Source organism: Dendrobates tinctorius, unplaced genomic scaffold (assembly GCF_039654945.1).
Source record: "Dendrobates tinctorius isolate UK_male_01 unplaced genomic scaffold, ASM3965494v1 ptg000366l, whole genome shotgun sequence".
In the NCBI taxonomy this organism is placed as follows: domain Eukaryota; kingdom Metazoa; phylum Chordata; class Amphibia; order Anura; family Dendrobatidae; genus Dendrobates; species Dendrobates tinctorius.
The window spans coordinates 2,681,816-2,753,904 of NW_027362032.1; the positions used below are offsets into that span (position 1 = coordinate 2,681,816).

The 72,089-nt window shown below is 43.9% G+C and overlaps 1 protein-coding gene across 1 annotated transcript; it reads right to left on the minus strand.

The window, feature by feature from the left end:
• Positions 1-24,888: 24,888 nt before the first annotated feature.
• Positions 24,889-37,038, minus strand: LOC141075641 (uncharacterized). The gene is made up of 5 exons (XM_073562750.1): positions 36,817-37,038; positions 36,611-36,734; positions 36,430-36,527; positions 36,140-36,230; positions 24,889-26,611 (listed from the first exon to the last, which is right to left on the minus strand). The coding sequence occupies exons 1-5, from the start codon at positions 37,036-37,038 to the stop codon at positions 25,086-25,088; spliced, it is 2,061 nt and encodes a 686-aa protein (XP_073418851.1). The 3' UTR covers positions 24,889-25,085.
• Positions 37,039-72,089: the final 35,051 nt, after the last annotated feature.

Sequence of the window (72,089 nt, forward strand, 5' to 3'; positions counted from 1 at the left end):
CCCATTGTCGAAGTGTCCCGCAGCCCCTCCAGCAGTATTTCCACCCCACACTACACAGATTTATGATGTGTTTTGTAATAAAAATGCCCAGTTGGTTTCAAACCTTTATTAAAAATTTTTTTATTAACTTTAAAAACAGTTTACAAAAAAAAATATTTTAAATAAAAGTTAAATTATTGTTTACACTGGTTGTCTGTCATTTCTTTCTGCAGTGAAATATGTTTAAAAAAAAGATTAAATACAGGGTATTTAAAAGGTAAAAAGGTATTCAAAACCAGGTATATAACTGTGGGTAAATTATAGCTTTTTGCCACAGTTGTGTTCCTGGTTGTGTTTGAAGCAAAGTATTTCACCTAAAAAGTTGTGTTTATTGTTGGTGATTTCCTAACAATGTACACAACTTTTGTTAAAAGGTGAAATACTTTGCATAAAACACAACCAGGTACACACCTGTGGCCTAAAGCTAAAAATAGAGACCATGACAAGATAGCCAACTTTGGTTGGCAAAGGTACAGTGGGGAAAAAAAGTATTTAGTCAGTCAGCAATAGTGCAAGTTCCACCACTTAAAAAGATGAGAGGCGTCTGTAATTTACATCATAGGTAGACCTCAACTATGGGAGACAAACTGAGAAAAAAAAAATCCAGAAAATCACATTGTCTGTTTTTTTTTCATTTTATTTGCATATTATGGTGGAAAATTAGTATTTGGTCAGAAACAAAATTTCATCTCAATACTTTGTGATATATCCTTTGTTGGCAATGACAGAGGTCAAACGTTTTCTGTAAGTCTTCACAAGGTTGCCACACACTGTTGTTGGTATGTTGGCCCATTCCTCCATGCAGATCTCCTCTAGAGCAGTGATGTTTTTGGCTTTTCGCTTGGCAACACGGACTTTCAACTCCCTCCAAAGGTTTTCTATAGGGTTGAGATCTGGAGACTGGCTAGGCCACTCCAGGACCTTGAAATGCTTCTTACGAAGCCACTTCTTCATTGCCCTGGCGGTGTGCTTTGGGTCATTGTCATGTTGAAAGACCCAGCCACGTTTCATCTTCAATGCCCTTGCTGATGGAAGGAGGTTTGCACGCAAAATCTCACAATACATGGCCCCATTCATTCTTTCATGTACCCGGATCAGTCGTCCTGGCCCCTTTGCAGAGAAACAGCCCCAAAGCATGATGTTTCCACCACCATGCTTTACAGTAGGTATGGTGTTTGATGGATGCAACTCAGTATTCTTTTTCCTCCAAACACGACAAGTTGTGTTTCTACCAAACAGTTCCAGTTTGGTTTCATCAGACCATAGGACATTCTCCCAAAACTCCTCTGGATCATCCAAATGCTCTCTAGCAAACTTCAGACGGGCCCGGACATGTACAGGCTTAAGCAGTGGGACACGTCTGGCACTGCAGGATATGAGTCCATGGTGGCGTAGTGTGTTACTTATGGTAGGCCTTGTTACATTGGTCCCAGCTCTCTGCAGTTCATTCACTAGGTCCCCCCGCGTGGTTCTGGGATTTTTGCTCACCGTTCTTGTGATCATTCTGTCCCCACGGGGTGGGATTTTGTGTGGAGCACCAGATCGAGGGAGATTATCAGTGGTCTTGTATGTCTTCCATTTTCTAATTATTGCTCCCACAGTTGATTTCTTCACTCCAAGCTGGTTGGCTATTGCAGATTCAGTCTTCCCAGCCTGGTGCAGGGCTACAATTTTGTTTCTGGTGTCCTTTGACAGCTCTTTGGTCTTCACCATAGTGGAGTTTGGAGTCAGACTGTTTGAGGGTGTGCACAGGTGTCTTTTTATACTGATAACAAGTTTAAACAGGTGCCATTACTACAGGTAATGAGTGGAGGAAAGAGGAGACTCTTAAAGAAGAAGTTACAGGTCTGTGAGAGCCAGAAATCTTGATTGCTTGTTTCTGACCAAATACTTATTTTCCACCATAATATGCAAATAAAATGAAAAAAAAACAGACAATGTGATTTTCTGGATTTTTTTTTCTCAGTTTGTCTCCCATAGTTGAGGTCTACCTATGATGTAAATTACAGACGCCTCTCATCTTTTTAAGTGGTGAAACTTGCACTATTGCTGACTGACTAAATACTTTTTTTCCCCACTGTATATACTGTTGGTCCAGAAGGTACACAAGTTTGGTTAAGGACACAAATCTTTCACACTCTGTCATCCTGCCAGTGTACTCTGCCTTGAGGTGACATAAAGTATAGTGCAAAATTGTCCCTCATTACTGAAACCGTCACAGAACTTCTAGTGGTAATGTCATGGTAATCTTGCAAGGTGGTTTCTTCAGAGGTGTCCTCAATGGAAATGGGTTCCTTGCAGATAACAAAATTGTGGAGTACCACGCACGCTTTGATCACCTCGTCCACAGTTTCTGTCTTGAGGTTGATCGCAGTCAATAGGACCCGCCATTTGGCTGTCAGAATACCAAAGGTACATTCAACCATTCTTCTTGCTCTTGTGAGGCGGTAATTAAAAATGCGTTTTGGTCTTGTCAATCCTCTGCTATCGTACGGTTTCAAAAGGTGTTCTGACAGCTGGAAGGCTTCATCCCCTACACAGACAAATGGCATAGGTGGACCAGATGTTTGCAGCAGCGGTCTAGGGGGTGGGAACTGGAAGGTGTTTCCATACAGTTTACGCCCCATGGCAGACAGTTTGAAAACTTGAGAGTCATTGGAGCGGCCATAGGCCCCAATATCAACAGCAATAAATTTGTATTCCGCGTCAGCGATGGCCATGAGGACAATTGAAAAATATTTCTTGTAATTGAAATATTCCGATCCCGATCCAGCTGGCTTTACAATGCGGATATGTTTCCCGTCCACAGCGCCCAAGCAGTTGGGAAACTGACATATCTGTTGAAACTTGTCAGCAATTTCAATCCACCTCTCTGTTGTGGGCTCTGGTAAAAACTCTTCAGCTAAGGAGTCCCACAGTGCATGGCATGTGTACTTCACTATTCCAGATATGGTGGAAATCCCGAGTCTGTACTGGAAATGCAGTGACGAAAGGGATTCTCCAGTTGCAAGAAATCTGTGGGGAATTAAAAAACAATCAATTAGTTTTAAATCACAGCATTACATACCAAAACTGAGCTATAACACTTGGAGATACAAACTACCACCAACAAGATTGCAGTGAAAGTGTGCTCTGATGCGAGCACATCCAATAAATGTGGCTTACCTTAAAGTCACCATCAGACGCTCTGCGGGTGAAACAGAGAAGCGGCAATAGGTGTCCGCTTTTCTTATGAGGTGTGCAATGCGCTCCACCAAGTAATAAAATTCTCCATTTTCATCCGAACATATCCAAAAAATGTATCCGGGTTTCGTCGAAGGTCCATGCAGAGTGTAGAATAGACCCCACGCGTCATTCTCTTGGCTGTGATGGGGTGGATCCACAAACGTAGTCTACGATGCCTGATGCGCTGCTGTCTCGCTCTCTCCTTCTCCAGAACAATCACCCTCAAATGATTCGCCTCCGCTATAAAATCCGCCAAATTCTTCAAAATATTTCCAATCACAACATCCATCTTCGCCAGTAACTTGCTCTTCTCTCCAACCTGCACTTTCTCCTCTACAACCTGTCAAAGAAGGGCTGTAGGAACACACTATATATAGTTTTCCAGTAGCCAATCCCATTCGGAAGGCCACAAGGGGTGTTTTTAAAAACCGGATCCAGCGTAATCCATCGAAAAACGGATAGAAAAACGGATGAACCGGATGAGACAGATCCGGTTTTGTCTGTCAAGAACAAGACGGATCCGGCAGAAAACCGGATCCGTCACATCCGGTTTTACAAAACATTTGCCGGATCCGGCGTTCCGGCACGACGCCGGATCGCGCCTGACGCCAAAAACCTGATGTGTGAAAGTAGCCTTAGGAACATCACTACAACAGAAGGAAGGTGAAGGTACCCGGGTCTGAATACAGAGAGCTGTAAAGGAGCTGCGGTGTATGGCTACATTCGTCAGGAGGATGGCCAATAAACTCGGACCTATTGCAACCAAAATCTGCCTCCATCTGGTGTCTGTGTCATCTGGTCGCGGTAAGCAGTGGACCATCCCCCAATCCAGGCCATTACAACATTTGGCGTAGTCGGCAGGATTGTCGCCGCCAATACTCTACCTTCAGTGGCAGGCCTGTGGCAGAAATACCTAAAAGGACTTGAATTGCTCACATGTGGATTACAAATTTGAGACTTCGTTCCAGATCATTGCCTGTCGTCAGAACCGGGGCGGTACAAAAAACGGACAAAATGGCTGTGATATTCCAGCGTCAGGAAGAGGCACAGGTGTTTGCAGCTGTACTGGACAATCTGGGGTCACATCAAATCTGCCCCCTCATGCTGGACCCAGGAAGATGGGTGGAGAAGCCGACCACCGCCCCACCCAAGAGCGGGAGTGGCCCAGGTGGGAAGACCGGCTGCGGCTGTTTGGCGCCATTCGACTGCTGTACACCGGACGGGATGCGACATTGCAGCTGCCGCGGTCTCGGACGCCTGGAGTGGCAGTGGCATCAAGAGGTCAAATCTCGTCAGGAGACCTGCCCCTGGGAGCCACTGACAGCACCCCAGACATCGGTTGGAGAAGAGGAGCGACTGTGGGCCCTGCTGGAGCAGCCGCCGAAGACATTGCCTGGGAGCCTCCCCGTGGGACCGACGAGCCTGGAGCCTAGCCCTGCCAGATGGCGGGGTGAAGATCGGAGGCTGCGGGAGGAGCTGTGGGGTGGCCTGCTGGAGGCTGCGGCAATGGGGAAGGTGAGAGAGGGCTTTGCGGCCTCTGCTGGGCTGAGTGACGCCTCTGCCCATGTCCCCAAGCCACCCTGCCCGGCGGCACCATGTCTTGTGTCGCCAGTGCGGAACCCACCTGTGGCCATCCCTGCCACGTTCCACCGAGAGTCGGCGGCCTATCTACCGAAGCCTGCCACCACTCCGGCTCCATCTGCGACTCCAGTTGCGGCCTGCCCCGCGGCCACGTCCACTTCACTCCCGGAGCTGGCTGCGGCCCACTTGTTGGGCTCTGTAGCCTATCCACCGGGACCCACAGCTGCCCCTGCCCGCCGTCCGGCCCCAGCAGCTGCTGGGCCGCCGGGATCTGTGGCCGCCTCCTCCCCCGCTCTCAACCCCGGCCGCGTCCCTCCCACCGGACTCCGTGGCCTACTACGGACCCTCCGTATGGGTAGCAGAAGTCATAGAGAAGAAGGCCCGAGAGTGGGAGATCTGGAGCCTGCTCCACGAAAAAGGAGAGGCAGGCATGGCGGCTTCCCGATCCACCAGTGGCTCGTGTATACCAACCTGGAGAAGGGATACGGGTTCATTCGAGACCTCGCAACCGGCTAAAAGGTATATCTTAATGTGACTTCCATCCGTCACGGCCGGGCTTTGCGGGAGGGGGACTTGTGTCATACTATAAAGAGTACTGTCCCCGCGGCTATTATGCGGTATCGTAATCGATGAACCCGAAGGCCACGCACCCCCGTAAAAAAAGGGACCCCCAAAGACACTCCCAGCATCCCGGGAGCTCCACGGCTGTGGAGCCCCCTACTATCGGCATAACACCGGCTATCAGGAGATGGCCCGGCCCGGATTTCGATGCACCGTTGTGCAGGCCTAGAGGACAGTTTCGTGTTCCAGAGAAGGAAAATGTTTTTATGTTTTGCTGTTTATTGTTTTCTCCTGACCTAGCGGGGATGCAGGGGAGAAAGTGCTAATGTTAAAGGAAGGGGGAGTATTCCTGTTCTGTTTTAAAATGTTGTATTGAAAGAAAAAAAGGAAAAACAGGAAAAAAAGAAAAGGGGTTACTCTAACTGTTATTAAAGTAGAGGTAACGGTATGCTAACAAGTTGATTTAATGTGTAGTATGTATAAAAAAGTGTAACAAGTCCCGGGTACAGGGTAGGATAAAAACGCCGACCATGACTCTTTTTAATTTGATGGACAAAGAGACGGAAGATATTGAGCCAGACAGTGGTCCGTCAGTGGGTCCCCGACACCACGGACACCCTAAAAGGATGGGCGGGCACTAGCGATGGCCTGGTAGGCGAAAGGCCTCGGTCATGGTGTTCCGGACAGTAGAGGGTAACAGAAACGGAGAGCAGTGGGAGGTACATGCCGTAGAGTAGTCCGGGTGGACCTCGCCAACCTGAAAGAAGCTGTCACTTGCCGTGCGCGCCGGCGGGTAGCAGTAGGCTGCTCGGAGCATGGTGCTCCCGGTTTGGTTCGGAGCCCCCCCGCGTGTGGCGGGTTTGGCCCAACAACCGGTCCGACAACAGACGGTGGACAAGCTTCTGGACAACGTAGGTAAGGAGTACGATTGTCGGGGATGACAATACACAAAGGAAGGGGGAGTGTGGGGAAGGTGACTTGACGGATAGACTTGACTGAAGGAAGGGACGGTTTGTGCACTATAGACGGATATTGGCAATGACAGAAGGGAAAGCTGGGGAAGATAGAAAAGGAGTGCAATACCTAGATTTGACCACAAGATGGCAGGGGGAGCGTAGATCCGCAAGGAACGTCACTACGATAGAAGGAAGGTGAAGGTACCTGGGCCTGAATACGGAGAGCTGTAAAGGAGCTGCGGTGTATGGCTACGGTCGTCAGGAGGATGGCCAATAAACTCGGACCTGTTGCAACCAAAATCTGCCTCCGTCTGGTGTCTGTGTCGTCTGGTCGCGGTAAGCAGTGGACCACCCCCAATCCGGGCCATTACTACAGGACCATGAGATACTCAGCAGCACAGAAGGGAGAGAAGATTCATCCGATAAGATCTCAGGGATCTAGGAAGCCAACAGCATCATTACCCTCTGCTTTCTCTTACTGGCCCATCATAATACTTTTCTTCAAGTGATTTTCTAACTTGTCAGCACATTCTATGTACGCTGTCACTTGGCTTTATAGTTACAGATCTGGGCAGGTAACGATCAGCATCTCCTAATCCCAGTGGGTAGGTGGATCTTCTAGGTGACAAGTTCTATAGAAAAGGGCTTTCAATGCCCAAAGTCATTTGAACAGTTTTGGGTGGAGGAGGATGTTGTGGTCTAGAGGCAAAATGGTGATCATGGTAATACGGCCGGACTACACCACCGATAAAGCAGCCACAGCCGGAGACTGAGAGGAATCTGTGACTTCTCTGAATTCAATGGTTACTACTCACCTGGGCAGTCATATGTGGGAATCTCCTCTTTACACCGCTCATCACCCCTTACATATGTCTCTGTAGTATTAATATGGGTCAGATCTTCACCCTGAAACAAATATTGTAAAAGTCACAGACAGATGGAGAAGTCCCATCTATGATCAGCTCTAATCCTGCCATCTCCACCGTTCTCATTACACAAGTATAAAACATATAATACTGGTGGATAAAACAAGACTGAGAACAAGACCTTCACAGTCGTGTACACATCATAGGGGAGATCTCCTGACACCTTCTCTCCATCTACCTGATGATCCTGAGGAACACTAGGATCTTCTAGTTTACAGTTATGTGGAAGAAGAGGAGGGGACAGCTCTCTGGTGTTGTCCTGTCAGGAATCGAACCTGGAACCTCTTGTCTGCTGGCCAGCAGCTCAGCCATCTGAGCTATGCGGCTGCTTGGAAGATCCCATGCGAAACCAGATACCAGTGATTCTTGTTCTTGATCAGCTCCACCCTGTGCTCTCCTAAATTGGCCCATTGATTGCTAATTGCCCACCCTATATAACCTCAGCCAGTACACTTCCTCATTGCGTGATTATTGTGCTTCCAGCCTGTAGTCAAGCTCCTTCTCCTGCTGCTGCAGCTGCTCCATCTGCTAAGTAACGCTGATCCCGTGTACCGACTTCTGGCTTTTCCTCTGACTTCGTTATCCGCCTGCTCCATCTGCTAAGTATCGCTGATCCCGTGTACCGACTTCTGGCTTTTCCTCTGACTTCGTTATCCAGCTGCTCCATCTGCTAAGTATCGCTGATCCCGTGTACCGACTTCTGGCTTTTCCTCTGACTTCGTTATCCGCCTGCTCCATTGCTAAAGTATTGCTTATCCAGTGTACTGACTTTCGGCTTCACCTGACTACGCTTCCTGCCTTGCTCCCTCTAGTGGTTGCAATAACACTGGCTCCAACCTGAACCAGATCGTGACAGAATAATCACGCGCCAAAATGGATTCCGTTGTAGCCACCCTAACAAAACAAGTTTCTGAACTTCAAAGTTTTTGTACCACTTACCAAGAAAAATATTCTAAACTACAAACAGTAGTATCAGGCCAGCAAAAGGAAATAATTGAACTACAAAGGCAACTTCTTGACATGCGCAATTCAAGCCCAGAATCAAACACACGAATGCCGCTGCCTGCAAAATTCGGTGGGGATCGTCAGCAGTACCGAGGATTCCTCAACCAATGCCGGATATACTTCCAAATGCAACCTGCTCCATTTACCAGCGATAGGAAGAAAGTATTTTTTCTGATTAATCTCCTGACTGATGAAGCTCTAGCATGGGCCTCACCATATGTGGAAAAGAACTGCGACATCCTTAATAACTTAGATTCCTTCATCACAGCTATGAATCAAGTTTTTGATGATCCAAACCGTTGTGCCACAGCAGAAACCAAATTGCATAATTTACGCCAAGGACGACGCTCGGTCGCTGAATATACATCAGAGTTCCATCGCTGGGTGGCCGACACCACATGGAACTCAGCGGCCCAGAGAAGTCAGTTTCGACGAGGATTATCAGAGTCAGTAAAGGATGAGCTTGCCAGGGGCGAAACCCCTGATCTGTTGGAAGACTTTATTCACCTATGTGTTCGAATAGACCAGAGGCTCACCGAGCGGAGAAAGGAGAGACTTCGAGTACTGGAAAATAACCCTGCCTTTTCTTTCTCTTCGTCTAACCATGAACAAAAGACGCAAAGTGTGTCTGAACCGATGCAAATCGATGTTATTCGAAAACCGCTCTCAGCACAAGAAAAGCAGAGGCGACGGGCTGAAAATTTATGTCTCTATTGTGGGAGCTCAGGTCATTTCGCCATCAATTGTCCTAATAAAAGGACTATAGCCTTCATAAGCGACATGACTGCAAGCGATACAGACCTCTCCCAACAGCCATATCCTAGTATGCAGAAGATTTCATCAGTAACGCAGGAGAAAAATAAGATGTGTGCATCATCATCTCATTTTGTCATTCCCATTCAGGTCATAATGGGCAACCAAACAGTACGATGTTCGGCCTTGTTAGATTCTGGAGCAGGAGGGAATTTTATGGACTTAAAATTCACATTGGATAATAATATTTCAAGCAGAACTAAATCCATACCAATCGAAATGGAAACGGTGGACGGATCACCCTTATCTTCTGGACCTGTTACTCATGAGACGATTGAACTTGAGATTTGTATGGAACCTGATCATCACGAAACTGTCAGTTTCCATCTGATTTCCTCTCCAAAATTTCCCGTTATCCTAGGAGTTCCCTGGTTCTCAACTCATAACCCCTCTATCAACTGGGCTTCAAGGACCATTACCTTCCCTTCAGAATACTGTAAGAACAATTGCCATAGTGATCCACCTGTTCCTAAACAAATCCAAGTATCTGAGATTTCTCATACGAAGGAAGATAAACTACCACCACAATACCAACAATTTTCTGATGTCTGCAGCAAGAAAAAAGCTGATCAATTGCCTCCTCATCGTCCGTATGACTGCCCCATCGAGCTGCTTCCTGGAACAACTATTCCATTCTGGCGAATTTACAATCTCTCGGAACCAGAACTGAAGGTACTGAGAGAGTATCTGGATGAAAACTTAGAGAAAGGCTTCATCCGACCTTCTACATCTCCAGCTGGGGCACCCTTATTCTTTGTTGAAAAGAAAGACTCAACTCTGCGGCCATGTATCGATTACAGGGAAATTAATAAAATTACCGTAAAAAATCGCTACCCACTCCCGTTAATTCCAGAGTTATTAGAAAGACTCCGCTCTGCTAAAATTTTTACTAAACTGGACCTGAGAGGGGCTAAAACCTCATACGGATTCGCCCTGGAGATGAGTGGAAGACCGCCTTCAGAACAAGATACGGACATTTTGAGTACCTAGTGATGCCTTTTGGCCTTAGCAATGCCCCAGCCACTTTTCAGCACTTCATTAATGATGTGTTTCGAGATTTTTTGGATCAATTTGTTGTTGTTTATCTCGATGACATTCTTATATTTTCAGATACCTTGGAGGAGCATCGCAGTCAAGTCCAGTTAGTCTTGGAACGTCTACAGGAGAATCATCTCTACATAAAACTTGAGAAATGTGAATTCGAACAACCCACGATCCAATTTTTAGGATATGTCATCTCCCCAGAAGGTCTAAGCATGGATCCTGTTAAGATCAATGCAGTGGTGGATTGGCCACCCCCAAAGAATTTGAAAGACGTTCAGCGCTTCATTGGCTTCGCCAACTTCTACAGAAGATTCATTAAAAACTTTTCAAAAATTATTCTGCCAATCACCTTGCTAACCAAGAAAACCCAAGTTTTTTTTTGGTCTACAGAGGCACAGGAGGCTTTTGACAAATTAAAAAATCTTTTTACTTCCGCACCACTACTAGTCCATCCAAATCCGGAACTGCCATTTGTTGTTGAAGTGGATGCCTCGGATTCTGCAGTGGGAACCATTCTGTCTCAGCGAGTTGGAGATAAGATGCAGCTTCATCCATGCGCATTTCTTTCTCATACCATGTCACCTGCGGAAAAGAACTACGACATTGGGAATAAAGAACTTTTAGCCATAAAAGTCGCCTTCTCCGAGTGGAGACATCTCCTAGAAGGTGCCAATCATCTGGTGACCGTCCTCACTGACCACAAAAATCTAGAGTTTTTACGCACAGCAAGAAGACTGTCTGCAAGACAGGCACGGTGGGCCTTGTTTTTCTCAAGATTTAATTTTGTAATTTCTTATCGGCCTGGTTTGAGAAATGGCAAAGCTGATGCCCTGTCCAGGATTTGTTCTGAACCTCAGGAGAGTTCTAATACTGACAGTACTATTCTGGGCCCCAAAAATTTTTTGGGAATATTGGACTCTAAAGTTTTTTTTGCTCAGATTAAAAATGGCTACCACAACGACCCTTTTCTTAACCATCCTCCTAAAGATGTCAATCTTTTTTTCAAGAAGGGATTTTGGATGCTGAACCACAGGGTTTATATCCCAGAATCGGTGAGACTCGAAGTCCTCAAATTAGTCCATGATTCTAAACTTGCAGGACACCCCGGAGTCATGAAAACCCAAGAACTACTACTTCGTTCCTTTTGGTGGCCTAATTGTAGAAGGGATGTGAAAAAATATGTGTCCTCCTGTGTAACATGTGCACGTAACAAGACACCACGTTCCTCTCCTTTAGGACTTCTACAACCTCTTCCAGTTCCATCCAGACCTTGGGGATCAATCTCAATGGATTTCATCGTGGATCTACCTCCATCTAAAAAGATGACTGTGATTCTCGTTGTGGTAGACCGACTCACAAAGATGGCCCATTTCATCCCAACTAAAAGAATTCCTACTGCGGAACAAACTGCTGAGTTAATGATCAAAGAGGTTTTTAAGCTGCATGGGACTCCTGATAATGTAGTCTCCGACAAAGGGGTGCAGTTCACATCGAAATTCTGGAAAAGCTTCTGTACATCCCTGGGAGTCACTGTGAATCTTTCTACGTCTTTCCATCCGCAATCAAATGGCCAGACGGAGAGGACAAACCAGACTCTCGAGCAATACCTCCGCTGCTTCATTTCATATCTTCAAGATGATTGGGTGGACTATTTACCAACAGCGGAATTTGCCTATAACAACGCTAAACACAGCTCTACAGCCCAAAGTCCTTTTTATGCTAACTATGGCTTGCATCCAGTATGTATTCCTAATCTTCCTTTTGAAACTTCTACCCCTGCTGTTGCTGACCGACTCAACAGATTAAAGGAATCCCAGGAGAAATTAATTGAGATATTGCAAAAGGCCCAAGAAGACTATAAAAAAGCAGCAAATAAACACCATAGAGAACCTCCTAATCTGCACGTGGGTGACAAGGTTTGGTTGTCCACTAAAAACCTAAAAACACACGTGCCATCTTCTAAATTGGGACAAAAATTCATAGGACCCTTCCAAATTGCTGCACAAATTAACAAAGTTGCTTTCCGGTTGGAACTTCCCAGCAGTCTTAAGATTCACCCAGTGTTTCATGTATCTTTGCTCAAACCATTCTGTGAAAATCCATTTCCAGGAAGAACTCAGCCTCCTCCTCCACCTGAAAGGGTCCATGGCGAGGAAGAATTTATTGTGGAGAAGATTTTGGACTCTAGGAGAATCCGAGGTAACCTGCAGTATCTTGTGCAATGGAAGGGTTACGGACCAGAAGAAAACTCATGGGAACCGGAGGAAAATGTTCATGCTCCTAGGCTAACAAGAATCTTCCATCAGAGGTATCCAGATAAACCAGTCCCTGAGATGTCCAGAGGCCATCCTGGAAGGAGGGGAGTACTGTCAGGAATCGAACCTGGAACCTCTTGTCTGCTGGCCAGCAGCTCAGCCATCTGAGCTATGCGGCTGCTTGGAAGATCCCATGCGAAACCAGATACCAGTGATTCTTGTTCTTGATCAGCTCCACCCTGTGCTCTCCTAATTGGCCCATTGATTGCTAATTGCCCACCCTATATAACCTCAGCCAGTACACTTCCTCATAGCGTGATTATTGTGCTTCCAGCCTGTAGTCAAGCTCCTTCTCCTCCTGCTGCTGCTGCTGCTGCTGCTGCTGCAGCTGCTCCATCTGCTAAGTATCGCTGATCCCGTGTACAGACTTCTGGCTTTTCCTCTGACTTTGTTATCCGCCTGCTCCATCTGCTAAGTATCGCTGATCCCGTGTACCGACTTCTGGCTTTTCCTCTGACTTCGTTATCTGCCTGCTCCATTGCTAAAGTATTGCTTATCCAGTGTACTGACTTTCGGCTTCACCTGACTACGCTTCCTGCCTTGCTCCCTCTAGTGGTTGCAATAACACTGGCTCCAACCTGAACCAGATCGTGACAGTGGTAGGTTTATCTATCCTCCCTTACTATGGGTCAGCATTGCAACGTTATTGAACTAGACATGTCCACATTGGTTATGGCTAGTGATGAGCGAGCACTAAAATGCTCGGGTGCTTGTTGTTCGGGTCAAGCAAACTGGAATACTCGGGTACTCGGACAGAACAACGAGCCCAATGTAAGTCTATGGGAGACCCGAGCATTTTTACCGCGATCCCCCGGGGGTCCTTTTAAGGTCTAAAAACATCTGAAAATGATGGAAACACTGCTCAAATGACATGGGAATATCATGGGGAAGACCCCTGGAAGCATTTGTCACTCCTAGGTCACAGCTGTAAACAATGTTGTCAGAGTTTCTTGCCATTTTTACCGGTGCAACAAAAAACATACAAAAACGAATTCAAAGTGGATTTTGCTGGGAAATGTGTTAAGGTACATCCTTTCCAGGTTAATGACTTTTATATAAGGCAAAATAATTAACCCCAAAATCTTCCTCCGCCACTTGGGCTATGTTCAGACGCAGCGTTTTTGATGCGTTTTTCAACTTTAACATTGCTTTCCCCCAATACAAATGCATTCACTGGGAAATGTCATTGTAACATTTACCAACCCTAGCTGGCCATGGGGGGGTAGTACCGGATGTATTATTAGGAATGTTACTGGCCCGGTCCATCTCCCTACAATGGCATACAGAAGATTCCAACGCCCTGGAGACGTCACAGTGGGATGATTTATGAAACCTGCTCTATATGTTATTTCTCACTCTAGGAGGACTGTTGTTTCTGTTGTAGAGTGTTCTCTTTGGTGGTGGCACGGCTCTCCTGGTATATTCCCGGCGAGCTCCCACCACCGATTTGTAAAGTTAACTATGTTTATTTTTTTATTGTTCTCTGTTACCTCCTTTAATACCTGTTCATACCTGCGGCTTCCTGGGACTGAAAGGGATGGACACACCGTACTACTACACACCGTGCTGACCTCACCCTAGGACCCAGGATAAGTATACCCCACACATCAGATTCTGACACCATTTACACCTCACCGCACTTATGATTCTTGCCGTGGAACGTTGCAGGCCTTAACACCACCCTTAAATGCAGTTCTAATACATATAAAATGATTCCGACCAGATGTGATTTTTCTTCAGGAGACGCACTATTGCCACAATCTTATCGCCAACTCTCACTCCTCAACCATGACTATAAACTCTTGGTGAGGATCCTGGTGAACTGACTGCAGATGCTGCTACCTGGCCTCCTATGTGAGGCTCAAACAGGATTTAGCCAGGGACTGAGCAGTGTGGCAAATATTCGCATGGCGGTCGCAGCCACGGTCCTGGCTCAAGATGGATTGAGGCCACCTGCAATGCTGATGAGTCTCGATGCTGAAAAGGCCTTTGACAAAGTGGCATGGCCTCTTCTATATGAAGCCCTGGATAGGGGAAATCTCAGCCCGAAGTTCTTACAATACGATCAATACCTCCATGCAAACCTTATACTCAGGTGTCAGTCAATGGCTACGATGCGCCATCAATTGATCTTTTTCGGGGAGTTAAACAGGAATAAAATTTTGGAAAATTGATGTCATATCTTGGAATATTTTGAAGTACTCGCTCGTTAGACCGTCGGGCCGGGGGACTTATTATTTTTCATTCCTCTAATGGTTTGCTGTATTTCTGTTTGGGATATTGGTTGATTCAACATGTGTAATTAGTCTTCCGGTATTTTAGGAAGTTTTACGCTCTTTAAGAACTGATTTATTAGTTGGGGGTGAGTTGTGGTATTGTAGTATTTTCCTGCAGATTATAGAGGGAGGAATAGTATTGTGAGAAGGTGTTAGCGATTTCCTTGGGGTTATATATTATATTTTTTGGTCGCCCTGTACGTGGGACAATCTTTGGTTATTTTGGCTGTGATTTTATTGGCTAAAATTTTGCCCGCTGTTTCCCTGCCAGTAATATTTGGCTTTACTTTTCCGTAGATTGTGCTCGTATTTGTGTTGGAGCAGTTGGTATAGTTCATACCTTAGTTTCTGTAATGTTTGGAGGATTGTGTTTGAGGGGCTACGTTTGTGAGCCTCTTCTAGTGCGCTATGTTTTGATTAATTTCCTCTATTTGGTGTAGTGTTGGTTTTTTATTCTGGGACGCTATTTTACCCCAGATGTCGGCCTTGTGGGCGCACCATACTGTAGATATGGACACATCGGGTGTGTTATTAATTGTGAAATATTATGATAATGCTTTCTGCAATTGGGGCCTAATTTTATGGGATGTGATAAGGTAGTTATTCACTCTCCATAGAGAATATGTTGGATAGTTGTGTCCCTCTGTAATTTGACCGGAGACCGGGGCGTGGTCCGACCAGGTTATGTTCCCTATCGCGGCCTTTTAGACGTCCTGTAATAACCATTTATCTGTGACCATTAGGTCAATTCTGGAGTCACCTCTATGGGAGTGTGAGTAGAAGGTGTAATCCCGCTCGGAGGCGTGTAGAACCCGCCAGACATCATAGAGTTCTTCCGCTAGGAGGGTCTGAGAGAGTGATCGGGTATTTTCTTTCTTTTGATGGGGCACGAATTTATCAATATTAGGACAGGGGGTGATGTTAAAGTCCCCGCAGACTAACAAGGCGCCTTTTTTAACCTTTGCTACTACCGCCAGGGTGTCTTTAAGAAATGAAATCTGCCTGGAGTTAGGGGTGTAAATAGAGACAATTGTATAGGTCTTGTTATTTATGGTGCAGACTAGGATGACGTATCTGCCCTCGTCGTCCACTACGCTGGTGATTACCCGAAAGCTGACGGTGTTCTTTATCGCGATTACTACTCCTCTTTTTTGTCAATTGCTTGGGAATGAAAGACATTTGGGAAGTTCCCATTCTGCAGTCTATGGGCGTCAGTGCTATATAGGCGGGTGTCCTGAACGCACCATACATCTGCTTTTAGGGATTGGGCCTCTTTCCATAGAAGGATCTTTTGAATGGACCTTTTACAATAATGCTGGAAATGTGAAGAGCCATGTACAGATTAGATAAAATCTATGTGTCACCACTAGACAATTAGGAAAAATGGGGGAATAACAAAAACAAATTTTAATTTTGTGAAAAAAACTAACTGTAACTCCTCTTGTGCCTCCGCAGACCATGGTGAAAAATAGTCTTGTATTCTCTTCTCTTGTCCATGTCCACTCCTTCATCAGGGTGGGTGGCATCTTCTTCTGCGGGGAGCTGGTATCCTCATCCATAGTGTGCTGTTCCATGTAAAGTTATGATTATATGCTTATATAGATTGTGTTATGTTACCATTCTTTGTGTTCAGTTTTGCATTTGGTCTGCTGCCACCTTCTGTCCTTTTTCTGTATAGCAGACTGCAGCTAATTAATTCTAGTACATGCCTTCCACTTCCAGGTCAGTCATTCCTTCTCTTCCTGCCGGTGGCCATTATTAGTTTCATTTTCTCCTGGGAGAGACACGCTTACCAGGCTGTGAAAGGCATCAGTTTTTTACCACAATTTGCTCAATCATCTTGCTACCAACTTGCTGCACACACATCGCTGTATCACTTTGGTCGCTACATCTGCACTTCTGGAGAACCTACTGCATTATCAATCATATGCTGTATGTCCAGATTCCCAAATAAACAAGTCTGGACTTCACAATATCTGGTTTGTATCATCTCTCCGGACGCATGAACAGCAAAACAGCAACAATGGTCCTGTCTGCTCTGCATTGAGGAAACGGAAGGTAGGAATCTCTCCCAGCCCCAATCAACTACACCTCCATTCACCTCATGTGGGGACAGAACACATAGTCCCCACCGACCACTTCTGCAGAAGAGACATGGCCTCTCGGGGGAAGTCAGGACCTGTGTGGCTGCATTCTTGGAGACGATCAGCTTAACAGGGTAGCCCCGCTTGTACATGATCCCGTTGTCCTGTAGGATATTGGTGGCTGTGGAGATCTCCCGCCTTCTGTTCAGGGTGACGGTGGATAGGTCAGTGAACACCATGATGCTCTTGAACCTCTCTGGGAGCTCTGGTCTGCCCTCTGCAGCTTTTATAATTGCTTCTTTAAAATGATAAAAATAAAGCCTTAAAGTTTTAGGTTGGTGGTCTCCTCATCTGCCTCATAATGAGAGTCCAAGAAGTCGTTGTGGGCTGTGGAGAATTCCTCCAGCTTCTCCTCAGTATGGCTGTTCTGTCCCCTATGTGCCCAATGTCTTTCTGTAGTGCAGTGAGGGCTGAGGTAATGTCACTGTGTATAGCCTGCTTTAGATCTCCCAGCAGGGACTTCAGTGTGGCCTCAGTGATGGGGTGGAGGGGTGCCCTGTGTCAGGTGCATATACTTGCGTTTTGTTGCTCTGCTTCTCCAGGCTCTTGGGTGAAGAGCTGCCCGATCTCTCCTGTGCCTGCTCCGCTGCACTCATGCCCCTCTGGTGTGAGGTCTGACCCGATGTCAGGAGACCAGACCCCCCAGAGCGCTCCACTCCGCCGGTGGCTGCATGGTGGGTGCTGCGGCGGCCATCTTGGATTTTCCCAGGCGCCGGCACAAAGACTGGTATCCTGCTCCTCGGGATGTGCCCCATCAGTGCCTGGACTTCGTCTGAGGTCGTGATAAGTGGAATTGCTGGTTTCCCCCACCGTTAGCTGCTGCTGGGGCACGGAGTTAGCGTTCCCTGCGCCCACTCAGCTCCTCATCCAGACACACCCCCGTGTCCTCTCACTATATAAGCTATTCATCTATAAGTGCACAGCATCTATTCCCCTTATACACTGATATCAAGTGAAAGATCTACAATCCGGTTACATATATCTATGTATGGATTTATCTTACACTCAATAAATACGGAGCACTTATCTCATCCCCACCTTGATAGTGACGCTCTCTTAGGATACATGTTACTCTATGATGGCACTTCTGCACATGGCCACTAGATGGAGCTACATTTGACATTTGCCTGAATTTTTATATCTACACATGGTTTACACAAATTATATTTTCTTGTGGTAACTCTATACTATTTACCATTAGAAGCTGTGTATTCTTGTAATTATTTGTACGTATACATGATTGACTACCACTTCTGTCTCTGTAAAAACAATCCCCTTTAACCCCTTTCCGACATCAGGCATAAATGTACTTCCTCCCTTTGATGTGTGTGCCGGCAGTGAGCCGACATATTTTCCGGCACACGTCAGCTGTACTGAACACCTGTCATTTTCCCCTAACAGCCTCTGACAGCGGCATTTAATGTGCACTTCCAGCAAGCGCCGGAAATCCCGCCCATCGGTGACCACGTCACATGATCATGGGTCACCGATGGGTTGGCATGACAACCAGAGGTCTCCAGCAGACCTCTATGCTTGTCTCTGCCAGAATGCTATGAGCGCCACCCAGTAGCCAAAACCACATGGATCAGGGATCGTCCCTCCAAATTCCCGCTCTCCATTTAACATGGGCAAAACACTACTCAGACAACACAGGGTGAGGGTAAAACACTGTGGGCAATGCTTTACTGTACCACAGAACAGGCAGATAACACATAGAACAGTCCCAGGAAAATACCCAAGATGGGGCACATTACAGAGTCTCACCCTCCACTGACCCGCTGGGAAAATAGCTGCTGTGACTTCAGATCTTCCAGGGTCACTACCCAGCTGTGGCACACACACAGAGAGGAGGTAACGACAAGCGTAGGAAGATGACAGTCCATACAAGACCAGTTGATCCGAGGATCACAACCTGGCTTCATATTCCAGGGTCGACTACTCTACCTGTGGCATGCACACAGAGATGAGGTAACAATAAGTGTAGGAAGATGACAGTCCATTCAGTCCATACAAGGTAAAAGGCCAGTTGATCCGAGGATCACAACCTGGCTTCTCCAAATGTATCCATGGTTCAGCGATGGTCAATGGAGCAGATCTGTATTCTTCCAACCGAGGCTGAAAACCCCTAGGTTGTTTCCTATAGAATGATCGATCCGTGTCCCTTGTGATGATGTTGTGGCTGCTGTCCTGTCTCTTGTCCTTTGGATGTCTTGGCAGAATCTCTCTGGCTGTTTCTCTCTCTCAGTCTCTTTATACAGAGGCATGTAACCTATTTTTAGACTTAACAAGTGTCCCTCATTCAGTATTTACATAAAGGGTAAGAATGGAGATGAGATCAAGTAGCATTACTTGATTATTTAACCCCTTCCTGACATCCGACGTACTATACCGTCCACGGTACCCGGGCCCGTATGACCGTGGACGGGATAGTACGTCTACCGCGATCAGCGGCGCCCACGTGGTGAGCGCCGCTGATCGCGGCCGGGTGTCAGCTGATTATCACAGCTGACACCCGGCACTATGTGTCAGGGGCGGTCACGGACCGCCCCCAACACGTTAACCCCTTGCACACCGCGATCAAACATGATCACGGTGTACCGGGAGTTAAAGGGAAGCATCGGGAGGGAGGGGGCTCCCTCCGTGCTTCCCTGAGCCCCCACGGCAGCGCAATGTGCAGCGCTGCTGCCGGGGGCTCCTATCCTCCAGGCCCCCGGATCCAAGATGGCGACGGGGGCCTTCGGGGACCTGAGGAAGCTGGCTTCCTCAGTGCCTGCAAAGCGCAGGCAAGAGGAAGTCTTCTTCAATGCCTGTGACAGATTGCTGATCTGTCACAGTGATCTGTGATGTGACAGATCAGCGATCTGTCACAGGACAGTGATGTCCCACCTGGGCCTATGTAATAAAGTAAAAAAAAAATTAAAAAAAAATGTAAAAATAAATTAAAAAAAATCGCCAAATAAATTAGAAAAAAAAAAAAAAAATATTCCCTCAATAAATCCATTTTTTGGAAATAATAAAAAAAAAACAATAAAAGTATACATATTAGGTATCGCCGCATCCGTAATGACCCGCCCTATAAAACTGTCCCATTAGTTAACCCTTTTAGCGAACCCCTTAAAAAAAAAAAAAAAAAAACGAAGCAAAAAATAATGATTTATTATCATACCACCAAACAAAAAGTGTAATAACGCGCAATCAAAAAGATGCATATAAATATCCATGGTACCGCTGAAAACGTCATCTTGTCCCGCAAAAAACGAGCTGCCACACAGCATCATCAGCGAAAAAATAAAAAAGTTATAGCTCGCAGAATAAAGCGATGCAAAAATAATTATTTTTTATATAAAATAGTTTTCATTGCATAAAACCGACAAAAACATAAAAAAACGACCTAAATGAGGTATCGCTGTAACCGTACTGACCCGAAGAATAAAACCGCTTTATCAATTTTACCGCACGCAGAACGGTGTAAACGCACCCCCCCAAAAGAAATTCATGAAACGCTGGTTTTTCTTCATTCTGCGTCCCAAAAATCGGAATAAAAAGCGATCAAAAAATTTCATGTGCCCGAAAATGGCACCAATAAAAACGTCAACTCGTCCCACAAAAAATAAGACCTCACATGACTCAGTGGGTCAAAAGACGGAAAAATTATAGCTCTCAAAATGTGGTGATGCAAAAACTATTTTACAATAAAAAGCGTCTTTTAGCGTGCGACAGCCGCCAAACATAAAAACCGCCATAAATAGTAAATCAAACCCCCCGTTATCACCCCCTTAGTTAGGGAAAAATAATAAAACTAAAAAAAAAGTATTTATCTCCATTTTCCCGTTAGGGTAAGGCTGTGTGCACACGCTGCGGATTAGGTGCGGATTCATCCGCGCGGATTTTGTAAAATCCGCAGGTGAAACCGCAGGTCAAAAGACCTGCGGTTTTACCTGCGGATTGCTCTGCGGTTTTTCATCTCCTCAATAGAGGAGATGGCAAACCGCAGGAGAATCCGCAGAAAGAATTGACATGTCAATTCTTTCTGCGGATTGAAAACCGCGGAAAATTCCGCACCGTCTGCACTGCGGTTTTTGATTCCCATTGATTCCCATTCCCAAAACCGCTGCGGAACCGCAGCAAAATCCGCAGCGTGTGCACACAGCCTTAGGGTTAGGGCTAGGGTTAGGGCTAGGGTTAGGGCTAGGGTTAGGGCTAGGGCTAGGGTTAGGGCTCAGATTAGGGTTAGGGGTGTGTTGGGGTTAGGGTTGGAGTTATAATTGGGGGTTTCCACTGTTTGGGCACATCAGGGGCTCTCCAAATGCAACATGGCGTCTGATCTCAATTCCAGCCAATTCTGAGTTGAAAAAGTCAAATGGTGCTCCTTCCCTTCCAAGCTCTGCCATGCGCCCAAACAGTGTTTTACCCCCACATGTAGGGTATCAGCCTACTCAGGACAAATTGCAAAACAATTTTTGGGGTCCAATTTCTCCTGTTACCCTTAGGAAAATAAAAAATTGGGGACAAAAATATAATTTTTGTGGAAAAAAATGATTTTTTTATTTTCACGTCAGAGTGTTATAAACTTCTGTGAAGCACTTGGGGGTTCAAAGTGCTCACCACACATCTAGATAAGTTCCGTGGGGGGTCTAGTGTCCAAAATGGGGTCACTTGTGGGGAGTTTCAATAGTTTAGGTACATCAGGGGCTCTCCAAACGCACATGACACCCGCAGACCATTCCATCAAAGTCTGCATTCCAAAACGTCACTGCTTCCCTTCCGAGCCCCGACGTGTGTCCATACAGTAGTTTTCTCCCATATATGGGGTGTCAGCGTACTCAGGCCAAATTGGACAACAACTTTTGGGGGTCCAATTTCTCCTGTTACCCTTGGGAAAATGAAAAAATGGGGACTAAATGATCATGTTTCTGGAAAAAATACGATTTTTTTATTTTCATGCCCTGGCATTATAAACTTCAGTGAAGCACTGGGGGGTTCAAAGTGCTCACCTCACATCTAGATAAGTTCCTTGGGGGGTCTAGTTTACAAAATGGTGTCATTTGTGGGGGGTTTTTACTGTTTAGGTACATTAGGGGCTCTCCAAAGGCAACATGACACCCGCAGACCATTCCATCAAAGTCTGCATTCCAAAACGTCACTACTTCCCTTCCGAGCCCCGATGTGTGCCCATACAGTAGTTTTCTCCCACATATGGGGTATCAGCATACTCAGGACAAATTGGACAACCACTTTTGGGGTCCAATTTCTCCTGGTACCCTTGGGAAAATAAAAATGGTGACTAAAAGATCATGCTTGTGGAAAAAATACGAATTTTTTATTTTCACGCCCGGGCGTTATAAACTTCTGTGAAGCACTGGGGGGTTCTGAGTGCTCACCACACATCTAGATAAGTTCCTTGGGGGGTCTAGTTTACAAAATGGTGTCATTTGTGGGGGGTTTCCACTGTTTAGGTACATTAGGGGCTCTCAAAAGGCAACATGACACCCGCAGACCATTCCATCAAAGTCTGCATTCCAAAACGTCACTACTTCCCTTCCGAGCCCCGACGTGTGCCCATACAGTAGTTTTCTCCCACATATGGGGTATCAGCATACTCAGGACAAATTGGACAACAACTTTTGGGGTTCAATTTCTCCTGGTACCCTTGGGAAAATAAAAAAATGTCCGATCTCAATTCCAGCCAAAAACGTCAAATGGCACTGCTTCCCTTCCGAGCTCTGCCATGCGCCCAAATAGTGGTTTACCCCCACATGTGGGGTATCAGCGTACTCAGGACAAATTGCACAATAACTTTTAGGGTCCTGTTACCCTTGGGAAAATAAAAATTGGGGTGAAAAGATCATTTTTGTGGAAAAAATATGATTTTTTAATTGTACCGCTGCACGTTATAAACTTCTGTAAAGCCCTTGTGGGTTCCAAGTTCTCACCACATATCTAGATAAGTTCCTTGGGGGGTATAGTTTCCAAAATGGGGTCACTTGTAGGGGGTTTCCACTGTTTAGGTACATCAGGGACTCTCCAAACGTGACATGGCGTCCGATCTGAATTCCTGCCAATTTTGCATTGAAAAAGTCAAACGGCGCTCCTGCCATTCTGAGCTCTGCCATGCGCCGAAACAGTCGTTCCCCCCCACAAATTAGGTATCAGCGTACTCAGGACAAATAGCACAATAACTTTTGCAGTCCAATTTCTCCTGTTACCCTTGGTAAAATTAAAAAAATTGAACCTGAAGTATTTTTTTTGTGAAAAAAAGTTAGATGTTCATTTCTTTTTAAATATTCAAAAAAATTCCTGTGACGCACCTAATGGGTTAATAAACTTCTTGAATGTGGTTTTGAGCACCTTAAGGGGTTCAGTTTTTAGAATGGTGTCACTTTTGGGTATTTTCTATCATATAGACCCCTCAAAGTGGCTTCAAATGTGATGTGGTCCTAAAAATAAAATGGTGTTGTAAAAATGAGAAATCGCTGGTCAACTTTTAACCCTTATAACTTCCTAACAAAAAAAAAAAATTTTTCCAAAATTGTGCTGATGTAAAGTAAACATGTGGGAAATGTTACTTATCAAGTTTTTTGTGTGCTGTATCTCTGTGATTTAAGGGCATAAAAATTCAAAGTTGGAAAATTGCGAAATTTTCAAAATTTTTGCCAAATTTCCATTTTTTTCACAAATAAACGCAAGTTATATGAATGAAATTTTACCACTAACATGAAGTACAATATGTCATGAGAAAACAATGTCAGAATCACCGGGATCCATGGAAGCGTTCCAGAGTTATGACCTCATAAAGGTACAGTGGTCAGAATTGTAAAAATTGGCCCGGTCATGAACGTGCAAACCACCCTTGGGGGTGAAGGGGTTAAACTACTTGCATAGTTTTTCCCTCTCTGCTTTAGAAGTCAACAAACTGGCTCCATAACCCAATGCATAATTAACATATCAGCAAAGATCACTAGTGATCAAGGATAAGCGCACAAAAAAGTCAATATTCCAGGCTTACACAAGCAAAAGTGTTTTATTGACCAACCAGAAATCAATATTTAAATTTAAAGCCAACATACAGATAACATTCTGTTATTCTTTGTTTGCTAAAAAAATAGTCATCTGGTTAATTAAGATACAATGCTGTATGTCTTCACAATGCCAAAAGTAGAAAAAAAAATGTTTTTAAAAATATTTTAAAAAATATGAAATTTCAAATTACCCCCCCTTTTGCCACTTTCAAAATAAAGCAATAAAAAAAAAATCACACATACACACATTTGTTGTAGCCGCGTTCAGAATCGCCTGATCTATCACTATAAAAAAAGAATTAACCCGATCGCTAAATGGTGTAACGAGAAAAATGTCAAAATGCCAGGATTACTTTTTTTGGTTGCCGCAACATTGCATTAAAATGCAATAAAGGATGACCAAAAGATCGTATCTGCACCAAAATGGTCTCCATTAATAACGTCAGCTCGGCACACAAAAAATAAGCCCTCACCCAACCCGAGATCATGAAAAATGGAGACGCGACGGGTATCGGAAAATGGTGCAATTCTTTTATACTTTACCTAATAAAGAGGAGTTATTTTTACTGATACAGTGGGTATGGAAAGTATTCAGACCCCTTTAAATGTTTAAATTGTTTCATTGCAGCCATTTGGTAAATTCAAATTCATACTATCTATTCCTGACACTGGAGTGGCTTATACACTTCCGAAGTATATAGTTTGAGGTCTGGGATCTGCCAATATGTGGCTAGTGTTCTGACTGTTTCGAATAACATGATACATGATTTAAGTTTTTTTCGTTTAGTCTCGCTTGAATATAGGTCAATATTAAATAGTCTCTTGATGAGTCGTCTTTGGCGAGGACGATGAAACCCGTAGAAATGAGAGGCTTGGAGAGTGAGTGTGTAAACGTCACCTCACCCTATATACTGAGATGTGGAATATATGTTTTTTATATCAGTCACTTTCCAACGAATCTTCAGGGTTGAATTATGGGTATAGTTTTAAATTTGGAATTAATAAGGTTGAGTTTTATTCTTTTGTCAGCAAACATTAGGAATGACAAGAGACAAACCATTTAAGAAGATTCAATTTTGGTTAAAACTATTCCAACATTATGAACATGAAAAAGTCGTCTTCCCATTGTGACGTCTCTGATGTTTTTTAACAGTTGATTTCCAAGTAAAATATTTCCCACATTAAGAAAATGAAAATGGCCTCTCCTCTGCGGAACTGCTCTGATGGCGATCAAGAAGCACTTTCTGGTTAAAATATTTCCCACATTCTGAAGAGGAAGAAGGCTTCTCCCCTGTGTGACTTATCTGGTGCTTATCACAATCTGATTTATTGCTTAAACATTTTCCACATTCTGAACATGAAAAAGGTTTCTCCCTTGTGTGAGTTCTCTGGTGGGAAACAAAATTTGATTTCTGCGCAAAACATTTCCCACATTCTAAACATGAAAAAGGCTTCTCTCCTGTGTGGATTCTCTGGTGCTGAACACAATATGATTTATTGTTAAAACATTTCCCACATTCTGAACAGGAAAAAGGCTTCTCCCCTGTGTGAGTTCTCTGGTGGGTAACAAAATTTGATTTCTGTGCAAAACATTTCCCACATTCTAAACATGAAAAAGGCTTCTCTCCTGTGTGGATTCTCTGGTGCTTAACAAAATCTGATTTCTTGTTAAAACATTTCCCACATTCTGAACAGGAAAAAGGCTTCTCCCCTGTGTGAGTTCGCTGGTGGATAACAAAACTTGATTTCTGCGCAAAAAATTTCCCACATTCTAAACAAGAAAAAGCCTTCTCTCCTGTGTGAGTTCTCTGGTGCTGAACACAATATGATTTATTATTAAAACATTTCCCACATTCTGAACAGGAAAAAGGCTTCTCCCCGGTGTGAGTTCTCTGGTGGGTAACAAGCTGTAATTTCTGTGCAAAACATTTCCCACATTCTGAACAGGAAAAAGGCTTCTCCCCTGTGTGAGTTCTCTGGTGGGTAACAAACTGTGATTTCTGTGCAAAATATTTCCCACATTCTAAACAGGAAAAGAGTTTCTCCCCTGTGTGAGTTCTTTGGTGGGTAACAAAATATGATTTATGTGCAAAACATCTCCCACATTCTGAACATGAAAAAGGTTTCTCCCCAGTGTGAGTTCTCTGGTGCATAACACAATCTGATTTATTCCTAAAACATTTCCCACATTCTGAACAGGAAAAAGGCTTCTCCCCTGTGTGAGCTCTCTGGTGTCTAAGAAAATTTGATTTACGTTCAAAACATTTCCCACATTCTGAACAGGAAAAAGGCTTCTCCCCTGTGTGAGTTCTCTGGTGTCTAACAAAATATGATTTCTGTGCAAAATTTTTGCCACATTCTGAACATGAAAAAGGCTTCTCCCCTGTGTGAATTCTCAGGTGAGTAACAAAACGTGATTTCCATGTAAAATATTTCCCACATTCTGAACATGAAAATGACTTCTTTGCTTTAGGAGCAGTTTGTTTTTTAATGTCTCTTTTGTGACTTTGATTTTCTTTAGTAGTCGGTATTGAATCAGAAGATGTGACCTGTTTCATAGGATCAGATAACAGATCTTTGCAGTGAATGGATGATGCTATATCTGGAGTAACAGCAATCAATTCAGTTGTATCTTGTAGGATCTCAAGATCATCAGATTTAAAAGTTGAAGATGTCAGCTGTCCCTCTGATCTCCTGGTACAGTCATCTGCTAAGATAAAAAACAATTATTATTTATTAATAAAATATCCTTGAGTTTTATAATTTTGAACATTTCTACTTAGCTTGCCATTTTTATGGACAGTTTATGTAAAAGCTTTAATTATTTACCAAGACAATGACAGTTCACAGTCTAATAGAAAACCTTGTTGGATGAGCCAGTAGTGTGCGGTGTTCAACTGTTTGTTTATTCCGCCTCCCAAATATCAAATAAAAAAAAAAATCAATGTTATGTAGGTGAAAATAATACCAATTCTCATCTCACAAAAACAAGTCCCCACTCAGGTCCATCATCTGTCAATGGAAAAACAGAGGTTCCCACACTATTAGTGGCTCAAAGGCTGTTGAAAAGCAACAGGGTTTCTATAAACCAATCCAGCAAAATCCGCTCTCACTTCGGAGTCTTGCAGTGTGCGCAAACAACATTTAGGATGCCTGTATTTAGCAATATTATAGTGAGAAGAATCCACTTAATTTGCGGTGTGTGTCTCCTGGAGAACAATCTGGGCACTATGTGCTGGGTAATAAAATGACAAACGTGTAATTTTCACTCTCCAACATCCACTGCATGTTAATTTCCGATAAGTGGCTGTGGAGTCAAAATATTCACTCCTCCTAAGGATTATAACTCTCAGTGAATTAATTTATAACATGGAATCACTTTATGGGGATTTCTACTATTCTGGTTTTCTGTCATTTAGTTATATTAGGGCTTCTGCATATGGTGTGTCCAATCTCATCTGGGATCTGTTCCTGCTGTCCAGCTGGAGTAATCTGCTCCCTACTTCAGCCAATTGGAAAGCACCACACCCTACTAAAGCGCAAAGCACATGGCCGGAATCTGCCAGATACAGCGCTGTTCTCCTCTGGTTCAGTCCTCTGTGCTCAGCTTGCGGCTTGTGTATTTGTTTCCTGCTGTGACCGTGGCCCGTTTACCGACTACTCTTGTGTCTTCTGATTCTGTATTCTGTCCTTCTGGTTCTGACCCAGCTATCTGACTATTCTTCTCGCCATCTAACACCACAGAATAGCAGGTGACACCATGGTCCAAGCCTTGGGGTCCCAGTGTATGTCCAGATTCCATGTAAGGGTGTTATAGGGCGGTGAGCAAGGCAATCCTTGGGATATGGAAAGCAGAGAAGATAGTGCCAAGCATGTTCATGGGTGACATCTTTTGAGCTGCCAGGTGACCATGAACAGTGCTCCCAATACATTGTGTCTGCAAACTATTCCAGCAAGATCTGCATTCAAATAGCTAAATGGCGCTCCTTCCCTTCTGAACACTGCCATGTGCCCAGACAGTAGTGTACAACCGTATGTACGGTATAGTGCGAAGCTGGAAAATAATTTGTAAGATCCATTTGTTTCCTATTATCCTTTGTGAATAATTCCAAACTTACCACCACATAAAGTGACACACGTCAGATATTAATAATGGAGCCTGATTAGGAACTGCTGAAATGATCAAACTCCACAGTCTCCATCAGTAATAAATGAGCAGCTAGTGGTGAAACCTCTCTGGTGTAATTAGAGTATGGGTCTCGGAGATTTCACAATCTATACTATCGTAAGCTCCAATAATATTTTCTGTCAGATGAGTTTCAAGAAGAAATATTAGGCATTTATAGAGAACTGTGTATAAGGCCAATTTCAAATGTCCTGATATTTCCGGTACCGGAGATGTCCATGTGTGTAATACTTGTGGCACATGTGTGACAACCGTGTGCCACCCGTGTACAGCATCAGTACCACATGGATGGCCGGCAGGGAAGAAGCGGTACAGTAAGTGCTGTTCCCCGGTGGCGGGTGCTGAAGACGCTCTCATCATTCTCCTCTGCTCTGCCGGCAGGTAGAATGATGAGAGTTATATTAAAGTGAGAATGATGACAGCAGGTGGGGGCTTTTGGGACTATTACGCCCATCAACCTACACCTGCTGCTAAGTACAGTGACATCAGGAGTGGATGACTGGAGTATTCCTCACCCACCGCCTGCGCTATAACTAAATAAATGAATGAAAAAAACGGTGTGGGTTCCCCTGTATTTTCTATAACCTGTCTAGCAAAACTCACAACTGGGGGCTGCAATCCTCCTCTGTCAGCTTCAGCAAGGCTGGTTATCAAGAATAGAGGGGTCCTCACACTGTTTTTTTTAATTATTTAAATAAATAATTTAAAAAACGGTGTGGCGTTCCCCTCCATTTTTGACAACCAGCCTTGCTAAAGCTGACAACTGGGAGGCTGGTATTCTCAGGCTTGTAAGGGGCCATGGATATTGACCCCCCCAGCCTAAAAATAGCAGCCTGCTGCTGCCCTGAAAAGGCATCTATTAGATGCGCCAATTCTGGTGCTTTGCCCGACTCTTCCCACTTAGGTGTTGGTGAGTATAACTGTGTTTGTTATTTTTGAAAAAGGAAAACTGTTTTGTTTTATTTCTAATAAAAGACTTTATTCTGGCTGTGTCTTTATTTAACATGTAACTTTGGGGTTCGTAATGGATAGACACCTTTCCATTACTAAGTCGTGGGCTTGATGTCACCTGACAATAAAAGGGTGACATCAACCACACAAATATACAAATATGAACCCCACTTGCCACCGCTACAGGACAAGTGGGAAGACCCAGGAAAAGCGTCGGAATTGGCGCATCTAATAGACGTGTCTTTTCTGGGCAGCTGCGGGCTGGTTACTGTTGAATCTATATTTGTAGTTTTCAGTTAATGAGATTCTCGTGCATCAGGGTGGGGTTGTGGGAGTGGCTGTGGGTTGGGCTGTGGGCGGGGCTTTATGTGGTGCTCTGTGTACATATTCATCTGTATTGGCTTATGACACTAATTCCTTCAGTGACCTGCCCCCTATTTTACATAAAAAATTACATCCAGAAAAATGGCAGCACCTGCGCAGTACCATCTATAAGTAAGAGATAGATGCTACTGGACAAGTGCCGCCAGTGTCATTTGTAAATTTTTATTTTCTAAGCCTCACAATAGCCACAATATTATAGGCATTGTCAAGAATAATATCAACATTATTATATGCATTATGTAATAATGGGGGCAGGTCAGTGAGGGGTCAGTAACCTGTCATAAGCCAATACAGATGCATATGTAATCAGCACACCTCATAAAGCCCCGCCCACAGCCCCACCCACAGCCCCACCCCAGAACACGAGAATTTCATTAACTGAAAACTACTAATACAGATTAAACAACAACCACAAGACGGATTTCATCACCAGGTATCATTGTAATCGGTATAACGGCGCTGACCTGACAGTGTCTGGAGGTTACTGAGCACAATCCTGCTGACAGGTTCCCTTTAAATTTAGATCTTAGGCATTTGGAAGAGGCAATGGAGAGATTTTTTTCAAGACTATCAGGGAGTTACAGACTCACATTAGGCAGGAAGGCCGATCCCACCACAATCAAACTATCATACAGAATGAACAGGTTAAAAAAAGACGTAGAATAAAAAATTATGTTATATCCCCAACAGCAACGTATGTACGAGGGGAGAACACTAAACCGGAGCTGCCTCATTTATGGTGGACCATTGGAGCCACTATGAGTCCTGACCGGAAGAGTAGAGAAAGTATTAGCGCCCCCATTTCAGGAGAGATTGTGCAGTAATCTGAATTCCTTAGGATGGAAAACATAATGGAATTCATGACGTTTAGTAAATCTATGACACCAGGGCTGGAGCCAACACATCTCCTGCAGGCGGGAATAAATGTATATTACAGCCATCAGCCACGCACAGCTTAGAGATCTAACAGGGCACAGGTGGAATGTTTGTCCTGTAGTTTATCACAATCCTCCTTGAAGTTAGTTGCTTTTAAAAGAAATTGAAATTTCAGGCTAAAGGGAAACTCTGTTATTGTACAGAAAATTCACACTTGCCATATTTTTTGGACCATAAGACGCACCTAGGTTTTAGAGGAGAAAATTAGGAAAAACAAATTGAAGCAAAAAATGTGGTCAATTCTGTACTTAATATCCCCTATCCTGGTATATATGGTCCCCTCATAACCATTCTGATTCACATTGCCCCCTCATCCCTACCCTGGTATGCAAGGCCACCTCATCCCTATCCTGGCATGCATGGATCCCTCATCCCTATCCTGGTATGACTGGCCCCATCCCCATCCTGGTATGCATGTATCCCTCATCCCTATCCTGGTATGCATGGTCCTATCCCCATCCTGGTATGCAGGACCCCCCATCTAATCCTAGTATGCATGCCACCTCATCTCTATCCTGGTATGCATGGCCCCATCATCCCTATCCTGGTATGCAGGGCCCCCATCTCATCCTGGTATGCAGGGCCCCCATCTTGTCCTAGTATACATGGTCCCATCCCTATCCTGGTATGCAGGGTCCCCTATCTCGTCCTGGTATGCATGGTCCCATCAGCCCTATCCTGGTATGCATGGTCCCATCAGCCCTATCCTGGTATGCATGGCCCTGTAGGAGGAAGGACCAGAACAATAAAGGCAACAGTGTCTGTGGGCCGTAACCATTGGGACTGCCACTAGTGTGGCAGGGGGACAGAGAACCTGACGGGGACAGACCTGTGACCTCTGCTGCAAAGGGCGGGTCTGATATAAAAAGGGGGGTGCGCCGGAACCTGGGGTTTCTGGCGGAAAGACAGGAGGTGCAGCAGAGGAAAGTTTGCTCCCTCCCAGTGGGTAACACTACTGACGACAGACTGCGCTAGAGTGCGCACCCCCCAACATCCAGCAACAGCACCAGTGACCGCTTCCCGCTGCCGGACGCCGACCCTACGTGACCGCAGGCAGGAAGCGCTGACCGTACTGTGCAACGCTTGACAGCAGACAGTGTAGAGCCCACGGCTCCCGTCGGAGACTTTGACTTTACATCCGCGGCTGCGGCCTTGATACCAGAACCCTCCGCCTCATCCGCCGAAACAACAGCCACCGGTACCTGGACACACAGCAGCCCACCAAAAGGTCCCGGACTCTTCTTCACCGCTAAGAGAGAGTGCCTCCGGTTCATCCAGGACCGCTTCCTCAATGTGACGCGCCGTCTGCGGCGCCATCGTGGAATCTTTCAACCACCTCCCTTCGGACGACAGAGTCTGATAAGTTGAACCCTACCGTTTTTTCCTCTCCTGTCGTTAGCAATTCTTTTTTCGTTGTTACCATTGTTGACAGGTGAAGTCAAGCTGTCACTGCATAATACTGAACTTCCACATATTTGTCCGCGCAATACTTCTGTGCATCTTGTATATATTAACTCCCTGCGTGGAGAAAGCGTTGTTATCTTTTTCTCTGGTTATAAAAAGACACCCGTTAACACTTGCTCTGCCCCCTGCTCGTCACAGCATCCAACACACCTGCTGGTAACCTACAGCCCCATCTCGTCCTGGTATGCAGGGTCCCATACTTATAAGTGGCCCCCACCCCCATTCCTATCCTGGTATGCATGGCCCTATCAGAAAACATTAAAAAAACAAACCATTACACTTTTCTACCCGGTGCTCCCTTGCAGCCTCTTGCTACGGTGCCAGCAACTGCTTTATGCTTGTAAGCAGCGCTGGGAACAGTGCGTATTCATGAATATTCATTTCTCTTAAGTAGCGGCACATGTGACCACCGGTAGCAGCAGGAAGCTAGTTGCTGACACTGCGCGCTACTGAAGAGCAATGAATACTCACTGCCCTTTGAGTGCACAGTCCTGGCATCTGTGCTCTGCTTGTGAGCAGCGCATGATGTCTCTGCCAAGTTCTGCTTACAAGCATATAGCAGTTGCCATCATCGAAGCAGGACGCTGTGAGGAAGCGCGGGGTAGGTAAGTGTAATGGTTTGCATTTTTAATGTTTTCTAATGGGGCCATGTGTTATGATTAGGTAACTGAGCAGGATAGCTGGGGAATAGGCTAGGCAACCAGATAACCAGAAAGGTTGGTAACTAAGCAGATTGCAGACCCCTAAACTGACAACACAACTAGAATTAGCCATGGGATGTACCTACGATGCCTCGGCACAGTCAAAGAATTAACTAAGCCTAAAGCAAGAAAGGGGAAAGCTAAACTGCCCCAGAGTAGAACCCCAAAGGAATAGATAGCCCCTGAACATATATTGCAGATGAGACAAGATGAGGCACAAAACACAGGTAGAAAATAGAGTAAGCAAATGATGGGGCCCAAACTGTCTAGATAGAACAGGACAGGAAAGATACTGTCTGCAATCATGCAAAAACCCTAAGAAAAATCCAACACGTATGATATGCAAAAATACTGAGGCCACACGACTTGTCCCCCACTAGATCAGAATTCTGGTGTGAACTGGAAGCAAAACAAAAGATACTGACATAGCAGGGGATTAGCAATACTGAACACACTGATATGAGCTGTGGCATATGGAACAGGGTCCTGTTATGAATGGGTCACCGAGGAGGAAAACTAAACAAGCTAAGTCACAGAAAGCCAGAGAGGTTGGTAACAATGCAGATTGCAGACCCCTGATCCTAACCACACAACTAGCAGCAGCCGTGGAGTGTTCCTACGATGAATCTAGATGCCTCGTCACAGCCGGAGGACTAAATAAGCCTAAAGCAAGAAAAGGGGAAAACTAACTGACCCAGAGCAGACCCCAAAGGAATAGACAGCCCCCATGTCATGGTCACGTGTCTCTGGGCACACAGCGGTTACCGCAAGGTGAACCCATAACACACGTGACCCTGGATACACCGCCTCCAGTGGGGCGCATTTAAATAATAAAACGTGCAGGTGGATACGCCGCCTCCACCTGGCGAATTTAGGTATTACACGTTATACAATAATCAAATAATAAAGGGGGAACCTGGGTAACTTTAACAATGGTGGGCCCTGCGATAGGGAATGGGGGACGTGGAGACCTCCTAAGCTCCCCTGAGCCAGTGTCCCTGCACTCCTTACGTTCCCTATACAGGCTCTGCACCTGTCACCGTACGCGAACCTTAACCCTCACTAGGGAATAGGTCGGTGCGGAGACTAATCCCACCACTGCACTAATAACACACATGAGGAAAGAGACAATACAGGGGAAACACCACTTAGCTTTGCTCTGTTGCGTACGCTCCTAGCAACAGAGCCCACCACCTGTGTGCATCTTCTCCTCCACCTGGATCCATCACCATAACAGGATCCTTCACCTTAGTGCAGCCTTGGAGCAGAGTCCACCACCAGTTGCTGCTGCTTAGTAACAGAGTCCCAAAGATGAGTTCAGCTTCTGACACGAAGTCAAGCATGGTTGAGTCCAGCTCAGCAGCCAAGTCCCACATGGTGAGTGCCACTCTCCATAGTCGCCACTCCACCAGTCCATGCAGACACTTCCCGCTGACACCATCACTGCGACCCCACCACGCCATGCCAGCCCTTCGTCCAGACACCATAGCTGACACGCTTCCCCCCTGGCTAAGCTGCACAGGACTCCTCCTCAGCTCCATCCTTCCACCAGGCTCTCACCAACTCAGAATCCATGAATGAATATCACCAGCAGTGATTGCACACCCTGAGACTCATTTATAGAGCCCCACACCTGAACCATAATTATGTGCACATTAAACCCAAAGTGCAATACCACTAACCACCACCGGGGACAGTCAAGTCACTTGGCACTTGCCAAAGTAAAAAAAGTTCACCCTGTGCAATTTAAAACTGTCAGATCAAATTCAGATCATGACACCCCACACATGTATTGACAGTGAAACAAGATGAAAACACAAACATAGGCAGGAAAATAGGCTGAGCAAACGATGGGGCCCAAACTAACTAGAAAGGACAGGAAAGGAAAGACACTGTCTGCAATCTGCCCAAAAAACCCTACAAAAATAATGTCCAACACTTCTGATAACAAAATTAACCCTGAAGTCACTAGACTTCTCCCACTATATCAGCACTCTGAAATATTCTGAGACAGAGCAAAAAAGAGGCCAATCTAATAAGGGACAAAAAGCAAATTGGCAAACACAGATAAATAAGAGTGGAAATTCAGCACAGCCCCAGCTGGGGCTGGCTGACCACACAAGAAACTGAATAGACCAACAAAATCAAGTGTGAACATTAGCAGAAACACTTAGCTTGAGATGACTGGAACAGAGCTGAAAACCAAGACCTGAAAAGCCAGAAGGAATCACCAGCACCAGAATAGGGCGTCGGCTGTCTTAAATCCAGTCTGAGATTCCAGAGATCCAATCGTTATCCTCAACATCAGGTGGCAGATCTCTACTAATTAAATCAACCTCACTATCTCCTGTTACCACCAGAGGGAGCCCGGAAGGAGAACTCACAACTGGTAGACCAGAAAATGAGTTCACAACAGGGTCCAGCACAGGTCCCCGCAGGGAACAAGGCTGAACTAACACCCGCAAAGCAGAAATCAGAGAAAGGCAAAAACTGGATCAAATGCAAAAAGATTCCAGCAAACAAATGACTTATCTGAACGATGCAGGACCAAGCAGGGGGCAGGCAGACTTCCAAATGCACAGGAAGAAGCCAAATCACTAGCAACAATTGAGGGAAGGTTGCTCACTTAAATCTTCCCAGTCTGTAACACCTGACCTCCAATCATCATCTTCAGGTGATTGACTTTTGTCAACCCGACCAGCTCCATTACCTGCAGCAACCACCAGAGGGAGCCCAAACTCAGAAGCCAGGTCACAAGTGTTCACAACAGCCATGCATACCAGGATGGGGATGGGGGTGTGGGCCAATTATAAGTATGGGGACATGCATACCAGGACCGGGTTTGGGGGGGTAATCAGATCAAGACACTATTAGTAAAGAGAAATGAATATTCATTGTCCTCCAAGCCCATGGGCGTGGGATGCAGTGAATATTAATTTCTCTTTAGCAGCGGGAACACGAGTTAGCCGCAGCCATCGGCTCCAGCCTCCTGTGACCATCTGCCGTTCAACCACCTTCCCACCACATCCAGAGCCGGTACATCAGACTATAAGACGCACCCCCCCCATTTTCCTCAAGCGTCTTATAGTCCTAAAACTACGGTAGTTTTAACACAAATTGAAAAGTGGGGATAAAGTGAAATTAGTTATTGTACAAAAATTCACACTTGGCCTCACTGCACATCATAAAAGCAAAGTTTGACCAGAAAGACTGGACCTGGTCATGAGACATTCAGCAGCACAGAAGGGAGAGAAAATTCATCCAATAAGATCTCAGGGATCTAGGAAGCCAACAGCATCATTACCCTCCGCTTTCTCTTTCAGGCCCAGCATAATATTTTTCTTCAAGTGATTTTCTAACCTTTCAGCGCATTCTGCATAGGCTGTCATTTGACTTCCAGGGGGTAGGTGGAATCTCCAGGTTGTAAGTTCTATAGAAAAGGGCTTTCAATGCCCAAAGTCATTTGAACAGTTTTGGGTGGAGGAAAATGTTGTGGTCTAGAGGCAAAATGGTGATCATGGTAATACGGCCGGACTACACCACCGATAAAGCAGCCACAGCCGGTGACTGAGAAGAATCTGTGACGTCACTGCATTCAGTGGTTACTACTCACCTGGGTAGTCATATGTGGGAATCTCCTCTTTACACCATTCATCACCCCTCACATATGTCTCTGTAGTGATAATATGAGTCAGATCTTCATCCTGAAACAAATATTGTAAAAGGTCACAGACAGATGGAGAAGTTCCATCTATGATCAGCTCTAATCCTGCCATCTCCACCGTTCTCATTACACAAGTATAAAACATATAATACTGGGGGATAAAACAAGACTGAGCACAAGACCTTCACAGCCGTCTACACATCATAGGGGAGATCTCCTGACACCTTCTCTCCATCTACCTGATGATCCTGAGGAGCACTGGGATCTTCTTGGTTACAGTCCTGTGGAAGAAGAGGACGGGGACATCTCTCTGGTGTTGTCCTCTTACTGGATAGATCTGGAGGAAACACATACAGGGACTGAATTCATTCTCTACATACAGATAATTATAGGCCGTGTGTATTTAGTCCTGTCTATTACCTGGAGATGTGAGGGGCTGGGGAACCTCCATTATGACGTTCTTGTACAGATCTCTGTGTCCTTCTAAATACTCCCACTCCTCCATGGAGAAATAGACAGCGACATCCTGACACCTTATAGGAACCTGACACATACAATGATACCGTCATCCCCCGATCCCTTCATAGTGTTACTGTATAATGTCCCAGCATTCCCAGCAGTGTCACCTCTCCAGTCAGCAGCTCAATCATCTTGTAGGTGAGTTCTAGGATCTTCTGGTCATTGATGTCCTCATGGATCAGGGGGTGAGGTGGAGGCCCCGTGATTGGGCTCAGGGGTCTTCCCCATCCCTCAGACACAGGGTCCTGACAGCGATCACTAGAGGTCTTCTTCACCACTGTGTAATCCTGGTTATGGAGAGACACATTAATAAATCTCACTACAGACATTTCCAGAGTCCTCACCTCTCCAGTTCTGTCCATCTGTTATTCCCAAAGATAAGAATGATGTAATGTGACGTCATCAGAATCTCTCACCTCTCCAGTGAGACGGAAGAGGATCTCTAGGGTGAGGTGTAACATCCTCTCCGCCATCTTGTCTCTGTCCATATCCATCCTTGATGGGTAAATCAGGAAAATTCTCTTCTGTAGAAGATCTTCACTGAGAGGATCCGATATTGTAGAGACCTGAATGAGAAGAAGATGATCCGATGTAACATCATAAGAATCCTGTGTAATAATACAATTACTGGAGATAATAAGGGAAACATATGAGGAGATTTATTATCTTACAGGGTTTAGTTTTCTCCCCTGACATCTACTAATAAAACCTATATATTTAGGCCACAGACAACAAGCAGTTTCCTCCTCGGAGTCGGCAGCTGAACACGTTCCTCATAGACTCATCTTCCATAACGCTAATTCTCGTCTCATTACCGACACTGGAATCGGCATTAGCAATACTGCAGGAGATATTCATTACACGCGACATGAGAAATAACTCCTTCATGATGAGGACGACATCTTCATCTCCTACTGCGGCTCTAGAGACAGATGTGGCCAGAGTCGGTCACTGCCTCCATCCCCACCGGCCGTCTATATGAAGGTTTCCCGTCTTCCCCGCACTGGAATCTTCTCTCACGTTAGATCTCAGCTCTGAGTCACACACAGAAGTTTGAGGCTTTTAGAAAAGATTTTTTGTTTCCACAATCACAATGGACAGAAATGATCTGATCCCAAAGTCTCCATGTACAGTGATTTATGGGGATTATTTCTGGCCTTAGGCTTTCCTATATTACAAGATGGATGTGAAGACTTTTCTGCCCAATGATGATATAAGTATTCTAGGAGTGACGCCTTTATAACCAGATAATAGTATGTTTGCAGCTTGCAGAGCACAGCGGCTCCTTCTTCAGGCAGCTGTAACAATCCAGTCTCTCAGCACTGACAGCTTCTATGGCTGCTCTGGGGAGAAAACTGCCTTTTGTGGTAAAATGTAATTATTTTTTCCTCATCGCCCAATGGTGTAAAATTCTGGGAGAAAGATGAGTAATTGAGAGGTGGCGGGTGTAACATGGCGCCTCTTATTGGGGGCTCTGATAATGTGACCCCCTAACACCATAAGAGCAGACTCTGCCCGGTCAGACGGCGCTCCTTCCCTCCTGAGGAGTGTCCGGCCCCTTATGGGGTATCGGCACTCAGGGGAAATTGTGGAACAAGTGGTTTCTGTTTTCTCCTCTTCTCCCGTGTGATAATTACAGACTTGGGGACGGAGCGACATTTTAGTGGGAACATTTCATTCCTCCGCTCAATGTTACACAATTGTGACCCCCTGAGGGTTAATAATCCTCCCTGCCCCCTAGATGAGCCCTCCAGAGGTGGAGGGGGTAACATGGGGCCACTTGTGGGGTCTCTGCTGTTCTGGTGTCAGCGCTCTTCACACGTCACACGGCGTCCGCCGTCTATCCCAGCCACAATGGCGCCCCTTCCCTCCTGAGCCTGTGGGGTATCGGCACTCAGGAGACACGGCGCACTGTGCGGCCTCAGCGCTCCTGTCACCTTTAGGACAATGATACATTGGGGGGAAAGTCACATTTCTGTGAGGAAAACACTAAAATTGTCATTTTTTCCTTCCACATTGCTGAAATTCCTGTCACACTGTCCGAATTCAGAGATTGTCCTGTCAGAAAGGAGAAGACAGGGAGCGAAAGGGTTAATAGGACTCACAGGAGGAATCGGCCCAGAAAGCAGAAGGTCCAGGAGTGTCCGCCACATATATGACCGCTCTGTGCACAGGACCTGTGATGAGGTCACAGGAGGGGAGGAGTCAGGGGTCACATGATCAGGGGCCTCAGTGTGTGCAGGACTCTGCTGTGCTGGTTGTCATGGTGCTGGATGAGGGGAAGTTTATGTGTGGGGTCAGGAGGGGTTTACAGGGTGGATGTAGCAGAGCCGCGTGTGTACGAGGTGTACGGAGCGGAGCCGCGTGTGTACGAGGTGTACGGAGCGGAGCCGCGTGTGTACGAGGTGTACGGAGCGGAGCTGTGTGTGTAGGTAAGCCTGGCTGATGGTGCAGTGGGTCCACATCCACCAATGTTACACCAAGTAACTGTACACACCTCACAACTTTTGAAGCACGGATAGAGGCACAGAGCATGCGGCGCGCATAGCAGCAAATTTTGGCCTCACCCTAATCCGCGGCCATTTACCACTGCTTTCTCCCCCAGCAGGAGGAGTTGTCAGAGGGGCGCTGGTAGTGAGGGAAATTCAGCAGACGCCTGAGACTGCAGGGCGTAGACCCAAATCCGGGACACACTAGCGTTTATGAGCGCAGCGACGGCCTGCGCACGGCCGCCTCTAAGCCCCGCCCCTGCCGTGCCCCCGCCGGTAGCTCTGCCCACCAGCGCATGACGCTGCACGCGCCCTGCGTCCCCCATCTTTATCACAGGGGGCGCAGGCCGTGCGCAGTATGCGTTTGGCGGCACATGCGTCCTTTTGACGGTGCGCCAACCTGCGCCAAATGCAACCTGCTGCAGTTTGCTTGCGTCGGCGCACCGTCAAAAAGGCGCATGCTTTTTGACGGTGCGCCGATGCAAGTAAACTGCAGCAGGTTGCATTTGGCGCAGGTTGGCGCACCGTCAAAAGGACGCATGTGCCGCCAAACGCATACTGCGCACGGCCTGCGCCCCCTGTGATAAAGATGGGGGACGCAGGGCGCATGCAGCGTCATGCGCCGGTGGGCGGAGCTACCGGCGGGGGCGTGTCAGGGCGGGGCTTAGCGGCGGCCGTGCGCAGGCCGTCGCTGTGCTCATAAACGCTAGTGTGAAACTAGCCTAAGGCCATGTTCACACATTGTAGAAATACGGTGTTTGTTTTCTGAAGGATCCGCACCGTCTACAATAACCATCTTCTCCCCCTTATTTGATGCGTTCTTGGTGCAGAGGTGAAGCCGCGTTTTTATTGCGCTTTTTAGAGGACAGAAAAGCTTTGATTCTGCACTTAATAAAGTTTCTGCAGTTTTTTACCTGCGATTTTATTAGAGAGAAAAAATCCCCAAATCGGCCCAGATCAGCCGCGTGCCTTGGGCGCACAGCGGGCGCCTTTTATGGGAAAGTAGCTTTTATTAAGGATTTATTTACATAAATGGGGTAAAGAAAAAGGGAAGAGACAGATTATAAATACCCAGTAATACAGACAAGAACCAAACAACAGCAAAAAAGAGAAATGTAAAGTCATGAAAGAGAGAGGCAGAATAAAGGGGAGAAAGGGTTAAGGAGGAGAATGGGGAAGGAAAAATAGGGTTTGTTAACCCCTTAGAGACCTTGCCCTCTTTCGTTTTTGCGTTTCTGTTTTTCGCTCCCCTTCTTCCCACAGCCATAACTTTTTATGTTTCTGTCAGTATGGCCATGTGAGGGCTTGTTTGTTGCGGGACAAGTTGTGCTTTGGAACGACATCATTGGTTTTACCATATCGTGTACTCAAAAATGGGAAAAAATTCCAAGTGCGGTGAAATTGCAAAAAAAAGTGTAACGCAACAACTTTTTTTGGATTTTCTTTTTACCATATTCACCAAATGCTAAGACTGCCCTGCCATTATGATTCTCCAGGTCATTACAAGGTCATAGACACCAAACATGTCTCAGTTCTTTTGTATTTAAGTGGTGAAAAAAAAATCCAAAATTTGTTGGGAAAAAACATTGCTCCATTTTCATGATCTCGGGTTGGGTGAGGGCTTATTATTGCCGAGCTGATGTTTTTATTGATCCCATGTTGGTGCAGATACGATCTTTTCATCATCCGTTATTGCATTTTAATTCAATGTCGTGGTGACCAAAAAACCTTAATTCTGGCATTTTGCCTTTTTTTCTCACTACACCGTCTACTGATCGGGTTATTCCTTTTTTTATTGATAGATCGGGCGATTCTGAACTCAGCAATACCAAATTTAAGTATGTTTGATTTTTCTATTGTTCTATTTTGAATAGGGCGAAAGGGGGGGGGGATTTGAACTTTTTAAAAACTTTTTTTACTTTTGGCCTGCTTCAATAGTTTCCATGGGAGACTAGAAGCTGCCATAACTCGGTCGGCACTGCTACATGCAGGCGATGATCAGATCTCCTGTATGTAGCAGAATACCTCACTTGAGCTGACGTGTGCTGGGAAAGATGCAAATTAAAATTACACACAAGGGGGCACCACTGACATATAAAAGGGGATCCAACCAGACCTATACAAGATTGATGCCAATGTACAAAGAAGAGAGAAGATATAGGCCACACACTGGGGATCACCCAACATAGGATTTAGCAAAAATTGTAACAATCTTTATTTAGACACACAAACCAAAAACACCCAATCATTAAAAACATTAAAATTGGTCACACATGTGAGATGAAAATCTAGGCTCAAAATAGAGCCAGACCCTCATGGCTCCACATTCAGTAACTCAATAGAGAACCAAGTGTGTATATAGACAGCAGACCACAATATAAAGGCTATGCATAAAGACTAGTTCATAAGAATGAATGAAGCACATACCATAAATACAAGTGGTCACAAAGGAGTTAAACAGCAGTAAGACAGCATGTATTGTCCATACAGATAAAGATGATTTGAACCAGGTAGCAGAGAATATAATACGCCTGTAAAAAACGTGCTCACAAGCCCAAAAACACTATCCGGCTTGAGTAGCCCCCTAATACAATGATATTAGCAACATCCTAAGAGGTATGCATACTTCCCTAAGATAACTCAAATTGTCACGATTCATCAGGCATGCTGAAATTAGATAGCACAGGCTAACAATAGCTGCCTGCAAAGAATACTGAGCTCAGCTTTAAATTAATCATATAAAAATTACGAGTCAGAGGTGGCGTGGAGCCTGAGCGTCCTGAGCCCCGCCGCGTGTCGCCACCAGTTGTGGCTTCATCAGGGGTACTGACTGTTAGTTGTGTCTTTTATACATCAATTAGATTAGTAATCGAGCGCAGCTGCGCTAACACCTACCAAAGAGGCTGTAGGACACATAGGCGGCCAATGATTGCATTGTATAACCCCTGTCAGGGCTGAATTCCATCCAGAGCGCAGGTGCCAGCGTACGTACCCCGAAAGTGACTGGCACGGTATAAGATCTAAGACTGTCTGACTGATTGCGCTTACGCAGGATAACCGCTATTCACAGCTCATTCCAGAGACTTCGAGAGATCTCTCTGCTGCGTCTGCATTTACGACACAGCTACACATCTAATGACCACAAAGAAAAAAAAAAAGGTGTCAATATACCGGTGTTGAAATAGTGGAACGATAAGGCCGGGGTCACACTGGCGAGGAATACGGGCGAGTGAGAGGCGCTAAAAGCACGCATTAGACACGGACCAATGATTCTCTATGGGGTCCCTCGCACCAGCCGTATATTTCTCATCCGTATTCTAGGCTCCGTGCCAATCGCAGCATGCTGGGACTGTCAGCATACTACGGCCGTAGTACACCAATGCAAGTCTATGGGTGCGCAAAAAATACGGATTACACACGGACCACATGTGTGACTTGCGAGAAATACGCACCCAGTGTCTTGAAGAAAAGCCGGCAATTCAGTGCGCTATACAGTAAACTCACACTGACAGGTTTAATAAAGAAACGAAAGAATAGATATAGATACATAGAATACATTATATATATATATATATACACACATGTCATTGTGACACATATACATACTGTATTTTCCGCTTTGTAAGATGCACTTTTTTCCCCAAAATTTTGGGGGAAAACAGGGGTGCGTCTTACAAAGCGGACATGCCTTACCTAGGCTGTGATCGGGGGCGTCCGGCGGTTGCTGGCCGCTGCTGCAGGTGTGTCCGGTGCCGCGTTGTGTGCCCGTTGATGCCCAGGGCTCTGCCAACATTGTGCGACAGGCCAGAGCCCCGGCATTTCCTCAGTTCCCTGTGTGCCGGTAAAAAGATGGCCGCCGGCGCGTGTGCAGATGGGATCTCGGGACCCAGTTCTCGAGAGATGAGATTTGAAATCTCATCTCTCGAGAGCTGGGTCCCGAGATCCCATCTGCGCACGCGCCAGTGGCCATTTTCCCTGGGTTCCCTGTGTGCGCGCGGTGGTGCCTGCAAAAAAATGGCCGCCGCGCGCGCGCAGATGGGATCTTGGGACCCAGCTCTCGAGAGATGAGATTTCAGATCTCATCTCTCGAGAACTGGGTCCCGAGATCCCATCTGCGCACGCGCCGGCGGCCATTTTTTTTTTTACCGGCACTTCAGCGCACGTATATAGGGAACCGAGGAAATGCTGGGGCTCTGGTCTGTCGAACAATGTCGGCAGAGCCCCGGGCATCGATGGGCACACAACGCTGCACCGGCCTCCAACCGCCGGACAAGTGGAGAAACCTGACACCAGCACAAGACTCTGCAGCAGCAACGGCACACATCGGAGCCCCCCTCATCTCTGTATGCGGCCTGCAGCATCACTCCACGCCTGCCTCCTCCAGCAGCGAGCCTGGGACCCCGCTACACCGCAGCCACCAACCCCGGTAAGCAATAAGATGCAAGGATTATAAGAGGCACCACCATTTTATTAAAAAATATTTTTTTCTTATTTTTCTCCTCAAAAATTGTGGTGTGTCTTATAATCCGGAGCGTCTTATAAAGCGAAAAATATGGTATATGCACTCTATGTGTCTATATTTATTCTTTGGTTTCTGTTAGAAACCCTGTCATAGGGCTCCATTATATGTCCATTTTGCAAGCCTGCGAGAAAATCTCGCCATACGGATGCCATACGGATTACATATGGATGCTGACATGCGCAAAATACGCAACCACACCTTGATTACGGATGACAAACAGAGCACTGTTTAGGGGCCATTCATCCGTATTACGCATGTAAAATACTGACCGTATTTTGCGTCGGTAGTGTGACCCCGGCCTAACACACAAAACCCAGATGTCATAAAAAGGTTAAACATTGCATAGCCAATGTCAATAAAATTGTACCGATGTTTTGGTCCAATGTGAACAGGCACCCATGAACCCAGATTTTATATATCTAATCCACAAGATTTCAAATTATACCGATATTTTGGTCCAATGTGAACAGGCACTGGTATACACAGATTTTATATATAGTCAAAAAATAAAAACCTAAGGACCCTATTACACCAATATTTAGGTCCGATGTAAACAGGCGCTAGTATACACAGGTTTTATATACCGTCAAAAGGTCAAAACCTATATTCCCTATTAAACCAGTATTCTGGACCAATGTGAACAGGCGCAGGTATACACAGGTGTTATATCTAATCAACGGTCAAAACCTATGGACCCTATTATATCGGTATTATGGACCAATGTGAACAGGCACTAATATGCACAGGTTTTGTATATAGTTGAAAGGTCAAAACCTATAGACCCTATTATACCAATATGAACAAGCACTAGTATACATAGATTTTATATATAGTCAAAAGATTAGTCCCTGTTTCATCGGTACTTTGGTCCAATGTGAACAGACACTGGTATACACAGATTTTATTAATAGTCAGAAAGTCAAAACCTGGGAAAGATGCGGGCTCACCACTTGAGCCGACATCAAAGGGAGAGAAGCTACCTGCACCGTACTAGTCGTGAAGGGGTTAAGTAAAATGGGGAAAAGGGAAAAATTAAAGGGATAGAAAGAAAATGAAAAAGATTGGTCTGCACCGGATAGGCCGGGAAAGGGGTTACGGGACACATGTAATACCTTATATATAAAACATTTAAGAGGCAGGAGGGGAAGAGAAGGAATGGGAAAGGCGAGGAAAGAAAAGGGGAGAAAGGAAGAACAGCTGTAACTAGGCGGAGAGACGAGAATCTAGAGGAATCCTGACTGTTACACCATGGAAGATACTGATTGTTGGAGTCTGATAGCGCCACAGTTCTCATGAACTCTGCGCTCTCTGTGGTCTGAAGACCCTGCGGACCTCTGGGGTTTTGATGCGTTTTCCCATTATAGGCTTCTTCTGAAAAAAACGTATTAAGAAAAAAAATGTATGAAGATAAAACCGCCGTCACATTTATAAGCGCAGAATCAAAGCTTTTCTGTACTAATAAACAAGTGTTAAATGCGGCTTCATATCTGCCAAATAACATCAAATATGGGGGAAAATGCAAAAAAGAAGAAGCGCAGCAAACGCGCAATAATCAGGGAGGATTGTCACTACGTCATCTGGGTCAGACATTTACAGAAGAAAGAACGCAGCATTTACGCTACGTGTGAACACGTCCTCCGCATTACAACTTTATTACATTATTTTATGGGTTTTATAGAGAAAAATATCAATTACGCCATTTTGTTTCTCCCGTAATTTACCGATTCCTGTAAATAATCTGATCGCTGTGTTCTGCGGGTCATTACAGTTATATTGGCACAACTATGTCCGGGTTATTCACTGATTTGTGATGCTTCTTATTTTTAAAAAAACGCATTAAAAATGACATTTTTTTCATTATCAAGTGTTTTTCATTATTATTAGTAATTTTATAGGATGAAAAAAATCTCTTATTCTCCTCTAGAATACAGAAATATCCATTGTACACAGCAGTGTATTTCTATCTGAATACTCTGCCTGTAGTCAGAGCCTGGAATATGAATCAAGTGCACACAATCCTGCAGCCACTTCACCGGAGCTTGTGGCTCAGCAGCTTACAGTGCCTGTCAGTAATGTTGAGGCTGTGGGTTCAGGATCTGGGACTCTAACATTAAAAAATACATTTTTGTAATTGCTTATTATTTTAAATACTTTTATAAGAACAAAAATATATATTTTTCTTCCCCTCAGTATACAGGCACCATAAAAAAAGCATTCTTATACACAATGTATTGCTATGGATATGTATACTCTGCTTCTGAGTTCATTGCCGGCAATATAGCGGTCAATATGACCAAATTCTCCCATCTCCAGCGTTGTGAGCTGTGACTCACTGGTATAGCAGCAGCCTGTGGAGACTGAGATGGAAGCTGATACTCTTGGGGAGACCAATCACTGAAGGGAGAGGAAGTGAATATATAATCTAATTTATGCACTTAGCAGAGAGAAGCGGCCAATCCCTCCGAGCAGGAGGAGCTACAGGAGCAATGAAAATGTCAGAGAGAGGAATATAGAGGTTGGGAGAACAGCTGAGGTGTGACATGACAGTCCAGCTGAATCTGGGATGGTTGGGAGCTATGCAATTGAGATGCTGTTGTGTCATTACCCTATAAAGGCGGTCCATGCTCAGAAATTCTACTAAGATGAGTAGTCAAAATTCCTCCAGAAACTCACTGCCAGTTATTGCAAGCGCTTGATTGCAGTTGTTGCTGCTAAGAGTGGCCCAACCAGTTATAAGGTTTAGGGGCAATCACTTTTTCACACAGGGCCCTGGAGGTTTGGATTTCTTTTTCCCTATATAATAAAGATCTTCGTTAAAAAACTGCATTTTGTGTTATCTTTGGCTAATATTTACATTTGTTTGGTGATCTGATACATGTGTGACAAACATGACAAAGAATAGGAAATGTGTATGCATATGTCTATGTATACATATATACAGTGTGTGTGTATATATATGGTGATGGTGAGGAGGCAGGGAGGAGTTTGTGTGGAAAATGAAGATGGCGTGCTAAGTGCTGGCTCACAGGCCACTGCAACGCATAGCGGAGCTTGTAGTATTAGAGCGCAGTACGCCGGGGGACAAGAAGTGATTGATAAACATCAGAGCTGCATCTGGCAGACACCAAGTGATGCTATCTGCCTTATAAAGGTATATATTACTATAATAAGAGTATGGATCCATTACTGGCACATAATAGTAAGATTAATGAATACAAAATGAAATTAGGGTAGTGAATAACTGTTTTAATATTTGGTACAGAAACCTTTGTTTGTAATTACAGAGGTCAGACGTTGCCTGTAGTTCTTGACCAAGTTTGCACACACTGCAGCAGGGATTTTGGCCCATAATTCCATACAGATCTTCTCCTAATCCTTCAGGTTTCAGGGCTGTCGCTGGGCAACATTGATTTTAAGCTCCCTCCAAAGATTTTCTGTTGGGTTCAGGATTTGAGACTGGCTAGGCCACTCCAGGACCTTGAAATGCTTCTTAGTTCCTCTTGTGTGTTTTGGGTGATTGCCATGCTGGAAGACCCAGTCACGACCCATTTTCAATGTTCCAACTGAGGGAAGGAGGTGTTTGGCTAAAATCTCTCGATCCTTGACCCATCCATCCTCCCTTAAATACGGTGAAGTCATCTTGTCTGTTTTGCAGAAAGACACCCCTAAAGTATGATGTTCCCCCCCCACCGTGCTTCATGGTTGGAACGGTGTTCTTGGATTTGCACTCATCCTTCTTCTTCCTCCAAACATGGCGGGTGGTGATGATAGCAAAAATTTCTATTTTGGTCTTATCTGACCAAGTGACATTCTCCCTTGCCTCCTCTGGATCATCCAGATGGCCATTGGCAAACTTCTAATGGGCCTTGACATATGCTGGTGTGAGTAGCAGGACCTTGCGTGCCCGGAAAGATTTTAATCCATGATGGCATAGTGTGCTTGTAGCTCTATTACCGGCACCGCTGCATGGTGGGACGCCAGCTTACTCACTGCCTCAGACCCTCGGCACAATCCTCAGCGTTCTCCTGCTTCCTGGCTGTGTGAGCGCCGCAGCTCCAAGCGATGCACCTAGTACACCCATGCGCGCACTCCCCCATTCTTAAAGGGGCAGAACAAGTATATACTAAATACTCTTAGCTTTTTGCTCAGAGATGTTTAGTATAATTACTACACCTGGAAGATGGCTTCCAGCTAATTGCTGGGAGTCATCCTATATAAAAGACTCCCTCTCCCTTAGGGATTCACCATGCAACATGTAGAATCATTAGTCAGTAAGGTGTACTACTAGTGAGTTATGAGGTCCCCTGGTCCTGGTTTGGCTAGTGTCCTAAACCTGTATTCCTTGCCTCAGTGTGGCCAGTCCTGAATCCGTCATCCCCTGGTCCCAGAGCAGCCAGTGTCTGAAACTCATTCCGGTGTAGCAAGTCCTGTATCCATAGTCCCCTGGATCCAGAAAGGCCATGGCCTGAATCTCATTCCCGGAGCGGCCAGTGCTTGAAGCTTGTCCATGAGTGGCCAGTGCCTGAACATTGTCATCTGGTCTGTGTTCAGCCAAACCCTATTCCAGTATCATAGACCAGAGTGTCTTAACCTTGCCCTAATCAGTGTCAGTAACCGTTCTGTAGAGGTACCAGAACTTACTAGTCTGAAAAGAGACCTATCCCTATTCAGTGTCAGCGAACCTGACCCCTGGGGTCTGCAGCTGCAATATTGGGTTCTGCCCCGGAGGGGTACCTGGCTGCTACCTGCAGGTCAGTCTGTATCCACCAGTGAACACTAGGTAGCTATGCACACTTCCTGAGCAGGCCCGGTCCTGTGATCCCAGCTCTCGTCAGGTCATTGACCCAGTCTTACCATGTAGTTCTGGGCTTTCTGACCTTTCTCAGAATCTTCCTTACTCCACGACATGAGATCTTGCATGTAACCCCAGACCGAAGAAGACTGACAGTCAACTTGTGTTTCTTCCATTTTCCAATAATTTTGTCAACAATTGTTGCCTTTTCACCAAGCTGCTTGCCTATTGTGCTGCAGCCCACCCCAGCCTTGTGTAGGTCTACAATATTGTCCCTGGTGTCCTTAGACAGCTCTTTGGTCTTGGCCATGGTGGACAGATTGGCGTGTGACTGATTATCTGGAAAGGTGTCTTTTATGCAGATAGCAAGTTCAAACTGGTTGCAATTAATACAGGTGAGAGCAGAGTAGAAGGGCTTTTTAAAGAAAAACTAACAGGGCTGTGAGAGTCTGAATTCTTGGTGGTTGGTCGGTGATCATACACTTATTTCATGCAATAAAATGCAATTTCATTATTTTAAAATCATACAATGTGATTTTCTGTTTTTATTTTATTTTTGGATTTTCTCTCACCGTTGAATTGTACCTGTGATAAATATTACAGACTTCTCCATTCTTTGTAGGAGGGAAAACTTGTAAAATCGGCAGCGTATCAAATACTTATTTTCCGCACTGTGTCAGGATCTTGGCTGTACATGTCCTTATTCATTTCTTACATTCGCATCAAGACATTTTTCAACCAAACTGTGAAGTCGTGAGCGATGAGCACGGTGAGAGATTCCACCAAGATATTGCACCTATGGAAAAAAGAGATCAGGGACAATGGAATCCATCAATGCTTGTAGATAACGTTGGACCATTGTAGGAGATGACCCGGTGCAGGAGTACAAGAGACAAGCAAAAAGAGCTGTCACTGAATGAGGGCCACAGTTCATAATGCAATTTCTGTGACTGTGTGTAATCTGTAATAGTGTTTAGATATGTCTTAGATATTGGAATTGCTGCTAAGCTTCCTCTAAGTATCAGACAATTGGCCTAACAAAATATCACGCATCTTTATATTTGCAGAAATAATGTTTCCGAGTCCTGAAACTTTTATGTATCAATAACATGTAGCGGTAAAAGGAAAACTTGTAGATATCGTAGAAACAAAGGACAAGTAAAATTGTCATTGTCAGATCTGAATTCAGAAGGGGAGAATCAGGAGGACACGGCTCGTTTCATAACTCAACCGGACAGCTTCTTTATAACCAATGAATTATTAAATGTTAAACAGCTACAAGTCCTACAGTCAGCGCAGAGACCATAGAGTCGGTGATAGGGGCATCACATATGACTTGGCTCCTAGAGAAAAAGAAAACCAAGGAAAACTGAAGCACAAAAAATAGGGATCATACAACCTAAGGGGGGTAAGAGGGAAAGGTAGACATTGCTCCATGAAACTTTAAGCTGATTTTCATCATGTGGTAATTATTTAGTTTCTAATGCAGCGTAATACAATAAATAAGAGGGGTGGTATTGTGTTTAACCCCTTTCTGACATCAGACGTACTATTCCGTCCATGTGCCCCGGGCCAATTTGACCATTGACGGAATAGTGTCTCGGGGATCGGCCGCACACACGTGTGGTGTGCGGCCGATCGCGGCCAGGTGTCAGCTGATTCTCACAGCTGACACCCAGCACTAAGTGCCAGGAGCAGTCACAGACCGCTCCCGCCATTTTAACCCCCGAAATACTGCAATCGAACATGATCACAGCATTCCAGGAGCAGGCAGAGGGCTGACAGTCCCTCTGCCTTTGGATCAGAGACCCCACAACGTGACGCAAGGTCGCGATCACTGCCAATGCCGATGTTGTCACAATCCGGGGCTAAGAAACTTCCTGGTCATGCGCAGTGCAAGTCAGGCAGTCTCTCAGTGTCTGGGCACTGAGTGCAGCGCTGACAGCTTCTATAGCAGGGGTGGGGAACCTCAGGCCCCAGGGCCATTTACGGCCCTCGATGACCTTTTTTCAGGCCCCCGAGCAGATTCTCAGGGACTGCATTCTTGGGCAGGGAGCTGTATTTTGATTGCTAGAAGCTCATTAATTTCTTCTTGCTCTGTTAGCACACACACGCAGTGTTCACTACTGAACATTGAAGGGCATGCAATGAAAGATTAAGTCATGAAACCAGTGGCAGAGTCAGGATGTACTTTGTGGGCGGAGCTTGTACGGCCCCCGAAGGATGGTATAAATATCCAAATGGCCCTTGGAAGAAAAGATTCCCCACCCCTGTTCTATAGCATGGGGATGCTGCTTCATCTGCCTGCCATAGAAGCGATCAGCCTGCAAAAAATGACTGTCCCATAGCGGGACAAAGTGTAAAAGATAGAATGAAATAAAAAAAAATGTAACTAATTGTAAAAATATAAAAAAAAATAAATAAAAAATAATAATAAAAATGTCAATATTTATTCTAACATTAAATAAATATTTGAATTAAAAAAAACTCTAAACAGTAAAAGTACACATATTTGGTATTGCCACGTCCATAACGACCCAACCTATAAAACTGTTCCACTAGGTAACCCCTTTAGTGAACACCATAAAAGCAAAGACAAGAAACAACGCTTTGTCATCATACCGCCAAACAAAAAGTGGAAAAACACGTGATCAATAAATAAACATGGTACCGCTGAAAACGTCATCTTGTCCCGCAAAAAAAAGCCCCCATACAGTGTCATCAGTGGAAAAATAAAAAAGTTATAGCTCTCAGAAAAAAGCGATGAAAAAATAATTATTTTTTTATATAAAATAGTTTTTATTGTATAAACATGAAAAATGATATAAATGAGGTATTGCTGTAATCGTACTGACCCGAAGAATAAAACTGCTTTATCAATTTTACCACACCTGGAAAGGTATAAACGCCCCCCCCCAAAAGAAATTCATGAATTGATGGTTTTTGTTCATTCTGCATCCAAAAATCAGAATAAAAAGCGATCAAAAAATGTCAAAAAATTATAGCTCTCAAAATGTGGTGATGCAAAAACTATTTTTACAATGAAAAGCATCTTTTAATGTGTGACAGCTGCCAAACGTAAAAACCCGCTATAACACCTCATTCACATGTCCTGATATTTCTGGTACTGGTACTGTGGCGGCGATCGGCACAAGCAGGGGAGAATGATGAGAGTCGTGTTCAGCACCTGGCGCTGGGGAACAGCGCTTACTGTAACGCTTCTTCCCCGGTGCCGATGCGTGTCACATGAATGACATCCATGTGTTTTATGTGTGCACGTATGCTGGCTGTTTTGTGGCCCACGCTGACATTAAAAATTGACGTCAGTGTGTTTTGCTCATGGACACACGGTCCGTGGAAACACACTGACATGTGCACAGACCCATTCACTTGAATAGGCAAATAGCGCTCCGTTTCTCCCGAGTCTCTCCGCATGGCTGCCCAATGGTATAAAATTCTGTGACACACCTATGATGTCTATATGATCACTGCAAACCCTAGATGAATTCATTGAGAGGTGTAATTAATAAGATGGGGTCACTTATAGGGGGTTCTGCTGTTCTGGCACTTCATGGGCTCTCCCAGTGTGTCATGGCACCTGCAAACCATAACAGTAAAATCTAGCGCTCCTTCCCTTCTGAGCTCTGCCATGCACCTAAACAGTAGTTTACCCCCACATATGGGGTATCAGCATTCTCAGGACAATTTGTACAATAACTCTTGGGGTCCAATTTCTTCTGTTACCCTTGAGAAAATAAAAAATTGGCTTAGAAAAGATCATTTTTGTGGAAAAAAATATTTTTTTACTTTTATGGCTCTACATTATAAACTTCTGTGAAGCACTTGAGGTTCAAAGTGCTCACCACACATCTAGATGAGTTCCCTGGGGGGGTCTAGTTTCCAAAATGGGGTCACTTGTGGGGGGTTTCCACTGTTTAGGCACATCAGGGGCTCTCCAAACGCGACATGACACCGGCAGACCATTCCATCAAAGTCAGCATTCTAAAACGTCACTACTTCCCTTCTGAGCCCCACTGTGCACCCATACAGTAATTTTCTGCCACATATGGTGCATCAATGTACTCAGGACAAATTGGACAACTTTTGGGGTCCAATTTCTACTGTTACCCTTGGGAAAATAAAATATTGGGGACTAAAAATCATGTTTGTGGAAAAAATGATTTTCATATTTTCACGCCCAGACGCTATAAACTTTAGTGAAACACATGGGGGTTCTAAGTTCATATCACACATCTAGATAAGTTCCTTGGGGGGTGTATTTTCCAAAAAGGGGTCACTTGTGGGGGTTTCCACTGTTTAGGCACATCAGGGGCTATCCAAACGCAACATGGCGTCCAATCTCAATTCCAGCCAATTTTGTGTTGAAAAAGTCAAATGGCGCTCCTTCCCTTCCAAGCTCAACCATGCGCCCAAACAGTGGTTTACGCCCACATATCAGGTATCAGCGTACTCAGAATAAATTGCACAATAACTTTTGCAGTCCAAATTTTCCTGTTACCCTTGGGGAAAAAAAATAATTGGATCTGAAGTAATGTCTTTATGAAAAAAAGTTAAATGTTAATTTTTTTTAAAACATTCCAAAAATTCCTGTGAAGCACCAGAAGGGTTAATAAACTTCTGACATGTGGTTTTGAGCACCTTGAGGGGTGCAGTTTTCAAAATGGTACCAATTTTGGGTATTTTCTATCATATAGACCCCTCAAAGTGACTTCAAATGTGATGTGGTCCCTTAAAAAAAATGGTGTTGTAGAAATGAGAAATCGCTGGTCAACTTCTAACCCTTATAACTTCCTAACAAAAGAAATTTGGTTCCAAATTTGTGTTGATGTAAAGTAGACATGTGGGAAATGTTATTAAGTCTTTTGTGTGACATATCTGTGTGATTAATGGGCATGAAAATTCAAAATTGGAAAACGCTAAAATTTTCCACCAAATTTCCATTTTTTTCACAAATAAATGCAAGTCATGTCAAAGAAATTTTACCACTAACATGAAGTAAAATATATAATGAGAAAACAATGTCAGAATCACCGGGATCCATTTAAGCGTTCCAGAGTTATTACCCCATAAAGGGACAGTGGTCAGAATTGTAAAAATTGGCCCGGGCATTAACGTGCAAACCACCCTTGGGGGTAAAGGGGTTAATGGCTAACTGAAAAGATGGTAACACATTGCAAGCTTTCCAGACTACTCAGGTCTCTTCAGGCATAGAATAATACAAAATCTGAAGAATCACATAGCACAGACATAATGCAATAGGTAAGACAAATGACGTGAAGTAGAACTATCATTATGGGAGAGGGATAAAAGTGGTGGCCATAAATATTGGAACAGTTCATATATTAGGAGTGTGAAAGTTTTATTGTCCTCTGATAGGGGTCTGGTTCTGTGTTGTGATACCCAACAAGGTCTGAGGAGAAAATTCCTTAATTGATATAAAAAGACATGAATCCCTGCGACACATTCATTCCTGCTTTGAGAGTGTCAAAGGCTGTCATGAGTTTATACTCCCAGATCCTTCTGTTTCTCTGAGATTTGAAGTTACCTTTTTAACACAAGTAATTTCATGTCCATGGTGCTGTGATCAGGGCTACAAAAATATTTTGCCACAGGTAGATCTATTCTTTTTTCTCTTATTGTGTAGTTGTGAGAATTCATCCTTGTTCTAAGTTTTTGCCCTGTCTCTCCCACATACAGACCCCCAGTTGGTACAAATAATTAAGTACACCACACTTTCATACCTTACACCACTCTTAATTATTTGTGGAGCTACAACATTTGACATTTGCCTGAATTTTTATATCTACACATGGTTTACACAAATGATATTTTCTTGTCTTAACTCTATACTATTTACCATTAGAAGCTGTGTATTTTTGTAATTATCTGTATGTATACATGATTGATTACCACTTCTGTCTCTGTAAAAACAATCCCCTTTAATCCCTTTCAGACATTGGGCATAAATGTACGCCAATGTCGGACTCCCTTCCTTTGATGTGGGCTCCGTCGCTGAGCCCACATCTTTTTCGGCACATGTCAGCTGTCAACTACTCCACCTGTGGCACGAACACAGAGACGGGGTAACAACAAGTGTAGGAAGATGACAGTCCATTGAGTCAATACAAGGTGCAAGGCCAGTTGATCTGAGGAACACAACCTGTCTCCAAACATATCCATGGTTCAACGATGGTCAATGGAGCAGATCTGTATTCTTCCAACCAAGGCTGAAAACCCCTAGGTTGTTTCCTATAGAATGATAGATCCGTGACCTTCGTGATGGAGCCATGATGTAAATGGCTGCCGTCCTGTCTCTGGTCCTTTTGGGATGTATGGATGTCTTGGCAGAATCTCTCTGGCTGTTTCTCTCTTTGTCTCTTTATACAGAGGCCTGTAACCTATTTGCGCACTTAACAAGTGTCCCTCATTCAGTATTTACATAAAGGGTAAGAATGGAGATGAGAACAAGTAGGATTACTTAAACTATTTGCATTAGTTTTCCCTCTCTGCTTTAGAAGTCAACAAACTGGCTCCATAACACAAGGCATAATTAGCATATCAGCAAACATCACTAGTGATCAAGGATAAGCGCACAATAAAAGTCAATATTACCGACTTACACAAACAAAAGTCTGTTTTCTTGACCAACCAGAAATCAACACTTAAATTTAAAGCCAACATACAGATAACATTCTATTATTCTTCGTTTGCTTAAAAATAGTCGTCTGGTTAATTAAGGAACAATGCTGTATGTCTTCACAATGCCAAAAGTAAAAAAAAATGTTTTTAAAAATATTAAAAAATTTAAAAAAAAATATAAAAGTTCAAATTCACCCTTTTGCCCCATTTAAAATAAAACAATAAAAAAATATACATATTTGGTATTGCTGCATTCAGAATCACCCGATCTATCAACATAAAAAATGAATTAACCCGATCACTAAACGGCGTAATGAGAAAAAATGTAAAACAATGCCAGAATTAAGTTTTTTTGGTTGCCACACTATTGCATTAAAATACAATAACAGGCGATCAGAAGATCATATCTGCACCAAAATGGTATCATTAAAAACGTCAGCTCGGCACACAAAAAATAAGCCTTCACCCAACGCAAGATCATGAAAAATCAAGATGCGACGGGTATCGGAATATGGAGCAATTCTTTCATACTTTACCTAATGAAGAGGAGTTATTTTTACTGATATTTGTTTATTTTCTGTTGGTATTTGGTTTATCCTATAAAACTCCCATATAATATTCTCACCTTGAATTTATCCTATAAAACTCCCATATAATATTCTCACCTTGAATTTATCCTATAAAACTCCCATATAATATTCTCACCTTGAATTTATTCTATAAAACTCCCATATAATATTCTCACCTTGAATTTATCCTATAAAACTCCCATATAATATTCTCACCTTGAATTTATTCTATAAAACTCCCATATAATATTCCATCTTGAATTTATTCTACAAAACTCCCATATAATGATCTCACCTTGAATTTATTCTATAAAACTCCCATATAATATTCTCACCTTGAATTTATCCTATAAAACTCCCATATAATATTCTCACCTTGAATTTATTCTATAAAACTCCCATATAATATTCTCACCTTGAATTTATTCTATAAAACTCCCATATAATATTCTCACCTTGAATTTATCCTATAAAACTCCCATATAATATTCTCACCTTGAATTTATCCTATAAAACTCCCATATAATATTCTCATCTTGAATTTATTCTATAAAACTCCCATATAATATTCTCACCTTGAATTTATCCTATAAAACTCCCATATAATATTCTCACCTAGAATTTATCCTATAAAACTCCCATATAATATTCTCACCTTGAATTTATTCTATAAAACTCCCATATAATATTCTCACCTAGAATTTATCCTATAAATCTCCCATATAATATTCTCACCTTGAATTTATTCTATAAAACTCCCATATAATATTCTCACCTTGAATTTATCCTATAAAACTCCCATATAATATTCTCACCTAGAATTTATCCTATAAAACTCCCATATAATATTCTCACCTTGAATTTATTCTATAAAACTCCCATATAATATTCTCACCTAGAATTTATCCTATAAATCTCCCATATAATATTCTCACCTTGAATTTATTCTATAAAACTCCCATATAATATTCTCACCTTGAATTTATTCTATAAAACTCCCATATAATATTCTCACCTAGAATTTATCCTATAAAACTCCCATATAATATTCTCACCTAGAATTTATTCTATAAAACTCCCATATAATATTCTCACCTAGAATTTATCCTATAAAACTCCCATATAATATTCTCACCTAGAATTTATTCTATAAAACTCCCATATAATATTCTCACCTTGAATTTATTCTATAAAACTCCCATATAATATTCCATCTTGAATTTATTCTATAAAACTCCCATATAATATTCTCACCTTGAATTTATCCTATAAAACTCCCATATAATATTCTCACCTTGAATTTATCCTATAAAACTCCCATATAATATTCCATCTTGAACACACGTCGCGTGCATCATGTTTTTGTACAATTTGTGAATAATATATATAGGTTCTCCTCGTCTGAGTTATTTTTGAAGGTCAACAAAATACGATTTTCCTGTCATTCATTTCTCACACTCTAGGTATAATAATGACTTTTCCCTGTGTGGGATTTTTGATGTTTAAAAAGGTTGTTGGTACTTGCTTTCTTGGGTCTCTTGAGGTTTTTACGTCATGTGAGCCCTGTGCCCAATCAGCGCTGATGTCACTGTCCCCACCTTCGGACAAATCAAGCATCATGAGGCCGTCAGAGAGCAGCCGCAGCCCTGGCTTCATGTTGATGTTCAATATGTCCGAAGGAACAGTGAAGCTGCTGCTGATTGGGTGCAGGGCTCGTGTGATGTGAGAACCTCACATAAGCCCCGGGACAGTGAGTCTCAACACCGCTGAAGTGGAGCCGACACGCCAGCGGAGTATGAGTGTTTTTATTTTAATGAGGCCAAACATAAGGAATGAGTTCACTGAGAAAAAAAAATATATATACCGTGTTTTTTGGACTATAAGACACACCTAGGTTTAGAGGAAATTAGGAAAAAAAAATTGAAGCAAAAAATGTGGTTAATTCTGTACTTAATATCCCTTATCCTGGTGTATATGGTCCCCTCATCCCTATTCTGATACACATGGCCCCCTCATCCCTACCCTGGTATACATAGATCCCTCATCCCTATCCTAGTATGCATGGGCCCATCCTTATCCTAGTATGCAGGGTCCCATCCTATTGTGGCATGATTGGCCCCATCCCGCTCCTGGTATGCAGTGCCCCATCTCATCGTAGTATGCATGGCCCCCATCCTTATCCTGGTATGCAGGGCCCCCATCTCTTCCTAGTATGCAGGGCACCATCACTATTCGGGTATGACTGGCCCCCCATTCCAGTCCTGCTATGCATAGCCCAATCCTTATAATTGGCCCCCATCCTGGTATCCATGGCCCCATCACAAAACATTAAGAAAAAAGCATTACACTTACCTACCCGGCGCTCCCTTGCTGAATCCTGCTCTGATACCAGCAACTGCTTTATGCTTGGAAGCAGCACATGGCAGGGACATAATGCGTTGCTCACAAGCAGAGCACAGCTGCTGGAGTACTCGCCGTTAAAACTATTTCACCATTATGAACATAAAAAAGGCTTCTCCCCTATGTGACATCTCTGATGTTTATTAACAGTTGATTTCCAAGTAAAATATTTCCCACATTAAGAAAATAAAAAAGGCTTCTCTGTGTGACTGCTCTGATGTCTAACAAGATTCCCTTTCCGGTTAAAATATTTCCCACAATCTGAACAGGAAAAAGGCTTCTCCCCTGTGTGAGTTCTATGGTGAGTAACAAGCAGTGATTTACGTGCAAAACATTTCCCACATTCTGAACAGGAAAAAGGCTTCTCCCCTGTGTGACTGCTCTGATGTCTAACAAGATTCTCTTTCCGAATAAAATATTTCCCTCAATCTGAACAGGAAAAAGGCTTCTCCCCTGTGTGAGTTCTATGGTGAGTAACAAGCAGTGATTTATGTGCAAAACATTTCCCACATTCTGAACATGAAAAAGGCTTCTCTCCTGTGTGAGTTCTTTGGTGTTCATTAAGATTCCCTTTCTGGTTAAAACATTTCCCACATTTTGAACTGGAAAAAGGTTTCTCCCCTGTGTGACTGCTCTGATGGCGATCAAGATGCCATTTCTGGTTAAAACATTTCCCACATTCTGAACAGGAAAATGGCTTCTCCCCCGTGTGAGGTCTTTGGTGACTAACAAGATGCCATTTCTGGTTAAAACATTTCCCACATTCTGAACAGGAAAAAGGCTTCTCTCCTGTGTGAGTTCTTTGGTGTTCATTAAGATTCCTTTTCTGGTTAAAACATTTCCCACATTCTGAACAGGAAAATGGCTTCTCCCCCGTGTGAGTTCTCTGGTGACTAACAAGATGCCATTTCTTGTTAAAACATTTCCCACATTCTGAACAGGAAAAAGGCTTCTCTCCTGTGTGAGTTCTTTGGTGTTCATTAAGATTCCCTTTCTGGTTGAAACATTTCCCACATTTTGAACAGGAAAAAGGCTTCTCCCCTGTGTGAGTTCTTTGGTGTATATCAAGATTCCCTTTCTGGTTAAAACATTTCCCACATTCTGAACATGAAAAAGTCTTCTCTCCTGTGTGAGTTCTTTGGTGTTCATTAAGATTCCCTTTCTGGTTAAAACATTTCCCACATTTTGAACAGGAAAAAGGTTTCTCCCCTGTGTGACTGCTCTGATGGCGATCAAGATGCCATTTCTGGTTAAAACATTTCCCACATTCTGAACAGGAAAAAGGCTTCTCCCCTGTGTGCGTTCTATGGTGAATAACAAAATTTGATTTACGTGCAAAACATTTCCCACATTCTGAACATGAAAAAGGCTTTTCTCCTGTGTGAGTTCTATGGTGAGCAACAAGCAGTGATTTACGTGCAAAACATTTCCCACATTCTGAACATGAAAAAAGCTTCTTTGCCTTAGGAGCAGTTTGTTTTTCATTGCCTTTTTTGTGACTTTGATTTTTCTTAGTAGTCAGTAATGAATCAGAAGATGGGACCTGTTTCATAGGATCAGATGACAGATCTTTGCTGTGAATGGATGATGGTATATCTGGAGTAATGGCATTCACTTCAGTTGTATCTTGTAGGATCTCAAGATCATCAGATTTAAAACTTGAAGATGTCAGCTGTCCCTCTGATCTCCTGGTACAGTCATCTGCTAAGATAAAAAAAACAATTATTTTTAATAAAATATCCTTGAGTTTAATATTTTTGAACATTTCTATTTAAACTGTACATAAAAATGGCAAGCTATGTAAAAACTTTAATTATTTACCAAGACAATGACAGTTCACAGTCTAATAGAAAACCTTGCTGGATGAGCCAGTAGTGTGTGGTGTTCAACTGTTTGTTCATTCTGCCTCCCAAATATCAAATATAAAGAAACCAATCAATGTTATGCAGGTGAAAATAATACCAATTCTCATCTCACAAAAAACAAGTCCCCACTCAGGTCCATCATCTGTCAATGGAAAAACAGAGGTTCCCGCACTATTAGTGGCTCAAAGGCGGCTGAAAAGTATAAACCAATCCAGCAAAATCCGCTCTCACTTCGGAGTCTTGCAGTGTGCGCAAACAACATTTAGGATCCCAGTATTTAGCAATATTATAGTGAGAAGAATCCACTTAATTTGCGGTGTCTCCTGGAGCACAATCTGGGCACTATGTGCTGGGTAATAAAATGGCAAATGTGTAATTTTCACTCTCCAACATCCACTGCGTGTTAATTTCCAGAAAGTGGCTGTGGAGTCAAAATATTCACTCCTCCTACACACGTGGTTAAAATTGTTGGTACCCCTCGTTTAATGACGAGAAATCCCACAATGGTCACAGAAATAACTTGAATCTGACAAAAGTAATAATAAATAAAAAATCTATGAAAATGAACAAATGAAAGTCAGACATTGCTTTTCAACCATGCTTCCACAGAATTAAAAAAAAATAAAACTCATGAAATAGGCCTGGACAGAAATGATTGTACCCTTAACTTAACCGCTTCGTGACCACCAACGTTAGATAAACATCGGCGCTAGCAGGGCTTTGTGCAGCGCGGACGTTTGTCTACGGTCGGCAGTTTTGTGCTCATCGGGACCCCACATACCTTATAACTAGGGGATTTCGCCGCACAACACATCCTGTGACCCTCGACCTCATTGAGATCTGATTGGTTCAGGTCCTTATGACATCAGCGTCACACCAGCCAATGAGTCAAATCACTGGGAAAGTTTGTTGCAGCAGTGAACTTTCCCGGGTGATCTGCCCCATAAAAACGCTGTTTCTCCTCAGATCTCCTGTCAGTGAGAGATTAGAGGAGAAGCAGTGTTACAAGTGCTGCTGCCAACAGCTGTGTCAGTCAGCGATTGTGCTATAAAGTAAAAAACAGATAAGGCAGGTTAGGGTTAGTGCTATAGTTAGGGTTAGTGTTGGGGCTAAAGTTAGGGGTAGGCTAAGAATTAGGCTTTTCTCAAATGCTTCCCAAATTATTTGGTCACGTCGTAGTTTTCAATTTCCGGTAAAAAAATAAAAACGAATAAAATGTCCCGTCAGTACTATAGTGCAGGAGACTTATGCACTTTTATGTTCTGATAGCGAAGAAACTGCAGTGTCTGATGGGGATGTGGATTTCGAGGGCTTTAGTAGCAGCGACAGAGATAGCTCAGAAATGAGCAGTGATTCCGGTCCATCCTCACACACAAGGACCAGGACAACAAGAAGGACAAATAGCGCTTCTGGAGAAATGTCTCCAACTCAGGGAACAATGCCCAGTACTAGCGCTGTCCCTAGTGCTCGGGAATTGGCGCACACCAATGTCCAAGGGGCTTTGCCTCTTGATGTAGCAATTCCCAGATGGGAGGCTTCGGATTCGGCTACTCCATTCATCCCTAATTTTAATGCCATTCCTGGTATAAATGTGGAGGTGGAAAATTTTGGACCAATTATTTTTTTAATTTGTTTCTGACAGATAGCTTGCTAGAGCATATTGTCCTACAAATTTATATGTGTCCCAATTCATCAGCCAGAATCCACGATCCTATTATGCTAGGTCACATTTATGGACAAACTAATGTCCTAGAAATGAAAACATTTTTAGGACTTACAGTCGCTATGGGGCTTGTTAAAAAAATGACCATTCTGTCCTATTGGTCCAACTGCCCTGTTCAAGCCACCGCTATATTTCCTGCCGTTCTTCCTAGGACCTGTTATCAAATGCTCATGAGATTTTGGCATTTTAATGACAATAGTCAATGCCTGCCCAGAAATGTCCCAGAACATGACAGACTATTCAAAATCAGACCCATCATCGAAGACTTGACAGAAAAGTTCTTAAAGCTCTACACCCCAACAGAAAACATTTCCATTGATGAGCCCCTTGTAAAATTCAGAGGAAGACTGCACCTCAAGCAATTTATTCCTTCTAAGAGGACAAGGTTCGGAATAAAGCTCTATAAAATGTGTGAGAGTTCAACCAGATACACATCAGCTTTTCACATTTATGAGAGGAAAGATAGACAACTAAACCCACCAGGATGTCCTACTTATCTGGGGACATCTGGAAAAATGGTTTGGGAGCTGATAACTCCATTTTTACAATAAGGCTACAATCTGTATGTTGACAACTACTACACCAGCATACCTCTATTTAAAGGTCTGGTTGAACATAACATAGGGGCTTGTGGGACTATTCGCAAAAACCGTCAGGAGTTTCCACAATCATTGGTCAGCAAAAAGTTCCGAAAGGGGCAGTCAGGGGCTTTACACAATGGAGAGCTGCTTGCCCTTAAGTATAAGGATAAAAATGATATTTTTATCCTGAGCTCGATCCACACAGATGCCACAAGGGCCACTGCAGACCAACAGGGATCCACTACTCCAAAACCTGTGTCTGTCATTGACTACCACAAATATATGGGGGTGTGGACCTTGCAGATCAGGTTCTACAGCCATACCAGGTATCAAGAAAATCATAGATCTGGTATAAAAAGTTAGTCATGTATTTGTTTCAGGTGGCCACATAGAAATCTTTTGTGTTATACAAAAAAGCCGGAAATGCAGATACTTTCCTTGATTATCAGGAAAAGGTCACTGAAAATCTTGTTTTTCAAAATTTTGTCCCCGCCAATCCTTTATAATGTGAAGATGTCAGAAGACTCACTGAGCGACATTTTATTGCACTCATCCCAGTAACTGAAACAAGAAAGAACCCCCAGAGAACATGTCGTGTATGTTCCTAGAGAGGAATGAGCCATGATCCCCGCTATTATTACCCACAATGCCCATCACTGCCAGCCTTATGCCTCCATGACGGCTTTACAATCTTCCACACAGAACCACGTTTTTGAACTGTTTTGACATTCAAGCATTTGGTTTATTTAGTGACAGACACATTTGAGTAGAGCTGACGTAACAATTTCCGGGGGTAGGTGGGGGGAGGTCTCCAGAGACACAAGCTGGGCACAATATATTGGGCACTACAATGACATTTTGGCAATTTTTGCTCTGAAACTTCTACGAGTTTCTGGAAATCATCCATGTCGTGAAAATGGTCACTATATCCATAGATGAATTCCCAGAGGGGTGTCATTTCCAAAATGGGGTCACTTCAGGGGGGAATTCATCTATGGATATAGTGACCCTTTACCTATCTACCTATTTTCCAATGTAAAATCTGGGGTTAAAACAACATTTTAGTGGTAAAAAAGTAATTATTTCTTCTTCACTGCCTAATGGTATAATTTTCTATGGAACAGCTGTGGTGTCAGTATGCTCACTGCACCACGAGAAGAATTCATTCAGGGAAGTATTTGGTAAAATGCAGTCACTTTTAGGGCTTATGCTGTTCTGGCACCTCAGGGGCTCTGACAATGTGACATGTCACCCACAAACAATTCCAGCAAAATCTGCTCTCCAATATGGCGCTCCTTCCCTTCCAAGCTCTGCCATGCGCCCAAGCAGTGGTTTACCCCCACATATGGGGTATCGGCGTGCTCAGGAGAAATTGCACAACAAACTGTATGGAGCAATTTCTCCTGTTACCCTTATGAAAATGCAAAATATGGAGCCAAAAAGATTTGTGAAAAATCTTCTTTTTTTTTTTTTTATTTGCATGGCGCCATGTTATAAACGTCTGTGAAGCACCTGTGGGTTCAAGGTGCTCAATACACAACTGGATAAGTTCCCTAAGGGGTCTAGTTTAAAAAATGGGGTCCCTTTTTGGGAGTTTCCACTGTTTAGGCACATCAGGGGCTCTCCAAACGCGACATGGCAACCGCTAATTATTCCAGCATATTTTACATTCAAAAAGTGAAATGGCGCTCCTTCCCTTCCGAGCCCTGCCGTGCACCCAAGCAGTAGATTTCCCCCACATATGGGGTATCGACATGCTCAGGAGAAATTGTAAAACAAAATGTATCGTCCATTTTCTCCTGTTACCCTTGTGAAAGTAAAAAATAATTAGGTCTAAATGAAAATTTTTGTGAAAGAAAAGTAAATGTATATTTTTTCCTTCAACATTCCATTCATTCCTGTGAAGCACCTGAAGGGTTAATAAACTTCTTGAATGTGGTTTTGAGCCCCTTGAGGGGTGCACTCTTTAGAATGGTGTCCCTTTTGGGCATTTTCTGTCATATTGACCCCCAAACTCACTTCAAATGTGAGGTGGTCCCTAAAAAAATGGTTTTGTAAATTTTATTGTAAAAATCAGAAATTGCTGGTCAACTTTTAACCCTTATAACTTCCTAACAAAAAAAAATTCATATAGTTGATATAGAGGCTACTGCGCAGGCGCCGCCATCGCCGGTGACATTTTGCTGGATGTAATTTTTTTCTAAGCCTCACAATAGCCACAATATTATAGGCATTATCAACAATAATATCAATGCTATTATATGCATTATGTAATAATGGGGGCAGGTCAGTGAGGGGTCAGCGACCTGTCATAAGCCAATACAGAGGAATATGTAATCAGAGCACCACATAAAGCCCCGCCCACAGCCCCGCCCCAGAGCACGAGAATATCATTAACTGAAAACTACAAATACAGATTACACAACAGTAAACCAGAGTTGCCCTCATTTATGGTGGATCATTGGAGCTACTATGGATCCTGAGCAGAAGATTAGAGAAAATAATATCGCTCCCCATTTCAGGAGAGATTGTGCAGTAATCTGAATTCCTTAGGATCAAAAACAATGTAATTGGTTGTAAGTTCTATAGAAAAGGGCTTTCACTGCCCAAAGTCATTTGAACAGTTTTGGGTGGAGGAGAATGTTGTGGTCTAGAGGCAAAATGGTGATCATGGTAATACGGCCGGACTACACCACCGATAAAGCAGCCACAGCCGGTGACTGAGAGGAATCTGTGACTTCTCTGCATTCAGTGGTCACTACTCACCTGGGTAGTCATATGTGGGAATCTCCTCTTTACACCACTCATCACCCCTCACATATGTCTCTGTAGTATTAATATGGGTCAGATCTTCACCCTGAAACAAATATTGTAAAAGTCACCGACAGATGGAGAAGTCCCATCTATGATCAGCTCTAATCCTGCCATCTCCACCGTTCTCATTACACAAGTATAAAACATATAATACTGGTGGATAAAACAAGACTGAGCACAAGACCTTCACAGCCGTCTACACATCATAGAGGAGATCTCCTGACACCTTCTCTCCATCTACCTGATGATCCTGAGGAGCACTGGGATCTTCTTGGTTACAGTCCTGTGGAAGAAGAGGACGGGGACATCTCTCTGGTGTTGTCCTCTTACTGGAAAGATCTGGAGGAAACACATACAGGGACTGAATTCATTCTCTACATACAGATAATTATAGGCCGTGTGTATTTAGTCCTGTCTATTACCTGGAGATGTGAGGGGCTGGGGAACCTCCATTATGACGTTCTTGTACAGATCTCTGTGTCCTTCTAAATACTCCCACTCCTCCATGGAGAAATAGACAACGACATCCTGACACCTTATAGGAACCTGACACATACAATGATACCGTCATCCCCCCGATCCCTTCATAGTGTTACTGTATAATGTCCCAGCATTCCCAGCAGTGTCACCTCTCCAGTCAGCAGCTCAATCATCTTGTAGATGAGTTCTAGGATCTTCTGGTCATTGATGTCCTCATGGATCAGGGGGTGAGGTGCAGGCCCCGTGATTGGGCTCAGGGGTTGTCCCCATCCCTCAGACACAGGGTCCTGACAGCGATCACTAGAGGTCTTCTTCACCACTGTGTAATCCTGGTAATGGAGAGACACATTAATAAATCTCACTACAGACATTTCCGGAGTCCTCACCTCTCCAGTTCTGTCCATCTGTTATTCCCATAGATAAGAATGATGTAATGTGACGTCATCAGAATCTCTCACCTCTCCAGTGAGATGGAAGAGGATCTCTAGGGTGAGGTGTAACATCCTCTCCGCCATCTTGTCTCTGTCCATATCCATCCTTGATGGGTAAATCAGGAAAATTCTCTTCTGTAGAAGATCTTCACTGAGAGGATCCGATATTGTAGAGACCTGAATGAGAAGAAGATGATCCGATGTAACATCATAAGAATCCTGTGTAATAATACAATTACTGGAGATAATAAGGGAAACATATGAGGAGATTTATTATCTTACAGGGTTTAGTTTTCTCCCCTGACATCTACTAATAAAACCTATATATTTAGGCCACAGACAACAAGCAGTTTCCTCCTTGGAGTCGGCAGCTGAACACGTTCCTCATAGACTCATCTTCCATAACGCTAATTCTCGTCTCATTACCGACACTGGAATCGGCATTAGCAATACTGCAGGAGATATTCATTACACGCGACATGAGAAATAACTCCTTCATGATGAGGACGACATCTTCATCTTCTACTGCGGCTCTAGAGACAGATTTGGCCAGAGTCGGTCACTGCCTCCATCCCCACCGGCCGTCTATATGAAGGTTTCCCGTCTTCCCCGCACTGGAATCTTCTATCACGTTAGATCTCAGCTCTGAGTCACACACAGAAGTTTGAGGCTTTTAGAAAAGATTTTTAGTTTCCACAAACACAACGGACAGAAATGATCTGATCCCAAAGTCTCCATGTACAGTGATTTATGGGGTTTATTTCTGGCCTTAGTCTTTCCTATATTACAAGAAAAACTCCAGAAAAAGCCGATATTAACACCTTTCCTACATTAGACGTACTATTCCGTCCATGTGACCTGAGACCTAAGTCCCAAGGACGGGATAGTACGTCTAGCGCGATCAGCTGCGCTCACGGGGGGAATGCAGCTGATCGTGGCCGGGTGTCAGCTGATTATCACAGCTGACACCCGACACTATGTATCAGGGGCGGTCACGAACCGCCCCGACACGTTAACTCCTGGCACACTGCGATCAAACACGATCGCAGTGTATCGGGGGTTTAGGGAAGCATCGGCAAGGAGGAGGCTCCCTCCGTGCTTCCCTGAGACCCCCACAGCAGCGCGATGTGCATCACTGCTGCGGGGGCCTCCTTCCCTGCAGGTCCCCGAATCCAAAATGGCGGCGGGGACCTTCGGGGGCCTGCAGGGAGGCGGCTTCCTCATGCCTGCAAAGCGCCAGCATGAGGAAGAGTGCAGCACTGCCTGTGACAGATCGCTGATCTCTCACAACGATCTGTGATGTGACAGATCAGCGATCTGTCACATGACATTTATGTCCCCCCGGGACAATGTAATAAAGTTAAAAAAAAAAAAGTTTAAAAATAATTTATAAAAAAATCACTAAATAAATAAAAAAAAAAATATATATATATATTCCCTAATAAATTCATTTTTTGAAAAAAATAAAATAAATAAAAGTACACATATTTGGTATCTCTGCATCCGTAACGACCCGCCCTATAAAACTGTCCCACTAATTAACCCCTTTGTTGAACCTCTTAAAAAATAAAAATAAAAAACGAAGCAAAAAATAATGCTTTATCATCATACCGCCGAACAAAAAGTGCAATAACGCGCGATCAAAAAGACGGATATAAATAACCATGGTACCGCTGAAAACGACATCTTGTCCCGCAAAAAACGAGCTGCCATACAGCATCATCCGCAAAAAAATAAAAAAGTTATAGCTCACAGAATAATTATTTTTTATATAAAATTGTTTTCAGTGCATAAAAGCGCCAAAACATAAAAAAAGAGATAAATGAGGTATCGCTGTAACAGTACTGACCCGAAGAATAAAGCCGCTTTATCAATTTTACCGCACGCGGAACGGTGCAAACGCACCCCCCAAAAGAAATTCATGAAACGCTGGTTTTTGTTCATTCTGTGTCCCAAAAATCGGAATAAACAGCGATAAAAAAAAGTCACGTGCCCGAAAATGGTACCAATAAAAACGTCAACTCATCCCGCAAAACATAAGACCTCACATGACTCAGTGGGTCAAAATATGGAAAAATTATAGCTCTCAATATGTGGTGATGCATAAACTATTTTTAGAATAAAAAGCGTCTTTTAGTGTGCGACAGCTGCCAAACATAAAAACCGCCATAAATAGTAAATCAAACCCCCTGTTATCACCCCCTTAGTTAGGGAAAAATAATAAAATTAAAAAAAAAATGCCATTTTCCCATTAGGGCTAGGGTTAGGGCTAGGGTTAGGGCTAGGGTTAGGGGTGTGTTGGGGTTAGGGTTGGAGTTAGAATTGGGGGTTTCCACTGTTTTGGCACATTAGGGGCTCTCCAAATGCAACATGGCGTCCGATCTCAATTCCAGCCAAAAAGGTCAAATGGCGCTGCTTCCCTTCTGAGCTCTGCCATGCGCCCAAACAGGGGTTTACCCCCACATATGGGGTATCAGCGTACTCAAACAAATTGCACAATAACTTTTAGGGTCCTGTTGCTCTTGAGAAAATAATAATTGGGGGTAAAAAGATCATTTTTGTGGAAAAAATATGATTTTTTAATTGTACAGCTGTACTTTAGAAACTTCTGTGAAGCCCTTGGGGGGTTCAAAGTGCTCACCACATATCTAGATACGCTTCTTGGCGGGTATAGTTTCCAAAATGGGGTCACTTGTAGGGGGTTTCCACTGTTTAGGCACATCAGGGGCTCTCCAAACGTGACATGGCATCCGATCTGAATTCCAGCCAATTTTGCATTGAAAAAGTCAAACGGCGCTCCTTCCCTTCTGAGTTCTGCCATGCGCCGAAACAGTGGTCCCCCCCACATATCAGGTATCAGCGTACTCAGGACAAATTGCACAATAACTTTTGCAGTCCAATTTCTCCTGTTACCCTTGGTAAAATAAAAAAAATGGACCTGAAGCAATTTTTTTGTAAAAAAAAGTTAAATGTTCTTTTTTTTTTTTTTAAATATTCAATAAATTCCTGTGAAGCACCTGAAGGGTTAATAAACTTCTTGAATGTGGTTTTGAGCACCTTGAGGGGTGCAGTTTTTAGAATGGTGTCACTTTTGGGTATTTTCTATTATATAGACCCCTCAAAGTGGCTTCAAATGTGATGTGGGCCGTAAAAATAAAATGGTGTTGTAAAAATGAGAAATTGCTGGTCAACTTCTAACTCTTATAACTTCCTAACTAAAAAAAATTTTGATTCCCAAATTGTGCTGATGTAAAGTAAACATGTGGGAAATGTTATTTATCAAGTTTTTTGTGTGCCGTATCTCTGTGATTTAAGGGCATAAAAAATTCAAAGTTAGAAAATTGCTAAATTTTCACAATTTTCGCCAAATTTCCATTTTTTTCACAAATAAACGCAATTTATATGAATGAAATTTTACCACTATCATGAAGTACAATATGTCACGAGAAAACAATGTCAGAATCACCGGGATCCATGGAAGCGTTTCAGAGTTATAACCTCATAAAGGGACAGTGGTCAGAATTGTAAAAATTGGTCCGGGCAGTAACGTGCAAACCACCCTTGGGGGTTAAGGGGTTAAAATGTTTCTAAAGAAAAATTGGCTCCAACAATTCTTGTAAGAAGAAAAAGATAAGCAAAAAGCAGAAGACACATGTGCACACACTGCGGATTGGTCTGCGGATTCTTATCTGCGGTTTTACCTGCGGTTTTACCTGCGGTTTTGCCACCTGGACAATGGAATAGGTGGCAAACCGCAGCAGAGTCCGCAGAAACCATTGACATGTCAATTCTTTCTGCGGATTCAAAACCGCAGCTTTTCCGCAGTTAAAAATCTGTAGCATCTGCACAGCAGATTGTAAATCCCATAGGATAACATGCTACTGTCCACTGTCTGCAGAACTGCTGCAGATCCGCAGCGGCCAAAACCGCAGCAAAAACCGCAGCAAAAACCGCAGCGTGTGCACATAGCCTGAGGCTTCAACAAAAACCCGGACAGTTTAACCACTTGCTGCTGTGAAAAGCAAACATGGCATCTAAGAAGGTGTGACAGAGTTTGGCTGAATGCCCCCCGCCTCCAAGTACTCGATAGTATGGGGCGGCCTAGTTACTCCGATACTTACATGCCTAATAATGGGGTCTGGGCTGCAATGTATGAAGGTCTATTAGGCTGGGCCAGAGGCAGCGTCCAATAAGTTACCTTATAACGCCCCCATACACATTAGGCTAAAGTTCCATGAAAGCACTGATTTCGGGGGGTTTGGCCGACCATATAATGTATTTGGGGCCTCCCGACAGATGATGTCAGGGCAGAGAAGGATCTGGCATCCTGAATTTCAGAGGATAATCCGTTTGTTCTTCCTGTAGATAATCCTCCTCTAGAGGAGTCTGGAGGCGACTCTCTCATACAGACCACAGGAAAGCTGGAATATTTGTGTGTATGGGGGAGTCGGGAGAGATCGCCGTCTGCCAAATGAGCGTTCAGCCAACTCTGATCTCATGTGTATGGGGCCGTTAGTATTACACTGACAGGCAGTGATGATACACGGCACTACAGTAGTACAGGGCATCACCGGAGCCATCAGAGGCTTGTATGTTGTGTGATCGCACTGATCAGAGGGGTTTAAAAAAGGTTTAAAGTGGAAAAATATCACAGTTTCACCAACAAGAAATATCCATCACTATATGGAAAGCAGAGTCACTGCACAATGTTAGTTACGTCACGTCCATAACTACTTTATTATACTCTATTATCCTGTACACAGTGGAGTAGATAGAAATCACAGATCCCACAGCAATAGCTGGAATTGGACCCTCCAACGCAAAGAAAAAAAAAATCTATCTCTCTATATACACTGTTCAAAAAAATAAAGGGAACACTTAAACAACAGAATATAACTCCAAGTAAATCAAACTTCTGTGAAATCAAACTATCCACTTAGGAAGCAACACTGATTGACAATCAATTTCACATGCTGTTGTGCAAATGGAATAGACAACAGATGGAAATTATTGGCAATTATCAAGACACCCTCAATAAAGGAGTGGTTCTGCAGGTGGGGACCACAGACCACATCTCAGCACCAAAGCTTTCTGGCTGATGTTTTGGTCACTTTTGAATGTTGGTTGTGCTTTCATACTCGTAGTAACATGAGACGGACTCTACAACACACACAAGTGGCTGAGGTAGTGCAGCTCATCCAGGATGGCACATCAATGCGAGCTGTGGCAAGACGGTTTGCTGTGTCTGTCAGCGTAGTGTCCAGAGGCTGGAGGTGCTACCAGGAGACAGGTCAGTACACCAGGAGATGTGGAGGGGGCCGTATGAAGGCATCAACCCAGCAGCAGGACCGCTACCTCCACCTTTATGCAAGGAGGAACAGGAGGAGCACTGCCAGAGACCTGCAAAATAACCTCCAGCAGGCCACAAATGTGCATGTGTCTGCACAAACGGTTAGAAACTGACTCCATGAGGATGGTCTGAGGGCCCGACGTCCACAGATGGGGGTTGTGCTCACAGCCCAACACCGTACAGGACGCTTGGCATTTACCACAGCACACCAGGATTGGCAAATTCACCACTGGCGCCCTGTGCTCTTCACAGATGAAAGCAGGTTCACACTGAGCACATGTGACAGACGTGACAGAGTCTGGAGACGCCGTGGAGAGCGATCTGCTGCCTGCAACATCCTTCAGCATGACCGGTTTGGCAGTGGTCAGTAATGGTGTGGGGTGGCATTTCTTTGGAGGCCACACGATGTTGGGCTGTGAGCACAACCCCCATGGAGACACAATTGTGCCTTTACCTGGAGATAAATTCCCAGTGGGGGCAATTTCCAAAATGCAATAACTTAAGTGGGGAATTCAGCTCTTTTCACACTTAAGGGATCTGTATATGGAGTCTACAAACTACAGTGGGGAAATAAGGATTTGTTACGCTGCCAATTTTGGGGCTAAAGTCACATTTTTGTGAGGAAAAAAGTAAAATTGTCATTTTTTCCTTCCACATTGCTGAAATTCCTGTCACACTGTCCGAATTCAGATATTGTCCTGTCA

Bases quoted from the DNA above. Each gene is read 5' to 3' on its own strand.
- LOC141075641 (XM_073562750.1), bottom strand. From the start codon at position 37,038: ATGTCTGTAGTGAGATTTATTAATGTGTCTCTCCATAACCAGGATTAC. The intron at 36,735-36,816 runs GTGACACTGCTG...TGTATGTGTCAG, and splicing joins TTGAGCTGCTGACTGGAGAG to GTTCCTATAAGGTGTCAGGA. The intron at 36,231-36,429 runs GTAGATGGAGAG...TATTTGTTTCAG, and splicing joins GTGCTCCTCAGGATCATCAG to GATGAAGATCTGACTCATAT.